Source organism: Ixodes scapularis, unplaced genomic scaffold, assembly GCF_016920785.2.
Source record: "Ixodes scapularis isolate PalLabHiFi unplaced genomic scaffold, ASM1692078v2 PGA_scaffold1__304_contigs__length_218370807, whole genome shotgun sequence".
Classification (NCBI taxonomy): Eukaryota; Metazoa; Arthropoda; class Arachnida; order Ixodida; family Ixodidae; genus Ixodes; species Ixodes scapularis.
The window spans coordinates 41,997,962-42,070,050 of record NW_024609846.1 but is presented as its reverse complement, the minus strand read 5'-3'; the positions used below and the strand labels follow the sequence as shown (position 1 = coordinate 42,070,050).

At 46.2% G+C, this 72,089-nt stretch overlaps 1 protein-coding gene and 2 non-coding genes across 3 annotated transcripts; all 3 read left to right on the top strand.

Annotated features, from left to right (window-relative positions):
• Positions 1 to 44,133: 44,133 nt before the first annotated feature.
• On the top strand, positions 44,134 to 50,774 carry LOC120850317 (glutathione S-transferase 1-1). Its single transcript, XM_040222775.2, has 4 exons — positions 44,134 to 44,496; positions 47,742 to 47,942; positions 48,533 to 48,700; positions 50,398 to 50,774. The coding sequence occupies exons 1-4, from the start codon at positions 44,356 to 44,358 to the stop codon at positions 50,575 to 50,577; spliced, it is 690 nt and encodes a 229-aa protein (XP_040078709.1). The 5' UTR covers positions 44,134 to 44,355; the 3' UTR covers positions 50,578 to 50,774.
• A 10,214-nt stretch (positions 50,775 to 60,988) lies between these two features.
• Positions 60,989 to 61,070, top strand: Trnas-uga. Its single transcript has one exon. It is a non-coding gene; the product is annotated as a tRNA-Ser (tRNA).
• A 5,905-nt stretch (positions 61,071 to 66,975) lies between these two features.
• Trnas-cga lies at positions 66,976 to 67,057 on the top strand. Its single transcript has one exon. It is a non-coding gene; the product is annotated as a tRNA-Ser (tRNA).
• Positions 67,058 to 72,089: the final 5,032 nt, after the last annotated feature.

Sequence of the window (72,089 nt, the reverse complement as noted above, 5' to 3'; positions counted from 1 at the left end):
ACCACGCCCGTACGTATATTTCCTTACCCTTCCAGTGTGGCTGAAATAGATTAATTGCTTACTTCGAGAATTTCCCAACTTTTTGTATATGTTTCTGCAAATATTTCAAGGTACACATAATAGTTTTTGTTGTCCACTAATTTCTAGGACTACCAGCAATATGGACAGCATCCACGAGGACTCCATTGATGAAGTCCTAAATGGGTACGAAGAGGAGTTGGAGGAAGCACCATCGGTGCTTCTCCTGACAATGGTCAACATGCCTGCATCCTCCCCCCTTCCCCCCTTGTCTACTTGCTCTCCCTCTACTTCACGCTATGCCACTACTGATTGCTCCCAAGTCTCCATCCCTAATTCACAGAACCTCCTGCCTTCCCCTAGATCTGTTTCTGCTGCCCTTTCCCAAGCCCATGCCCCCTCACCCAGCACACACCGACCAAAGCCACAGAAAAAAAAAGGGACAACACTGATGCACTCATTCAAGACATGGACAGGCAATTGGCACACCAGACAACAGCCACAGAGCATTTTTTTTATCACTTGTAGACACGATGGACGAAGTGCCCAAGCACCTGCAGGGGTACTGCAAAATTCATTTCATCGAAGTGCTCACGCAGTACCGAATGGGAAATATCCCAACCACCCTTTCGACGGTGTGTGGGCCTCAGCACCAAGAGTAATATATACACATTTAAAATGTCAAACCATTAACATAACCCTTTGACATGACACAACTAGAAACATTATTCCTGCCAAACACCTCAGCAAGACACTGCCATAAAACACCGACAGATAATGCCCAATCTTCCTACTAGTCTTCCTGTAAATCCATTTACTATTGCGGGCAAAATATTGGTTCGGAGCAGCCACTGATGCTTTTGGAGCAGATGCCAACATATGTTAGCACATCACTTGAGAATGGAAAAGTGATTGCATCTCAATGAGTCAAGGCTTCCTCTTTAGTACTACTAGAGCATGTTACTTGATACCTTTCTCATAAAAATAGGTAGAGCATAAAAGGAACACAGCTCTCTTAGATAAGGCTCTAGTCAAAGTAGGTTTCATTTACAATGGGTATTAAAAAATGGTTAAAAAGGGAATCATAGCGCTACACTTCATTGGGATAACTTTTCTCTCCCCTCTTCATTTTGCACTCTGTAGTTTAGCCTGTAAATGTGATTTCTGTAAAATGTCAGCAAGAACCAGACCATCCACTAACATATCTACCAATAAACATGTGTCCCGCAAGTTTAGTGAATCTACATTACTCAAAGCTCTTATGTCATGAACTGCAAAAACAACTACTCAAAAACATAAAAGCCTACACTTTCGCTTTAAAGGTGACGCTGCTCTTTAGCGGAGTAGGAACCAGAGTTACGTCAAAGTTCGCTGCTCTTTCAATCGACAGCTGCACGAGAACTACTGTGACTACCGCATTTATTCAAATATATATATAGACGCTTGTTTTCTTCTCTCTTTCTCTGCTGTATATGTTTTTTTAAATTAGAGGTTAACTTTCAGTTACAACAAAAAAGTTTGATCTGTAATAATCATGAGCATAATTTGCGCACCAATTGCGCTAAGCCAGGTGCTCCTCCAGGTCAGTCGCTGCTCCTAGCACTCCGGTGCAAATGGTGACGCTCGACTCGCGCACGCTGGTGAGAGGTTAAAGTTGACACGAGCGGCGCAAGTGCCACGGTACTCTACATCCACGGAACAAAGGCATGTGGCAGACATGATAGTCTAGTGGTCTTATCAGGAGTACAGGACCCTGGTTCTGTTTTTATCATGGTAGCCACGATCGGCAATCCTACTATATTTTGCAAAAGGTTTCTCGGGACCCTCAGTTCCTGACATCGAGGACATCGTCTGGAGATTTAGACAATGTCAGCGATCAACCGGCCAGAGCGGCTTATTCACAGCATGAAAGCATGACATCGTGGCATTCATCATCTCCTTGTACGAGTTCTTTCATTGACTATACAAATCAAGTACAGTGAATGTCCCGTGACCTGCGCTTTTAGTATGTGTGTTTTGAGCGTTTGACTGTGTTCTGACCCAAGACGAAACAAACTACTATAAGGTGAGTAGAGATGTCGTAAAAGGAGGGGCAAATCGAAGGGGGGGGGGGGGGGGGCGACCAGGAGTGTCCCCCCCCCCCACCCCTTCTCAGAGGGCAATTTGACGTGGGTGGACCCCCCAGTGCACACGAAAGAATGGGAGAAGAGTATCCTCACAAATTCCCCCCCCTCCCCCTCACAAAACCGGAGTTCTGGATCCACCCCTGCATGAAATTCATAATTGTAGAATTTTTCTTCCCTCTACTTCTCTGAATTCTAAAATCGACCGATTATTTTTTTGCTTTATGTCCATTTCAGTGCAAGATGTAGCAGACTTTCGTTAACAGTGCATTTTGGTGCAGCACTTCCATCACTGCTGTTTTTATTACAATGTTAAAGTGCAAGTAAGATAGCTCCCTAGAGCACTCTAACATAATGCCAAAGCTGAACTTGCACACCTAAAAAAAAAAAAACACGCAAACAACTTTACAACCCATTCTTTTTCATTTCAAAATAAAAACCTTAAATGACATTACCAAGTTGCATTGAATGATGAAATTGAAAATAGCCTTACATTGAAAAAATAATACTAGTACCACGGATGTTGGAAGGGTTTTTGTGTTTAAATACAGCCTCTATATACGAAAAAAAGAAAAAGACTGATGAAAGGCAGCACTCAACGCAATCCCTCTAGATTAGCGCTGCAGGACTGCCTGCTGCCATGAGACCTTGCCAGCAGAACTACTGAAGTAGTCCTTGTAGAGGTCCCTGACACCTCGAGCCACATGAGCAAAGTTCCTTGCAAGAGTCCGAGCAAGCTGGAGGGGCAACTGGCTGATGTCTTGGCGCCACTGTCCGCCTCGTCTTCCCCCAACCCCATTCATGGAATCCGCGTAGCCAGGACCACAGTAGGCATTTTCATTGCCTTTGTTCTGCGCCATCAGGAAATTGTGGAGCACACAAAGTGCCTTCACCAGCTCTTCGGCATGTTGGGGCTGTTCCCCCAGCTTCCTCTCCAGGATCCTCCATCGCGTCACCAGGATACCGAAGGCATTTTCGGCGCATCTTCTTTTTGTTTTGAAAGTTGAGAGAAATGGAAAAAGGATCATGAGTTTGGTTTGAGAGGCAGACACACAGCTATAGTCTGTTGCAACTCAAGAAGGTAGGGCGAAGGTAAGACGGGCTTGTGAGGAGGAAGCAGACGGAACGCTAAAGAGAGAAGGAGGTTTCCCCCTCTCTTCTTCAGCATTCCGTATGCTTCCTCCTCCCCGGCTCGTCTTACCCTTGCCCTACCTTCTTGAGCTGCAACAGACTATAGATGACAACGAAATGTACATTTACACATGTACAAGTGTGTAGTTTTAGAAATTGCGTCTGCTGCAAGAGTAATCTAGCAACGAAACTTTCTATATACTTACCAAGTTCATGGGATGAATCGGAATTGACTAAAATGTTATGGGTAGGTGTCATATTCAGACTTAGTTATGGAATCATGTTTAAAAGAAAATTTCATGAAGGCTCTAATATCCAATGAAACAAACAGGTCTGGATTATTTCTCAGAATGGTGGTCATAGCAGAATTATATTCCACATATTCAAAGGCATTTAGCATGCTGTATAGTTCCTTAAAGAGAACTGTGCTGAAAGGTCTTATCAAAACAAATTGGGGATATCAGTTTAGTGCGAAAAGATTCAGCCATATACAAAATTTATGCTGGACCAACACTGCAGTCCCTACCAAAGCCGATGTTAAACATAACATTAACAATATTTTAGCGGGCCGTCAGCAAATCAGCCTTTTCAGGCCACAGCGGGAACTGCGACGTCAATTTCATGTTCTTCCTGCACAGGGATGTTGGGCTTAGTGTCCTTACGCATCCCCGCTGCTGAATTCATGTTGGTGTCGGTGGATTCGTCTCAAGTGTCAACATACCACAACGCTGCTGTTCCGACAGGTTACGCAAACAGAGGTCACAATACTGACTAGTGTGCCAAGCACTGCGGAGGGGAGAAATCCCGAGTGATGATAGAAGCGGTGCTTGCCACAGACAGAATGCCGAGAGAATGCTGACAATGTGAAAAGTCGCACAAGCCGCACTTCGTTTAGGAATGAGTGCTATCTATGAGTATCATTGCAAGGCACTTCCTCGGCGGATGAAGAGAGCACCGGCAGCTGGCAGGCTAATAAGTAGTCCAGCTTCTGTAGCAGAGGCGGTGGTAGCAGCAGCACGAAAGCGACGTCACCACCAATGTTACATGCTGGAGCAGTTAGTTTTGGTCTTTCCGTAAGCGCCAAAACAAAACTTGGACACCACATATTTACGAAACTAAAGAGACTACCGAAAAACAAATTACATCTCAGGAGTCAGGTTCAACGACTTAGTTGAACCAAAAAGTGTAGAAAGTGAGCAAAGTTTCTCCTTAAATTAAAAGATAAAAATAAAATGCCACTACTTTGACGGGTATGCTGCAATGCTGTGCAACCAAAAAGAGTGAGTGCAACGATATGATTACTCGTGGTGCAATGAACCTAAAAAAAAAAAGAGACTTCTGCATAAGCCTACGTTGAAACAAGGGCTATAATGTGAAATCACATCTTTGAAGCATACTTTAAAGTGTGAACTGGATATGGGCATATCCAAAAACACTCCAGTCCTTCCCTGCCCTGCCAGCTCAAGAGCGACAACAGCAGCGTTGCATTCAATTCTTTGCTAAGCATTCTCACCCTTATTATTACGGTATTCGTAATTCTGGTTCAGTGTCGTTTAAAATGGCATTCAACTTCCCTCATGCGAGTTCATGCATGTGAGAGCACCTTTCATAGAGATGACAAATTTAAAATTTTTGATATAATGGTAGAAACACTTTTAATCATTTTCCGAACTCGAATACGGTTCAAATCCTTAGATGGCTAGGAGCATTGCCAGGTAAAAAGAGAGCACATTTCTATTGGTTAATATATATGGTTCTGATTATAGAAGACCTTTCTTAAAGACGTTTATTTATGAGGCATCAGACCAGTAGGTTTTTTTACCTTGCTCGGCTCAGACGGTAGTTGAAGATCCGTTCGTCATCCTCGAGACCGCGCCCAGGGTAAGGCCTGAGGAAATCGGGCCTCAGCTGAAACGCTTCGTCCCCGACGAAGACGCATGGAGCAGGCAGCTTGGTCTTGGGTAGCAGCTGATCGCTTGGCAGCCCGAGGCGCCCGTGTTCCAGCAGCTTCCCGAAAACCGACTGTTTGAGGACTCCCCCATCGCTTTGCTTTCCATAAGCACCAACATCTACAACAACAAAGCTATAGCCGCTGTCGACGATGGCCATAAGGACGACGTAGTATGTCCCCCGTAACAAACACCAGCATCATATTAAAATAGCACTCACACCTGACTGTATACACCAACTCATGTTTACAAACAAACCGGAGCGCCCCTAGCGGACGCCACCGGCGCCGCGCATGCGCGGTGGACGGTGGGCAAGAAGCTCGCCGTCGCCCATAAACAAGCCATTGAATTGCGTTGTTGCCGGCGTCGGTGTGAGTCCCCGTGCACGTTTTCGCGTTCGAATTGTTGATTGTACATCCTCTTAACAATGTTTAACTACTTGAGCGGCTTCAGCAAAATTAACGAGGCTCGTTACACCGCGAAACTTTGCGTGAATAATGTGACGTGCGGCGATTCATTTCACGTGGACGCCGCAGAATGGGCGCTAAAGCCTGACTCCCACGATGAGATTTATCTCGCTATTTTTAGTCGCGAAGTCGCTGGGGCTGCAAAAGTGTGGACCAGCTGAGATGGTGGACGTCGATACTGAAAACCGCAGGTAGAATCGGGCATTACAAGTCGGTGACGGCCACTGGTAACAATGATCAACATCTTGTATCTACTGTTTACACTTAACCTACTTACCCCAACCAACCTTCAAAAAGTGTTTTGAGGCCTGCACTTACTTCTTATCGCAATTACCGGGTCAACCTCTGGTCTACCGGCCGCTTTTGTTTGAACGAGCAGACGACAAAAAGCAGACAAGTTCGAAAGAGCAGACGATCAGGCGGCCGTGTGAATTTGAAAACGCACTGAACCCTCAGGTGGCCCGGACACCTTGGCGGTTTTGTCTCGTTCATGTTGGAACAAAACAAATACATCTGGCGACCACAAAGTGTTTCCCGCACAAGCAATCGTAGTTCGACAGCGTCTGGTTTGCCCTTGTCACGGCTACTATCCACGTTCTCGGACGAACAGAGGGGGCAGAAACACATGAAAACTGATCTGCTAACCTTTCCAGACACTCTTGGTACAGCCCCCGTCGCAGCATTTCGACAAGAAGGCAGGTTTTTTGTCTGGTTTATCCCTAAAGAACGCGGGAATGCATGTCCCGCACCGCGATTTCTGCCCACCACCCCAGACCGGAAGTGCGACCGACGCGCCACCACCGCGGCGTGACGTAGGAGAGTTGAGTTGGTGTATACACTCCGTGCGGGAACTATAGGGGGCGCTTTGAAAAACGCGCGCAGCGCCGCTAGCGGAGGAGCTGGCGTTCGACCGCGAGGCGCGTTCAGCAGCCTGCGGCGCCTTTTCGCATGCCAAGCTGTGGCGGCGGAAGCGCGCACGGACGAAACTTTTGCTTTTTGAGCCGATACGTTGAGGGTGACGTTGCATGAATGCTGGGGCAGACCTAACAATGGCATTTAGCTGTTCTCCTCTTCTTATATATTGAGTTTTAGTCGTTATTAGAGGTAATTCCTCTAGTTGCGGCCATAAAAGGAGTTGGAGCAATTTTCTGAAAAGCAAGACGGCCGCCACCATAATTGCTTTGAGTGGGAAATTTATTTCGCTCGTCGCTGTAAACGTAGGACTGCTGGAACGATGATATTGGAGGCGAGTGAGATGTACACTAAGTTTCTGCACGAAGTGTGCCAAGTTTCATTAAGACGGCAGGTGTGAAAATTGTTTCTAACGAATAAAGAAATAAAGCTGTACGGTATATCCAATATTGGACCCAAAATGTTGTGTTATAGCGGGCTGTGCAAAGTGCAGATTTGGGCACACAGGTGCTTGGACTTGACAGTAACATGACACAGCACTTATTATACAAAAAAAAAAAAAAAGGTGGCATAGGGAAACCAGGTGAAAATTTGGTTTGGGCGGCGTAACTCAATGGGAACCGGTTTTGACCATGAAAAGGCTGTCAAGAGAATACCACTGGTCGGGGGAGGTGGAGACTTTAGAGGTAGGAAGGGACTAGTGGACTGTACTTCCAATTGAAACAACTTTACGAAAGGTGGTTCCAGAGCCGAGAAAACAAAGTTGTCGGCCAACACACGGTTTGGCCGCCAAGGGCTTTTACGGTCAGCTGTTGTGTAATAACCTGTTGTGCGAGGTGCTGATTTTCGGCCCACAGGTACTTTGACATGACCGTCACTTGGCACAACACTTATTATAACAAAAATAGTTGGCATAGCGAAACCAGGTGGAAATTTAGTTTGGGCGGCGTAACTAAATGGGAACTGGCTTTGACCGTCAAAGGCTGTCAGAAAATACCACTCATCGTGGGAGGTGCACACTTTACAGGTAGGAGGGACCAGTGGACGGTACTTCCAGTTCGAACCACTTTGCGATAGGTGGCTCTGAAGCCGAGAAAAAAAAATTGTTGTCTACAGAACTCGGGGTGTCAGTGTTTCCACATCCAAAAGGAGGCTGATCAAGAAGGAAAGCACACCACATAAACTTCCATACTCAAACGCCAATTCTCCAGTGATTCCGAGTTTCATGGTTGTTTTCTTTAGATTTATATTTGTCGCTTTTTTACCGTTCGAATCTTTCTTCATGGAGTACAGATTGCGTGCCATATTTGTCCGGAATTATCATCGACTCGTACGATGGGGACGAAACTTCTTTGGAGGGCATTCCTCCAACGAAATTGGCACTGCATACCCGCGAGTGTGGGATGGCATATCAGTTCGTCCCATCGGCGCTGACACATGTAGGCGTTACTGGTACGAAAACAAACGCAGAGCGCAAAGCGGCAGTATAGAAATCGTCAGCCGTGTCGACACAGTGGCAGACATGATCGGGACACCAAATTTCTCGCGCCGTATGGCACGGCTCCATCGTTGTCGCTGTCCCACAAAACATCGGCGAGGTGAAAAACTGCGAAACTTTGTCTCCACGAGATACGACGCATAACTATTGAAGCACTTAATGACGCAGCACAGGCTGCGTCATTAAGCTGTGAACCCAGCGCTGTGAACCCAGCGCAACAGCACCACTCCGACTTCAACGCGTACCAACGTACGCGGCGTGGTTTCGGTTTCGTTTTCTCTGGGGTGCTCACTGCCTACCTTCGGTACCGGCCGCGCGGCGGCGCGCCAGTCGCGTCGCACGGAGTGTATAGTCTCAAATATAAAATCTTGTAATGTGACCAATTGACTTTTTAACTTCAAAGTACTTCCCTAAGCCGAGCTTACATTGCCCCTAACTTTTTTGCACAATTCAAGTACAGTGTGCCGCAATATGAAAGTCTCACTCGGAGCGCGTGGCTGCGACACCGGCTAGCAAGGGCTCTGCTCGCGCTTTGGGTAATTTAATTTCTTTCCACAAAGAGGTCACTCAGTGCTCAGCCAGGCTTAGAATGCATAGCACGAAATAAATAAATATGAAACTTATATTGAAGTTTGTTAAAACGATGACACAAATCTCGACATTGTTCAACAAAATGCTCAAGTGCAAGTCTGCCTAAGGCTAGTGTAATAGAATTGTCCCTTCCTAAGGCCCATGCAGCTGCGGTACGATGTGAATGAGGCGTACGGCCTGATCTAAACCGAAACTGCTAAGCAAGCTTCAGCCCTAGATTAGCGTCGAGCAAATGCCCTCCCCTGAGAGCGATACGGAAGTGCGTGAAACGCATACAGTGCCCCCACCAGCCACCGTCCCCTTGCTCCAAGGTGACGGCTCATGCAGGTGACGTACCTTTGGTACGTCACCTGCATGAGTTTCCCTGAATAGTATCAACATAGGCTTCATGTAATTACACAGCGATATGATTTGTTCAGTAAGATATTTACACTAATGAAGGTCAAACATGCATTAGACTAGAAAAAATATTCAAGATATTGTTTCACATGAAGGAGACTACAATACATGCTCTGCATGATAGGGAGGCTAAATTGTCTCGTGGGACATATTGAGATCTTTCCATCGCAGCGGCTGAAAGAAACGCTATTGTATTCAGTATCAAAACGTAGTATGAAACTTGACACACCTTGTAATTGAAGAACATACTCCCTGAGTTTGCGGGAGCATGTATCTGAATGTGCTTTCCGTCGACCGCACCCACGCAGTTTGGGAACTGCCAGTCTCGGTTGAACCCTTCCGCAACCCGCAACCAAGCAGCGGTGTCTGGTTTCTGAATGAGACATGCAAGAAACAAAGTGAGTAAACATTAATTTTAAGGCATAAATGATAATATATGACTCTTATTGGTTGACTCTGGATACATGTGGGCGGCCAAACATGGGCCCTCCGGTGTCATCAGGGCTGTGACATTGGTAGAAGGTGGAAGCATGCAAGGGCTACACGAGCTCGTAGTACGAAGGATCCCGCCATGACAACAAAGCTCAGGGGAGCACAACATATGAACCGCGGTGCCATGGAAACTTTTGGCCACCATGCCCCAAAATAGTTCAACTTCACTTTGCTATAAAGCTGGAACTAGACCAATGCAGAACAATGATGCTCTTGATTCAGTGCACACCAGATGATATTAGGCTTGTATGCAAACAAATAAGGAGCCAGATCCAGAAACTGAAAATGTAGCAATTATTGTTTTAAATGCAAAGCATGTCCGGTGTGCATTGTTTCCAAAAAGTACTGAACTGAAATCGGCCAAACTATGTGAGAAACACCGCTGTTGTACAGGCAACTGAGATGCAGTGCTGAAAGCTATACTGATAAGCAAACATTTCTGTTTGATGCTTTCGATAGGTTTTCTTCATGCCCAAACACATGCTGAAAATGTCAAGTTTCACTTTGCAAATGTGATTACAGGAGTTGTATATTTTATAAGTTTGAGGGCTTATGTGCCAAACCAACGAAGGACATCTGGCGCACTCCAGCGGAAGACTGAGGAGTAATTCAGACCACCTGGGGATCTTTGACGTGCAACCCAAATCTGTGTTACAACGGCGATTTCCACAATTAAGCCTCCGTCATACTGCGGGCACCTCAGCCGGGATTCGAACCCACCAACAGAGGATCCATAGGCCAGCGCTTTACCTCGGAGCCACCGAGGCGGTATTAGAGGAGTTGGCATGTGTTGTTACGGGTGTGTTTTAGACACCTGTGACATAGGATGAGTTATCTGATTACTACAGAAAGTATGCACTGAAGACGGAGCCTCCGCTGCATTTTTAATCTGCTGCTCGCAGCCGTAGCGTTATTTCGTTACAGAAGGGCGGTGTATAGTACCCGTCCAGATTATGTATCTGAGATAAATTCGAATCCTAAAGCACATCGCTGTTTAGCACTGAACTTTTTTATATTCACCGAACTTTCTATATCTGCCTGTAAACGAGATTCATTAAAAAATGCAAGTAAAGAAATGGGCCGTGGACTCAACTGTGCATAACTGTAGCATCTATTACCAGGTGCGGCTGCAAGATTCCGGAAAAAGTTTGTTTTGGCCTGCATCATTTTTGTGGTGAGCAGCCCTGATTTCAACAGCCTCGCCTCATGGACCTAGTGCCAAGCACAGTGCAGCGGTGCTTGGCACTGGGTCCACATGAAATGTGAAGTTATTTTCAGCAAGGAATGAATTTCCTATACTGAGCAGGGTTGACCATATACCAATGAAAAAGCTGTGCCAGCTTTCAATGGTATAGTTTCAAAGCATCATCACTTAATGAAGGGTGATGAGCAGTGCGAGAAGTAGCGAAAGAATGAAAGAATGGCCAAAGGTAGGCTGGTAGACCCCAATCAGTATGGCACCTCACTGTCATTTCACTGCAAAACTACAGCACTTACCGCCAGGTACAACGGCTGGAGTTTGGTCCAAAGTGCCCTGCACGTGACCTGAACAGCTAACCTTGCTGTGGATATCCCGACACGGAAGGACAGGGCAATGCCCTGAATGAGGTCACCAGAGGACAAGTACCTGTGATGGGAGTGCTCGCAAATTGTGAGGTTACAGCAAATGTGGTGGGAGTCCCATTGAGAGCTATGATTACATACAGCACTACAATAAGCAGTCAAAGGAAAACTAAGTAATGTGCTATAGGCAGAGAGCTTTCAATCTGCTGGGTATTTAGGGATGCACACAAACTGTTCAGTATGTCACCTGACTGTGGGATAACAAACCAGTCTGCAGGTGGCAAACAAGCCGGTATTCACCCTTTTTTGTTTAGCAACTCACTGGCTCCATCTGTCGGATAGCAGTTTTACACTTCCGGTTGATGTTTTTTAATGCACATTTCCTTCACCAAATAGCGAGAAAATGTTCCCGTGTGACGTGTGAGGTGGTTCTTTTTCACGAAGACAACTTGATGATGTAGTCTGGCGATTGATGGAAAATAGACAATTTGCTTTGTACCGTAAGTGGTCTTGGGCTATTCCTACACGAGTGCCGCCCCCCCCCCCTTCCCCCATTGAACCCCCTCCCAATTCTAATTCATGCAAAAAGGAATGAAAAAAAATGCACGGCTGCCATATTTGAACTATTTTGTACAATCCCCCACTTCCGAGTTGATGTCTGTAAAAGATGCACATCAATCTTTTGGCAAGAAGACGTTCGTATGCCCAGTCTCAGGCATGAACATTCGAAATTTCTTTTAAAGCGTAGGAAATCTGTTGCCTCTTACACCGAAGCCTGTATATGCAAGCAAAGATAATTCCATGAGTGATCACGCTGTCTGGAATATTATATTACCTCACAGTGTCATAGCAAGACGCTCCGCAGGACAGATGGGCTCTCTACAGAGGTGTTGCCGCCTTAGGTCCTCACCCACAAGGCTCAAGATGAGGTCGAACTGGTGTGGGGTCATCCTATAGTATTTATTGAAATACTCGATATCCCCTTCCCGCATTCGTTGCATCTGGAAGAGGAAAGGAAACAATCCAGATTACCGATTAATCGATCATTAATCTTTAAGACGTCTTACACAACACACAAAGGGCGTTTTATCTAAATTAGGAAGAGCTCGTTTAGCTGGGCAATGACAACCAGGTAATGCTAACACAAAAATGGTTTAACTAAACTAACGTATTTTCTTTGTGCAGACGTTACCCAAAAAGCGCACTCGTTTCCACAGGCGCTACAACGAGATACCCAGATGCGAGTCACATAGACCTTCAATGTTTGTTTGTTCTTTTCTCGAGAAGATAAGCGCTTATCTGTGTATTTATAGAAGTCTATTCTGCGAAGATATAGGCTGTTATCAGATCCTTTCTGCGGTCCGAGCGCCGTTTCACGACACTCGTAATAAACAAACGGAACACCTCTTACCGTCGTGAAAAACTCGCTTTCAGAGTGACGACGCCTCCAAGCTGGTCGCACCCATTACTTGCTCTTTTCTCGTTGTTTCCGTAGAAGCAGAATCTTCTTGCGCAGAAGAAGTTTCGTCCGGTGGTTGAGGTGCAGCATTGCACTTCGACAAAATAGCTGGCTTTGACAGGACAAAACAACAGCAGAACGCTTCCCGCTTCAACGAGGCGTTGGTTAAACCCAACGTTACTAAAACACTCAGCTGGGAAACTCGCCGTCGAAACCTGGGCCGCTGGCGTCCACCGAGACCGAGCTAAATGCGACAACAGCGCCACTCTTTATCATTTGTCTGTACTGTGGTCACCTTGAGCTTTTTGAAAGCCTGTTTTTGCGTAAAAACAAACGAAAAAGACTCTTTTTGTATGAACTTTATTGGAGTTTATTACCAAAAGAGGGGCGCGTTATGTTTTTAAAATATTTAGTTTGCAGGGTTTTGCGGCACAATTAATATTGTTTTTATACAACCATGCCTCCGCGGGCCTTTCAGGTAGCGCGTCCCGCCCTAGGTGCATTTTAACTTCGATAGCTCAACGCGGCGCATCCGCCGGGGAGGCGGGGGTGGCACCCCTGTAACCTCTACCGCTGTATCTGTTCTAAAAGCCAAAATAGAAGTCACGTGCAGTTCCTCGAGTGGCCGCTGCGGGAGAAATGGTGGCGTTGTGTTCGTCATTAGCTCGGTGCTCGGAGACAGTTTGGGGCCACTTTTTGGAAGCTGTCTCTATGGGAGTTTCCCAACTGAGTGTTTTAGTAACGTTGGTTAAACCTCGTGATTGAGACCCCAGTTGCCAACACTTCAGACCGAATTCCTCCAATTAACCAGCTTTGTTAAAATCGAGCAAGCAAATTAACCTTGGGTCATCTAAACTTTACCAGCATTAAAAAAAAAGTTTTTCTTTGTTTTATAGATTTAAAAAAAAAGTATTCTAGTATTGGCAATCTAGAAGAAGCGGTATAAATATTGAAAAGAGTCGGACAACACTGAAGCGCTCATGCATGGTGGCGAAGTTAGCGCACAGTGATTATGGTGATGCCGGAACTGGGCGGAGCCGAACGGATCGTCGTGTCGCATGCAAGTTCGGAAGCGTGTGTCTCAAACTGTCGCGTGCGGCAATCCGGAGCGGCGTTCGGACTGTCGGATCGGACGTCGGATCGGACAGTTTTGACGCGCATGTGTCTCGCGCTTTACCATAGCAGCCGTCCGGCGCGCGAAACGATGGGAGGCCAGTCATGGTGAGTGAGGGGGGGGGGGTACTGCTCGTGCAAGCAGAGTCTATGAGCAGATCCGTAACTGAGCGAATCTAATAACGTTGGCACGGGTGAAGCTTAACGGGCTATGACCTCCGCATTCTGCACCTAAATAGCGTGTAAAGGCGTCAATATTGCTATTTTTTCTTGTAATTCTTTTTTTTTTCGTTGCAGTGTCCCTTTAGGCTGAGACTGCAGCCAATGCCACAAACACGAGAGCACGAGGTAGCTGCTTTGAACCGTCCTCCCGCGGGCCGAGCACTCGCGCTAGAAATGCACTTCCCAAAGCCAGGAGCGCGAGCAAGCTCGCGCTTGTAGCTTTGACTGCAGTCTCAGCAAAGAGACACTGACACCTCCCAAATATCTTTTTTTAATTTCTTACCAGGCAATTTAATATGGTTGTCAGAAGACTACCCAATTAATATTTTGCTACAGAGTCACGTATATTTTCAATAAAGTAAAAAAAAAAAAACGCAACTGCTCGAAACGGAAACCGAAAACTGCGCACGGAGCTCGGAGAAATACAGAGGACAGAGTGTGCCGGAAATCACGTGACTATACCCGCCCGTGCGCCTATTTTACCCCTCCTTTTTTTTTTTCTTTTTGCCGCGAGCAGCAAATGACAAGCGTTGCGGGAACCGTTTGCTGTGCGATTGCTTTGCAGTTATGTTTGTTCCGCTCGCTGTTCTGCCCTTGTTTTGTACAGTAGAGAGTTCGAAAGGAGTAGTGAGTGCCCGTGGTGAATGTCCTTGATCGGCTCCGAAAAGTATGCCCCCAAGATGTTGCTTGAAGAGCTCCCTCACAGGGTTTGCATCCGAAGGGCGCATTGTCCAGCAGAGTCTGCACAAGTCTCCGAAGATCAACGGGATCGGGACCAATGACTGGCTGCAATTCCTGCAGAACAGTTACGGGCACCTCGGAAAGCGGACGAAACCCGATTAATACGCTCCTTGCATTTTGTGGAAAGTGACTGCATTGAGTTCGCAGGTGTCACAAAGGGAGTCCCCATGTCTAACGTTCAGCGACGTTTCGTGCAGAACATTTTTTTTCAGTGATAATTTTTAAAAATAAGAAATTTGGAAATCCCGCAAAATGTCTGACAAAAAAAAAAATGCTCCCACACTCCGGATCGAACATGGGTTCAGATTCGCTGGTACCGCGAACGGACTGCGCCACTGCGGCACTAAGAAAAAAAGGGTGTAGTCGGGTGCATCAGGTGCACACGCACCCTTTTTTTGAAAGATGCACCCTCCGTTACCCAGCCAGTGTAAATGTACACCGACAATGAGCACCCTCCTCTCGCTTGAAAACCTCAGTGCACCGCCAAGATTGCCACGCGGCCCGATCAGCTTGTCGTTGGATTCCCCCTTGGGGGTCACTTTTTGGTTGGGCAGTTTCTTAGGAAGTATGGATCTGTCCTGTTCACTCGGTAGTGACAGTAGAGTGGACGCTATGCTTGTTTTAGGCCAGTCGGGTCTCCGGGTAGGATCACGTGACTGCAGCCTCCAAGCTGGAGATAAGGCAAAGCATGGCACCTGCCTGAAGGCCAAGGTCGCGGATAGCATCCACTGCATTATTAAATTTGATTCAAACTTTCAAGAGGATATAAGTGACAAATCCTCTCGTTATGTTCATGGTTGAGTTGCCCCTGAAGATAAGCCTTTGCGAGGGCGCCCCCCTTTTGGCCTTGAAGGAGCTGCTATTTTCCTACTCCACTCTCTTTCTTTCTCTCCCTAAGCTGAAGGCGTGGAAGAAGGTACGCAGTCGCCGGACCAATGAACCGGAGGCTTTTTTAGCCCTCTACTTCGCTGTCCGGGCGCGGGTAACGGCAGGAGCGTGATCATGCGTGGTAAAGTTTTCACGGATGACGTGGTAGCTTTTTCCGATCTCGAAATGTCTGCTTCTCGGCCTAGTTTCTTGTGTGCTGCGCTGCGACCAGCGGGGCTGCCGTTGATTTCCTCCGCGACAACGTATTCGAGTGTACAAAGATTTCCAGTGTTTGAAAAGTCCTAAGCGTATATCGGCAATAAGCGATTTCTTCAAAAAATGCCCAAGGAATTAATGTGATGCGTTCAGTGTTTGGTTCGGCAAACTACTGCTTCTGCCGTATTGTGTTGAATCTTCACGGACCCCTTTCTTTTCGTTTTTGTGTTTGTGTGGTTCTGCAGCCCGTGTCGACATATATGTCGGATTACATATTCCAAGTCCAGTATTTTCATCGTAAGTGCACTGCAACCTACTCCTTTGCAACAATTGACCGTTCCGTTCCGGATTACCTCTAGAATTAGGCAGTGTCTATTTTCTAGCAGCCGGGAGAATAATGTCCCCGAAATCCTATCGGCAGTCGCCTGCCATTAGCTGTCTACAATAATGTGACAACTGCAGGTAGAATACTGACTTTCTAAAGGCCGGTTCTCACATGCAGCGAAGCGCTGATGTAGCGCTCCTCACGTGCCGTCAGGTACTTATTAGGGAGTTTTAGAATAGCGCACGCTAAAGCTTTGCGCACGCAAAGAATAGCGTCGTCGCCACTGCGCATGCTCCGAACGCAAAGCAGGTTTTGCGCTTTGCGTGCGCAGTTTTAGCGTGCGCTATTTCTCGGAAATAGCGTGCGTACACAAAGAGCCTTTGCGCTTCTCCTAGGAGGATTCGTGATGAGAAGTTGGCTAAAGCCAAGACGAGCACAGTTAAAAAAAATGGCGGCTTCCAGGATTATGTCGGCGGCTGCTTTGGCGGCGTCGTGAGTTCGACGTCGGCGGTATCCTCACGACTGCAATTTTCAGTACGGGACGACATTGTACTCGGTTTGGCAGCGATCACCGACAACTTGATGCTTGCCACGCGCGAACATTTCACGGCGAAGGAACGATGTGCGAAGGTCAGTACACGAGACCTCTCTTGCCGAGGCGACGCAAACGGACACGACCGCTCAACCGCTCGCGTCGCCTTCTCATGTTTAAACAAATTAAAATGATACTTTGGACCATAAAACTCGTTTTTTTTTTCCTAAAGTTACAGCATTTCGTGTGTGAAATAAAATTTTTTACTGTATCTTGGTGGTGTCGCAAGCGCGAGATGCTTGGGCTTTTGCGTCGCGGCGGAGAAACGCTATTCTAAAACTCTCTTGCGTCGCGTGCGCTAATACAAGCGCTAAATTTAGCGCTATCGTGCGCTAAAATTGCGTACGTTATTCTAAAACTCCCTATTGTCTGCCATGAGCAACAGTTTTGACGGTGCGATACAAAGCTGGTGAACGCTCCCATCAGCACGCGCTTAGCGCGAGGTAAGCGCTATGCTTGTAGCGCTCCGCTGCATGTGTGAACAGGCCTTTATTCTCCCGGCGTTTTGTGAAAACACATTTTCGTTGATACACATTTTGTAGAGACGTGTCACCGACACTAACGTTTCATCGTCACTCGTTACGTGAAATGCATGCTGTAGGGACATTTTGTCGCGCGTGTATCTATGAGGCGCGTGCTCACCAACACAGTCCACCCGTTCACGCCGCTTCGTGTCGACAGTCCGCGGCGGCTCATTACAAAAATGATAACCCACCTGTCCCACCCGTACACGTCACTTCGCGGATACATTCTGGGGCGGCTCACTACAAGAAAAAAAAAAAGAAAAGCTAATCTAGGAAAGCTAATCTGAGCTGTCGATGAAACGTCGTTCGATTAATGGATGGCGACTGCCGGTGGAATTTTGTGGAAATAATTCTGCCGGCTGCTGGGTGAATAGACACTGCCTAAGACTCACCCCCGGTTCTTGTTTGCTTAGTAATCTTCTCGGTTGTGTAACAGCTTCTTCGTTCCTCTTCCCATATCACGGATTGCATAGTTTGTGCTTGCTTACGGAGTAGGCTGTCTAATAAACTTCTATGAGATTTGAAAACAATCCCGTGTGTCCGTTTACCTGCCTTTTGCAATCACCGGGGCGCTTACACTTTTTGAGGGTTTCCTTGATGTTCTAAATAGGTTTATGAAATTAGTTATGAAGCGGGTGCATAAAGTGGTGTGACCATGCACCTTTGAATCGGGTGCATCTGTGTTCTCTTCAAATTCAGTGGGTGTAGAAAGAGGTGTAAAAGTACACTGTTGAACGGGGTGCTCCTGTGTTCCCTTTGAGAGCAGTAGGTGTACAAAGGGGGAGTAATGATACACTATTGAGCGGGGTGCATCTCTGTTTCCTTTGAGTGAGGCGGGTTTATAAAGTGGTGCAATGGTACACCTTCGAATGGGGTGCATCTGTGTTCCCTTTCATTTCATTGGGTGTAGAAAGAGGTGTAGCCGTACACCATTGAATTGGGTGCACCTGTATTCCGTTCAAATGACATTTCTGTAGAAAAAGGTGCACATGTGCACCACACGAACGGGTGTACACATACTCCCGTATTCGGGGTGTAACAGTATTCCCCTTAAAAGGTGTAGTATATGTGACAAGCACTTACACCCCCTATGGGTGTACCCCATGACACCCTTTTTCTTTTAGAGTGTGCCGCTAGGCATCGAGGGAACTTTAGCATAGCCTCCTCTTTACTGACAAAACCTGGCAGATCGCCACGAGACGTGGCTGGCGAAAGTGAAAAGGTAGACCGGCAGTACAAGAGGCATGTAACGGGCGCCCCGCAGCATCGAGACGCCGAAACACACTTGCCCCGAGCGATGGAATGTCCGCTCGTGCTTCTCGGGCTACCGCTTCTTTTCTCGTCGGGTTTGGAAACCATGTTTCGGGTTTTCCCCGCTGCAAAAGCTGTGCGCTGACTACAGGCTCCCCGAGAAATGCTCCGTGCTGCCAGATCCTCGCGCTCCAAATCTGCGACTGGGCACTCGATGGCCCCGTCACCGAACTGCCAGGCTTTGTGAGTGTAGAGAAGGCTATGACTTTAGTCTTTCTGCACGTGCTACAACCCGGCTGGAGCTCTGCGCGTGTGGAGCACGAGACGGCACGAGCCCTCGCATGCACGGCCGTCTGCCTCCTGTGAACTTAAGTTATGGCGGTGTCACGCATGCGCCGAACGCCTAGTGAGATCGGTCGACTCCGTGCGTCAGAAGCGGAGGTCACGTGACCCGCAGGGTCACGTGACCTCCGCTTCTGCTGGTTTCTCCCGCAACGCTCGGGGCGTCGCCTCGATCGATCTCGGTACGATTATTACCGTGACTGTTTAATTGATTTGCGCGGCACACAAGCGCCGGTTTTGGCTGAAATTTGGGCAACGTGGCCTGAGGCGTGCCGGGAACCCAGTTCAATCGCCAAAAAAATATCCGAAATTGCCTTCATTGTCCCTTTAATTAAGCCCCGCCATTCGTTTCTTAAGCTTGCAGTGACTAGAGATGCTATCATTGCCGTGGTGTTTTCTCGAGTAATAGCCGCACCTTTATGAACAAAGCCCGTGGGTCTGCTTTCCCGCGAGGCACTGGGATAGCGAATCACCGCGATCGGCATAATATCCTAGCGATTTAAGGGATAGAGATAACGTCGTCACGCGAAATTGCTATCAGCTCGAGAGATGGCATTCTTACGGAGAATCGTGCTCTCCAACCTTGTTATTCCCCGCTTCTTTTCAAATGCAGAACGCGATGATTAACCGTATGTGTGTGTTCTGCAGGAAAGTAGACGCAAGGGCCTTGTTCGTAAAAAGTGCGGATATTAATCGAGTAAGTACGGTATGCATTCGGTTTCAACGTGCGCCGGTCCCGGCTGCGCTTCGTCGTGGGAGGGCGACGGAAGCCACACGTTTTCCTTTCAAGTTGGCGCCGAGCGTTTTCCTTTTAGCGCGCGCGTCGTTTGCGACATCGCGGTAACGGTACGGGACTCGGCTGGCGCTGCTGGCGCAGGCCGACCTTGCTCGAAATTGTCTCGCGGGCGTCCCAGGGGTGGTGCCCGGGTCACGTGGTCCGGTCTGCGACAAAAGCCGCTTTTTAAACGCGGCGCAAGGTCGCCCGGTTTGAGCGCCGCTACGCACTCGCGCGTCGCGCCGCCGCCGAGCTAACGAGAGCTGGCCCGACGCAATCTGGCCTCAATTGGGTGCACGCGCTGAAAAGACGCGCTCGCCGGCGCGTGCGCGCTTCTTGCATGCACCGGGAAGGCACCTCACGAGGAAGTGGCGGCCATTGTCCGTCTCGAAGCCGAGGAGCGGGCGGACTTAATTGTTCCCGCGATGTCGGCTGCGGGCGGTGTCCCCGCCGGGGCTAGAAGGCCGAATTAGGAATGCACGGCGATTGCCTTGGGACGTTCGGCTTTTTGCGAACTGCCGTCACGCTTCTCAGGAATGTACACTGGATGTAACACGCGAATCCGAAATATTTTCGACGTTCTGAGTAAAGAATAGTACGTCTAATTAAGTTTCAAAAATATCCCGGTGGCACTGGTCACATTTTCATTCTACAGCATGAACCAGTGTCGCCGTATATGAAGGGCAACTTACCTCGTGCTGTAAAAACATTCGAAGGTCAATCTGTTCGTCTTTGCTAGCAGTCATTGTGATATATATTTATTCATTAATAGTGACGACTAACGCGGCGAAAAAAATAAATAAAAGCGCAGTACACGAGAGCAAGCTCCCGAAAAAGGTAATACTACGGAATTATTACATATTAGAAATGTTTGTAACGCAAGTAGTTAAGATAAAAACGTCTCAACCAATCTTCCTAAATAAAATGTCTTACGTGCGATCAAGCAGAGAGGCAAAGCTGACGTGTCAGTGCAACGAAAGAGTGTAAAAGAAATACACGTCAGTTAATAAACGATACCATGCTCACGCAGTCGCGGTGCCAATCCGTACATTCGCTGTAAGATATAAAGTCGTACGTAGCTGCACAGTGTTTATGGTAAAACGGCCAGACTCAAGAAGCACATAAACAAAGTCCGCGCTTTGTTAAAAGTGAGAACAAATCTTTGTTCGGCGCCCTCTAGAATCGCCGCAGCAGAGGCACGGACTTCATTGCGCAGGTAACACCCACAACGTGTAATTTCCGTAAAATAGGGAGTGCACAAAGAGCAAGGAGAAAAAAAAAAAAAGAAAGACAACGAAGTTAACCTGGGAACCTCGTCCTGTTTGTCGACTTTGTATAGGTTAAAGAGAAAATACAGAGAAACAAAAAACGCCTTCCTTAACACTCGGCTAAATGCGATGAGGGTGCGATAGCACTAATACGCAGTTCCTCCTACCCAACTACGCAGGACACGCTCCTGCGCAGCGGACATAGGAGGGACATAGGAAGCAGAGAGTGGTAGCACAACATTACGATGAATCCTATCACTTGTAATCGATAACTTTTTAAAGTATTTTATTGCATTTATTAGAAAGGGATTCCAAAAGTAATCGGATTACTATTGGAAGCACAAAAATTACTTGTAACCGTTACTGCTTTTCCCTCCCCTTTAGAATGGCGCCCTTGGTTTATACAAGTTTACTACCAAGGAATCCTCGGATCATGTCTCCTCCAGGAGGATGGTTTACCAAAATTGGTGGATTAACAAGAAAAGTCGCTTACAGTTCAACGATTATATTCCAATATTGGACAATGTCAGAGGCCCGCTTTTAAACCGGCAGAAGGATCTGTCTTTTTTATTTTTTAATTTAAGAAATTGGTAAAGTAACAGTTACGTTTCTAGTCACGGGCAATTACTTTTCTTGTCGAGTAATCAATAATCAAATCGAGTACTTTTTGAACCATGAACAATTGTAATTGTAACAGATTACTTTTTTCGAGCATCGTGTACAAGTCAGCACACCGCACAGCGCAACTCCATTGGTCGCAGGCGCTATGACGTCAAACCAATAGCTGCGCTCCGCTACTGACACTCCCGACCATGGCCTTGCTACAGTGTGACCAACACCAACACGAGCGAGCAAGGTCCGTGCACGGTTAACATATAAAGTTGTCATTTTGAGAGGAGTAGAAAGCAATGAAAAAAAACTGAAATCTACGATGTCAAGAGGCACACACATATTGCACTGATTACAGGTAGAAAACCATCATCATCTACAGTCCATGTATCCTGGATTAAAACACAAAAGTGACTTCGTGACCTCGTACCCTTTCTGTGGCGTACCCCGAGCGCCCCGGGTCTTCTCAATTGAAAATGGTTGATCAGCTATAGGGCTGAGAAGTAAATCGTATGCTGTCCGCTTTTTTGGTCATGTATTTCGCATTCTCACAATATATGGCGCTGCCTTGACAACTTGAGGCGTTTGCTTGTCCGAGACTCCGAGTTTCTCAAGAAATGTATGTGCATGGGCGACGTGACAAGTCGCAATCGATGTGCAACCGCTTTCGTACGCCGAAGCAGGCCACCTTGAAGGTAATCTTTGGAATGTAAGGTCTAAAGACGAGTAGTATATTTAACCGTAGGAAATGGTCGCATAGAGTCTTCGTTACATTTTTGGCATGTCGTTTTATGAAAGAGCGCATGTGGGGCTCTAATGCTTGTGTTCAGTTGATGGGCACATCATGCACCAGCATCTGCCACCAGGGGGGCTATGCGAGACGCGTCGGGACGAGGCGGGACGGAGGGACCGGGACATCGCGCCTGCTCCGATTGTTCAGCGCCACGCCGCTGACCAATCGCAGCAGGCGGCGATGTCCCGGTTCTTTCGTCCCGCCGTCTTGCATGGCCTCCCTGGTCTTCAGGTACATGGCAGTGCCCATGGGGATCCAGTGAAATTGTATGGAGTGTTCCGCCAGTATACATGTTTTTTTAAAGGTCCATAGTCATGAATTCTGTTTGTTTGTGTTCCCTACACGTCAAGAAAATGGAAATTATTTGTAACGCGGGCTTTCAACCCGTATAAAGTAAACAGTAATAGAGGCGGATTTGACAAGATAAGTCGAACAGTCTCCTTTATCGATCCTGATGACGTCGACGAAGTTTTGTGGCTAATTCTTGAACAAAGTGTGGTCATGTAGCTTGGGATGATTATGCGAGCTGTCGAGCGTTTTGGGGACGACAATCCATCTGTGTATGAATGAGTTGTTGATTGATTACATAAAATGACAAAAAAAAAAAAAACGGGTTGTATACCTACATGCATTGGTGTCTAATCTTTCTCTACGCTATGAAACTTCAGTTCATAGCGTATTCGGCAATCGGATGTTCGTGGTAACAGTGTCGTGCTGTGTACACATGACTGATTGATCCCAAGCGACGCGGAAGTCCCCATCCATTCGCTTCTTGTTCTGGATGTGTACAGGCTTTTGGGAAACTCGCGCTTTCTGAAGACGCAGTCGGTGGCGTTGACGAATATCACTGAACTCCCATTTGCGATGTACTAGCGCACTTTCGGTTTAAGACTAAGTATTATGTGAATCCTCACGAGCAGCGAGTTGAGAAAGTTTTCCACTTTAAAGGTTTGTGTTTCGCTGTTTCGAACGGTTTCTTTTTTATTAATTTGGTATTATACCACCTGACTGCTCTTCGAGTTCCTGTTTTGATAAAGGGCATGCAATATCGCAACGCTACACTTTTTTTTCTTCACTTGCATTTCTATCGATAAAACACTATTCTTGTGTTTTCGGCTTTTCTGTAGTGCATTGCAATGAAAACCTCCTCGCTGCCGGCTTTGTCAACTGGGCAGTGGAATGCTTTGTCAACATATCCTCTCTTCAGCAGAACATTAAAAGCCAGGCATGCGTCCACATATTAGTGACTCGGCATTTCTTGTGTGGGTGATAAACGCTCGAACAATGCAAATCGGGAACTCGAATTCTAAAGATTCGTCTTGTATATGTTGCAACAGAAGGCGAGCAGGAGACTCTTCCACAAAGCCGTCTGCTTGCACCACCATAGAAGAGTCAAAGCCCGTGTATTATAATTATTGACGATATCACGGTGAGATCGAGTGAAGACGCTAATTGGACACGAGTGCCGCGTCAGCGCTCGGCTAGGCTTCGCGTCCAATCAACGCGTCCAAGGACGTTCGCCATCGGTCTCGGGTCCAATGGCTGAGTTTGCGCCCACCAACGCCGACCGAATATGATGACGTTCCACGAAGAAAGACGAGGATGTTCACAGGCCTCGTCTATTCTAAATGGTGTTGCCTCTGCTCGACATCATCGATGGTTTGCTCCTCTACAGTGCTCGCTCTGCAAAAACGCTAAATTCGGAAGAGTTCGGGGCTTTCCTATTATTAACCTGCGGTCGTGTTTCTTCTCTACTTCGTCCTCGTGTTTTGCGCCCTTTCTAACTGAAATTAATACTTACCAACAAGATCCGTTTTCAACCCTTCCACTACGAAGGGCCACGGAATAAATACGTAAATAAATCATAAAAAGAACCAAAAATCCGACACCTGTGTCTTCCGAGAACACGAATTTATCGGCGAGTAAGGTAGCCGAGACAACCAGCCGAGCGCCTTGTTTATCTTACGGGACACCGAGGTCAACCCGCGTGCACGGCCTCGCATCGGGGGTGTCACAAAGGCGTCCTTCCCCCCCCGTACCCGGTTTCTTCGTCGCTTCCGAGCGGTTGCGCGGCAGCATCTCCCACGAAGAGTGGCGACGAAGCATGCAGGCATCCGCGATGCCTTCCTCCGCGCAAGATTTTGTCCCAGATCACCTTGCGCGGCCTCCCTTCGGGGACCTTCGCCAGTACCACCTGGTAAGACGAGGCCTTTTCATGACGTCATCGTTAGTGGGTCCCTAACCCCCCCCCCCCCCCCCACACACACACACACACCCACACACACACACACACTTTTAAGCGGCAAACACGCTGGAGCTTGACGACAGTCGCCGCCAAGCGGCACAAGCGTGCGTCGTTATGAGCAAGCCTCGACTTTTATGGGCGGTATTGGTGAGCGCTGCGCTCGTCGTGCGCGAGCTAGGTGGCTCTGCGTGCGTGGACCCACAGGTGGTGACGTCTGGCGGGGAAAGGCGCGAGCCTTGTCTCCTGGGTGCCATTGCCTTCGCTGCCCGCCGAGAGCATTCCGGCACAAAAGATGATGCTCGGATTATCCGCGTGTGCCGTCGCAATTCCCGCTCCGCGCTGCGCCTTCACGCGGGTTCCCTCGCCTTCTTTCGGCCTCGCTCGGTCTGTTCTCGTTTTCGTCTTGCGCGTTATTGTAACAGTGGAAAAAGGAATCGGACTCTTAATCCTCCGCGGAGTGATATGAGGAAATAACATTTCAATTCGGAGTCATACGAGACAAGATCGGGCCGACTGTGGCCACTCGACATTCTTCCGCTTTATTCCGTATTGTTTTATTTGTGACTGCCAGGTGTCTGAGGATTCACAAGTCCGCAGTTCGTACAAATACGAATGTATCTTAACCTTACGGACGAAGTGGGGAGAGTGCTGAGCGGCGATGAGTGTACTTTTATGAGCTTTCCTGAACTCGGCAGTGCACGCTAAACTTGGTGGACGAGGTCTTGACAGTGCAACTTTGAGGCTCGAAAGTCCGCTAAACGTGGCGGTCGTGTGATAGATGGTTTGTGACCGTCTTTCTAAATGTTACCATCAATTCATAAAGACCATCAAAAGAAGAAAAGAAGATTAGTCTCGTAGAGCTGGATTGCGGCTGCTGAACACAACGCTGCTTTGCGCGACTGTGACTAACCATAACTAATAAGCTAAAGGATGTAATGTTTCACTGTACAGTACACCGCGCAGCCTTAACCCCCGGAGTGTTTGTTGCCACGCAATGCGAGAAAAAGGACGCGTCATGCTCTCACATTCTCAAGGTGGCCCCTTCCAGAATCTCTGCGTCCAGCCCCCTCCCACTGTTCCCGAAGAACTATGAAAAATGTTGTACTCTATAAAAGCTCACCCTTTTCTTTGCGTCACACACCGGGGCACCGTGAAACATGCACTTCTATATACTATAGGTTTGATTGGTGTTAAGCATGCGTCTCGTTCGGAAGTCCAGCCTTCGGCAGGCGTTCGTTGCCCTTCGTATGTTTTGCCTTCGCGTGTACGCTCCAAGTTCATGAAGACAGCACCGTATTACCGAAGGCGGGACGCTCGCGCTTGTGAAAGAACTCCCTGATAACCCTCGAACGCCGGACGAGGTGTTTGTTTTACAATAAATATTTCCTCTCTCTCCCTCTCTCTCTCTCTCTCTCTCTCTCTCTGATAACCACGTTCACAAGGTACGATCTTTGTACACTCGCAGTGTGATTCCCGCCGTTTTCCGATTAAAATCGCAGTCGCACTGTCAACGTTGCTCGCGTGGCAAAGATATCAAGTAGACAGCAGCTGAAGTGCTCGCTGTCTCAGCAAGTTTTCTGCCGCACGATACTGAAAATCGCACTAACACGTTTTTCACGCAGTCGCTCCGTGTGAAACAGCCTTCATTCGGTATGTATGTGATTATACGCACCAGGGAATGTTGGTAAATGAACTAGTGTCCCCCTAGTGGCACCAGTGGCACCTCGCAAGGGCCATAGGATGTGGGCAACAAGTGCGGCGTCCTTCCTCATAAACAAACCGTAAAGATGCGACGTTGTCGGCGTCGGTGTCAGTCCCTTCGCTCCTCTTTGTGCTCGTGCCGTTGATTCTATATCTTCTTAGCAATGACTGACTTAGCTAAGTAACCTAAGGCGAAACTAACGAGGTTCGCTAGACCGCGACACTTCGCGTCAACTTTAATTCAGCGTGGACGCCGCATAACTGCACGAGAGTGGGCGATGGCAACCGGTTACAACGTCAACCTCGTCGTGTATTACACTCTTTACACCAAGTCAATTTAGCTCGGACACGGTACAAAATTATAATCCTTTGGAAGCATGCCATTACTTTGTACCGTAAGTAGCACGTCGACGGTGCTTAGATCGTCGACATGGTCCACCGGCAGTTGTCGTTTGAACATGAAGACTGCGAAGAAACTCGAGAATTAGTACTCGTTGTCCGCACCACTTGACGGCGCTACCACCCGCATGGTGGAGCATTACAAATATTTATTACGACAACACGTTAGGGCTTGTGTGTATGCACAAACATAAAAAAGAAGAAAAGAAATGCTTATGGCTCACTGAGCATCATTTGTTTCCCCTCAAACGTTTGAACTTGTTTGTGAGATAACTTTCGCGAGATTCGGATAATATACGAATCAAGTCATACTTTTAGCGTAGTATGAACCGACGTATAGCGTAACATGAAACACAATAAAAGAATCACTACGGCTATGCACCGGTGAAGAATGTTTAACCAATTATAATCGGTAACCTTAAATCAAATAAATATTATCTTAACCGGCCTAATGCGAAGGGACGAGATAATTGTTTATGCACACTGCCAAATGATGAATACAAGATGGATTCGTGGAACAGAATTCCGTACATTCGCAGCCTTAGTGATGCAGGAATCATTTTTTCTTTTAATTTGAATTAAGATATACGATTTTGTTCCCCTCGTTTAACCCACGCACAAACGCCATGGGCAGATAAGTAGAAGAAAGGGCAGAAATATGGGTCTGCCCATTTTTTTACTAACGTCAGGTTGCCAGCTACCTGGCACTACTGCCTAGTACAGTCGCCGAAAGGACGAGAATGCCCGGGCGTCTCTTTCGGAGGGCCGGCCTCCAGCACGCGCTGTGATTGGACCCGAGTCTCCACCGAGCGCTGACACAGCTCTCGTTTTCAACACGCGCTGAGCCGAGTTCACGCCGAACGCTGACGTCAGGCCTCGTGTCGAATACTCGCTCAGGGCACGTGATCAAACAAAATGGTGGACAGGCGTTGTCACGGACTTTTGAGAAGGATCTATTGAAAGACCTTCCCCTCGTTTCCATCCTGTTAACGCATACTTATATATTTAAGTAATTGAAGAGATAATTGAGATGTGTGTGACATGTGAGGTGTCACACACATTTCAATTTCAACAATGACAATTTCCCTATCGGCTTTTTGTTGCCGGTTGCTGCCATCCCTTGACCGTCCTTTTTTTTAACCATGTCTCTAAAGTAATACGCGTGAACAGGCCCCAACAACTATTAATTTCTATAAACACATGAGAGTGATTCATATCTAGAAAAGCACAGAAGGAGGCATTTCTACCCTTTAAGTATGTTTCCTCTGGGAAGCGTTCTTTACCATGTTCTGACACGAGTTACACGTATGTAAGGCAAAATTTAACGATCGAACATAAACCAGCGGTCACTGTTCCTGTTTTTCATTGTGGCATTCTCTGACGCTTAACTAGGCGAAGCCCGTTTGCAGTCATTTTGAAAGAACAATGACGCGGCGTGTTCCCGAGGCGTCATCTTGGGGTTCCGCTACCCGTGCGAAATTAATATCCGCCGGCCTATTTGTACTCGCAACGGGGAGTGGCTGCGGAAGTCAAGCTCAGCCGAGCGCTGAAAAGCTCGCACCCGCGGGCGACCTTGGCGTCCTTCGATGACGTGAGCCTGTCTCCGAGTCGGCCCCTGCCTCGCTCTACTGTGCCCATGCGTCTCCAAAACGCGAGCGTCGGACCAAGGTTGACCATTGGCGTTAACTGACGTCTCGACAGACGCCGGTGTGAGGCGTCCAGTATAAGGCGTGCAGCCCACTTTTCTCGTCGAAAGAAACGGGCGTGGACCGGGCAGGTCTCTGTCCGCTTTCGTTCGAACAAGGTTCGACCCGGCACGGCCGACGGCGTCGGTTTTCTGTGCTAGGTCGCACCAGTTCGGCTGGACGAGGCACTCTAATGGACCTTATTCGCACGAAAATAACGCCTAGCGGCGGATGTGCGGAATTACGTCTGCTCCAGCGTGGGAACAGGCTAGAATCGCGTGTTGTCAGCACACATTACACCATAGTCTCCTCTATACCCACAAAGCCTGGCAGTGTGACAACGGAGCCATCGAGTGCCCGGTCGCAGATTTGAAGCTCGAGTATCTGGTAGCACAGAGCATCAAAAAGCCATTTCTCGGGGAACCTGAACTTCAGCGCACAGCTTTTGCAGCGGCAAGGACTCGAAACACGCTGGGTTCGCTGTGGAGAAATGTGTTGCGGGGTCTCGCGGCAGCGGGGCGCCAGTCACGTGGCTCTCCTTTCATCCGTTGTCTGCCGCTCCACCTCTTCCATTTCGGCGGCCGCTTCTCGTGGCGATCTGCCAGGCTTTGTTAGTATATAGGAGGCTATGCTTAAACCAACGTTACTAGAGTCACAGAAAAGGTGAAAACGACAGGGAGGAGCTTGAGTTGTTCCCCATCCAGCGCCAGCTTTCTGCTTTCGATAACGCATCGGCGTCAAGTGACCTCGAGCGCACGCGCTTGCAGCCGAAGCACGGCAGAAGTCAAGACGCGGGTGCTGGAAGCCAGGCGTTCGCAAAACACGCCCTGCCGTTCTAACTCTGTCAGCGACTCTTAGAACAAAGAGCGTTGCTCGAAACAGTGACTCCGAAAAAAAAAAAGCGCTTTTAAAGCTAGCGCTTGAGTGGAGGGGCACGTGAAGATATCGTGCTGTGCGCCCGCGCGTCTCCAGCCCGGGCCCTGCTTGGAGCCGCGAAATAGGCATAGAGTATAGACATTCCAATCATAGATGGTCTCGTGGACGCCGTCATTTTGTTGCCTAGTGGAAAGCGGACGCAATGAGCGATGGCTACACGATTTGACAGTGTGACTTCCCGAGCTTTCGAACCGGGGTCTGTAAGTTCAGGCGATATAGTTTTGCCCCGTCGCCGACTGTTTTGACATTCTGGAGGACGGAACCAGTGTTTGTTTTAGATGGCTGGCAACAATGATTCTAAGCAACACGATGGCTGAAGTGTCGGTACTTTGAAGTGGGGCTTATTTGTTGTGGCTCTAGGCCCTGCTGTTTCGCTTGCCCCGGTTCCTCTTCTAGTCCTCTAAATAATCTTCACTTCAGAGTAACAACATTTCAATCCAATCATCTTGATGCTTCGAATCATCATTTCCAATTATACGAAGCTTTATTTAAAATCTCACAAAATGGCTGTCTGTCCCCCAGAAACGCGAAAGCTGTCCGCGAAGAGCAAACCAATATCGCCTGAGCTTCCCGACGCGGTATACCTAAAAACCAGGATGTCCAAAATTTCGGTGCTCTCAAGAAAATCGAGGAATGGAGTGCGATATGCTGAGCGTAGTAGTTTTCCTCAAGGGCACGGGATAGAAACGAGTTGGGGTAGCGAGCTCATGCATGCGCAGAGTCTTTTCCTTTCAAAAATGTTAAATTCTACACCGTCCCGCCACGACCGAGTGCAGCCTTATATTAGGCAGGTCTTCTGATGATTGCATTGGAGCGCCATGGCGTTCAGTGACCGCGTATTGGCTTCGTCGTACACATTCTCAAAATTTCCTGCACGTATCCTCTCCCGCGATGTTACGTTGCTTTCCCTAGCGTTTCGACAGCTGCCGTTGTGATGGCCTTGCTGCTGAGCGCCGATTGACCTTCTACAGCGTTCATTTTTCACTGCGGAATGCGTGTACCTCGGCAAAATAAAACAAAGAGAAATGTCCCCCCAGCATAATACGATGACGTGACGTTCAAGTCACGTATTTGGATCACCAATCATCGCGGTCTTTCATTTATACCACCCCCAGTCTGTGAAAAGCGCCGGCGGTATCGCACACCCATAATCGCGCAGTCTCGGTGGCCGAAAGGTGCGGCACGCAGCTTTCGCCACTGAAACCGCGTGACCATTGTGCGCTGACCCTCTTTTTTTTTTTTTTTTTTTTTTTCCGGAGCAAAGCCGAAGAACCGATAACTTACAGGGGCGACGTTGCCGTGATCTGATCCTGTGCCAGTAAGTCTTGGGTCGAAAAACCTTGCGAGTAACTTGCGTCAGCCCCTGTCGAAGTTTCGTGTTTAGACAGCTACCGTCTTACTTTTAAAGTAAAATTTAGAAAAATTAGTTTAAATACCGCTTTTATTTTCGTTTTGTAACAAAATGGAAATTTTAAAAAGAGATCTTTGAAAGATTTTATATTCAGTCATGTGAAAGAGCGATCGTTCCTGACTTCCCGTCGACCATTTTTGTACTGGTTAATAATATCGGAAATTTATATAATATCTAAATAAATAACCTTAGTGTATTTTTTTTATAGAGTGCTTCAAACTCTAGCATGCTGGTGGAACTCGCTATTCTTGATCACCATTAATTATGAATTCGAATAATAATTTAAGCTTAAAAAGAAAACCTTACGTGTAACACGCACTTCTTGAGAATTCTCTGCTGGTGACGTTTTCTGATCCTATATATTTTTAACGCAATATTACAATGTGCTTTCTTTGGTACGACGTGTAAAAAATCATGCTTCCCGTCTATGGCAAAGGATGTAACGATTGTATTGCGAAAACAAATTACCTTCAAATGTTTTCCCTGATTGTCCCGATGCCATTGGAAAAATGTCCAAGATTTTATTATATTATTCTGGCGCTTGGACGCGGCTATGACAGTACTATATCTACGCTCGGAGAGGCTAATATGCCATTCCTTAACGCAAAAAAGCCGTACTTTTTTTATTGTTATTTTAAGAAAAAATTTACAGGCCTATGCAAATAGGCAAAATGAGACGTTTTAAAAATGTATTGTAGCGTAAAGTAGTTGTCTAATTATTTTATCTACGTTCGCATGTATTCGGCGGAGCAAATCGAAAGTGCAAGGACACCACCTCGACCATAATCTTTCTACTGGTCTCAAGCTCCCCTGAATTGTAATATCCAGTACTCCGCAATCACCATTAAATTATTCCATCCAAAATATGGGTTCTCTAGTGCTTGTTCATCATTCGACAGCATGTTTTGTTCTTTTTTGGATGCCAAATATTAACTTTTGTTTATACGACGCAGAAAAATTATCGCCAAACAAAATGCCCAAGTAGAAAAAAAAAAAAAAAACAAGGACGGAACGTTTAGAATGTTTAAAACCCACGACAAATTCAACACAAACAAATATGTCGTGCCTAAGAAACTAAAAATCTCACATCGTTACGCAGGAATTTAGGCAACCAACATTTGGGGATAAAACGTGAAGAGCGTCTACCAACGCGATCAGTATACCATGGTGCAGACTTGTACGTAATCCGTTACAAGTAACGAAATTACTTGTAATCCCTTACATTTATCAGTAATTTAGTAACGGAATAATTACATATTTCCTAGAGTAATTTTAAAGTAATTCCCTTACATTTTTGACGTAACGGATTCCTTCTAATCCGTTAAATTTTTTTTGTCAGCTCCAGCCCCCCCCCCCCCTTCCCATTCTAAAAGAAGTTTTTTATTTTTTTTTTTTATTTTTTTATTTTTGTAAAGTTGAGTGCAGTGACACTGTCCCGCGAATCGACCAGCGCAAAGAGAGTCTTGGCAATCCTCAGTTCCGCAAAGCCTTTTTTTGCAACACCAAGCCCCTGAATCTATCTTTTTTTTAGTCCCTAACATCAATGTCAAAAAATCCAAATAAACAATTCTTCAAAAAAAAGAAAAAAAGAAAAAAAGGGGGGGGGGGTTAAGCTATTTTTGCTTTTTTTTTTAGTCCCTTTGTTTTTTCTTTGCGACCGAAGACGGGGAGAGGAGGACACCAAGTGATTGTGCGCCTCTTCGAGAAGCTCGAGGCGGTAAGTGCACTGAAAAGAATTAACAATGTCCTTCTCGGTTATAGTGACTAGGACCATTTTCATAATGTCACAACACGAGACAACGCTCCGTTACCCTACCCTTTTTGTGAGTCAGCTTTTTGCGAGCACTTAGAAAATGGTAATAACCTTCCTTTCTTCTTCCTGTTTTGCCCCAGCAGGACGCATCTTATCTCAAGCAGATATTTTTACAAATGAAACATAATGGTGGCTGACCTAGACTTGATATTCTTAGGGTGCCTTCATCCCTAGATATTCTGGGCTTGAGGATAGAGTGAAATTCGTGAGTGGGGCCATAGCGCGGCTTACTTAATACTTTACCCTTTGCTGCCCGTGGCATCAGTGGACGTCTATCTGGAGAACACCGGAGTAAACTGCAGTCGGTTCGTGCTCCATGCGTTTTTGAACGGCACCAAGAAAGGTGCACACGGCTAACGTGCGTTTACATTTCCTTGTTTTAACCGACGTTCTAATTAATTGTTGTTATGAGTGTCCTTTTTCTTTTATAACTTATATTTATATACTGGAAACTTTTTTTTTATTCACCAACGTCTCAAGTGAGGCTCGAACTGTTCAGAACCAAAGGCAGAAAAATATCGAGACAAACATTATTTATTATTTAATTATCACCTTACTGTTACAACTATGTTTTGCTATTGATGACTTCCACAGCTTCGCGATTTAGACAATGGAGAATTTTAGTAGATCGGTCCGATAACGATATCCGATACTTCGCCGCCGTCTTTGCGTATGCATCATAACGTTATCAGGTACCGTTATCGCGGGTAATGGAGGTATCGGAAGGATCTACTAAATCTCTCGAATAGCAGGGAACGGCTGCAACGACGAAGCTTTGTTCTACATTCGAGGTAGATAGTACTTCCCTTGCTTCGCTAAAAGAGCTCAATGCAGAGCATGAAGCATTCGTGAGGAATAATAAGGCCCTCCCATCTAGTGCCTCAGCTCAAATGATGTTCAGCGTAGCAGTCTACATATTGAGTAAGAAAGAACGCGGAGTGTCTGACGAGACTTCCCAGAGCCAGCTGTTGCACAAAATACTCGACGTCATTAAATGGAACAGGTGGCAACAATAAGAACTTTAATAACCCTCTTCCCTTTGTTCCTTACTTGAGGACAATAATGTTAAAAGTAACGCCACGAAAGTAACGGATTACTTTTTGGGGTAACGGTCAGTTACTTTCATGGGAGGGTAATTGTAATTGTAATAAATTACAATTTAGCCTTGAGTAATTGTAAATGTAATTCCTTACTATTTTTCAGTAACGTGTACAAGTGTGCCATGGTGTTCCCAGAGGTTAACATAAAGTCCAGTCAATCCTCATGCAAACTGTCTAGACGCACAATAACACGCGTGGTCTTTTTTTGTTTTTGTTTCTTTATTACGGTAACTGGCCTTTTCTATCGTCTCGCTTATTCGGAACGGAAGTGGCCCAGAACACCTCCTTTACAGTGCACCCGGGCCAGAGGTAATTAAATAACCGGTGCACCGATTCTTTAATACGTCGCTTATGTGATACGATAATCCGAAATCCAGTTCTCCCAAAAGCGATCGCTTCCGGTTCGGATGCGTTCCCTGCCCGCGAGGTGTCCTACATTTTGTCGGTCGCATTTGTTAGCACCGCGACGGTTGCCTGAATACCCTTTAACGCGGGACGCGTAATGGGAGAAGGCCGCGCTACACCTTCTCTGCACGTTCGTCGCATTTCCGCTTGGCTGAACCCAAACGCGGCGTGCTTAATTGGAGGCCCAGGGACGTGCGCTAGAAAGTACCGTTCGATTACCTTTGTTTTGTTTTAAAATACGGGTAGAAACCAAGGGAGAGAAGGAGATGGGAGCGCGCTGGGGCGTCGGAACAGCGAGCCCTGATTGGAAGGATCAGTGGGTACACTCTAAGAAATGCCTGCGCGTCTACTTACCCGCACAACACTCGAAGAGCCAATCTCTGGGATTTACGAAATCAGCTCAGTGAATGGTGGAGATAGTGAGTAGAGATTTTTGTCTCCACCCACTGTTCGGAAGCGAACGTCGAACGCCGGACGCCTCAAATTATTACTAGTACTCTATACTGCTACATCAATCAACCTCAATTATCATTGACGGACATTGCTACGTTTCTCCCATTGGTGGCACTGATTTTGATAAACCCACAACAACATTCGCATAATCCCTCGAGTGACTGCAATGTCGATGTATTTCGTTTCAGTTTCCATCCGCATTCTATTGTCGGCTTTTGTGCCGTCAACTTTTACACACGTCATCAGTGAGTCCTTGACTGACCTGAATTAAAAGTGTAGAGTGCGAGAGCATAGCCTTGCGATATGTTCCTGGAGCGTGCCTGCGACAGCTATCCGGTTACCCAGGTGTTGTGTAACTGTGAGGTATGCTAGGTTTTGTGTAACTGTGATACAAATCCATTTTCTTAAGGGCGCTGCTATCTTGATAATTGCGGCGCCGTGGGCGCCGTGTAGCGGCTAAACTTGATATACCGGATGGTTGTGGCTGTACAGCTATCCGGGTAGTCAAAACCAAAAAAGTCAAACTGGACGTTTAGTGATTTATACAGCGTAAGGTCGGGCTGCCAGGATGAGGCGACACTGGTTTACACTGTAGATGAGCAATTTTGCCAGTGCAGTACGACTGCTAACCTGGGGTTTTAACGTGCACCACGCAGTAGTGATGCACGACCGCACGCCGGTGCGATGCTCATCTAGATCGAATCTGGGTAGGCAACGGGGTGGGTAAGGGGTGGGGAATTAGGCTATATTTGGCTATGGTGGGGTACTGTAACTTGGCTGGCACATGGCTTGTCGAACCGAGCTGGCTAATGACATGCCGTCACCTTGCCTTCTCAACAGAAGGAGTGCAACGACGGTGGAGTGTTTTGATTGAGTTCCCAGAACGAAGGAATCTGTAAACAGTTTAACGTAGGCTATGTAAATAAGCTCACGGCAGCTGCATTTTGAGGGGTAACACGTAGACATTTTTATACCCTTCACATACCTTGCTAGTCGGAGCGTCGGCACCGGGTTCGATTCGATCCGCTTCCCTTAAAGGTCTGCTGAGGAGGCTTTTGAGATCGCCTAAATAAGGCGTTAACGTACTCTGGGGGCTCTAAGCATCCTAGAAATTCATAAATCATAACGATGCGCGGCCGACTTCCTTATTAGAAAAAAAAAAATAAAAAATCGAACGCACCGTGGTCATGTCCGGCAATGGGACCGTAATTATTCCGCCAGCCAGGACGACATGTAAGCAGTGAAAACGCGACATTTAGTCGAGATTGCAAACGATGTTATTACAAAATCTTTATACTTTTGAGCTAATAAGAGTAGTCTAAAAATGTTTATTTTTCGCGGAAAGGGAACGTAGAGGCCGGTTCACACATACAGAGAGGCGCTCAGTTAGCGCTTCATGAGCGCTGGAAGCAGCGCTCATGTGGCACCGACTTGCGCGGGACGTAGCGCTCGGTTAGCACTTCAGCAACGATCCAGTAAGGCCGGTTCACACATGCAGCGGAGCGCTAAGTTAGCGCTACATGAGCGCTCGAAGGAGCGCTCTTGTAGGGCTTCCTAGCGCGTGACGTAGCGCTCAGTTAGCGCTTCAGCAGCGCTCTGTTAGCGCTTCCGAAGCGCTCTGTTAGCGCTCTCACGCTCCTTGTGCCATGCTTGCTGTTGCGGAACAGCGCGTGCACGGCGATTCCGTTGTTGTTGTTTGTTTCCTTTGATGACGAAAGAAGAGAAAGTAAAAGAGCCGCTCTCCAAGCAAACGGTCAAGCAGATGATCGAGAGTCATGGACTTTGAGCGACTAATTGATTGGGTATGACCTCATCCATTTCTATTCGACATGAGTGACCCTGGTTTCAAAGACACAAAAAAAAATAATCACTTTCGAAAGAACTCTCGTCCCTCAGCCTAGGAACAAGGTTCGCCGGGTACCCGTCGGTATCTCGGTGGCGAAAGATTTCGCGCACCCAGAAGGCTCTTCTGGGCATTCAGCCGTCTACACACATATGCAGTAATTGCGTGTGTAACAGCATTTGTCGCGTTTCTATCTCAGCGTCCCACAGGTCCGCCATGGTGCTGCTAATGCACACCCAACCACAGGAACCGGAACCGCAGTGCACGCGCTAATCCGCAGCACCGCGGTACAAGAAGCGCTCACAAGGCGCTACTAAAGCGCTAATCACGCGCTATATTAGAACAAAGTCACGCGCGCCACATGAGCGCTCCTTCCAACGCTCACGTAGAGCTAACTTAGCGATCCGTTGTATGTCATCTAAAAAATGCTAAGTGGCTGAGTGGGCAACCATCCGCGCTCATTCGAGATATCACTTCGCGGTTTCAACGGTCAGAGGCACGAGAATCCTTCGCTCGCTATTGGCTGACAGTGGTCCTGGTTTCGGAACATGCTCCTCCCATCGCCGGAGATCACCTCGGTGTGTTGCGAGACTTTGATTGTTTTTTTAATAGGAAAATTGGCCTAAATTGTATCGTCATAATTTAGGGATTTCTAGGATTCTTAGAGCCAGCAAAATGAGTTGTCGCCGTATCTAGGCGATCTGAGAAACCTCTTCAGGGCACCTCTAAGGCTGGTTCACAGATTTGCGTCGACCGCGTCGCGCTGCGTATCGCCATGCAGCGCAGTGCCTCTCCATTGGCTCGTCGCCATAGCAACAGCTCGAAGCAAGCAGTCTTGACGCAGTCGAACGCAACTGTGTAAACGAGCCTTTAGACGAAGTTGTGAGCATAAAAGTGACGATGAGTTTGATACAAAGCCCTCACGATTGACGCACGCAATCGACTGACTTTATAAAGAAGGATCCTTGGGAAACATGTGAAGCTGAAAAGCGTTGCAGCTTCACACACGTGCTACAGCTTCCTATGTTCATCGAACCCTTTCCTCGACTGTTCTTATATGCTTCTTAAAAGCTATTTGTGCGCCCGACGACAACCGCAGGTGTTCAAAAATTGTAACACGATAAAATACTGCGGCGGCTTAGCTGGGCTATGCCAGGATATACGTGGCGTGAGCTTATGCGTACAAAATGAGAGGCGCTATCAAGCGGCTCCGGTGCAGCGTCAGACTTGGCTACTGCGAAAATGGAGGCGCACAGCTGGGCACGCGGCGGCGCCAGTGCGTCTGCTGCGACTATGACGTCACTCCTCTGGAATGCGCAAACCGGCCAGGCGCGCGCGGTGGCGGCTGCTCCGGCGCGCCAGCTGTGCGCCGTGTGACGTCACTGCTCCTCGCGCATGCGCAGCACGGAGCACGGCTCATTATGTGAGCCACGTGAAACTGCTCAATTTCTGCCAGTGTAGCTCACGCTACAAAAAGAGAAACGTCTGGAACTAACCTGCGCGCAACGTCCGCCTCCAAGCCTTTTCGCCCGTATTCGCGACTCCAGCGAACTATAAGGGGCGTACTGGTCAGGTAAAATGGCGGACGAAAGGAGGTCGCTTTCGTCATTCAGCATGCGGACCACCATAAAATGCTTGCACTGTAGCGTAAACTCGGTGTTACGTGTAGAAGCATAGCGATTTTTCGACGGTAGAATCCTTGTTCTATCTAGCCAGTGCGTAGGAATGGCACGGCGGAATCATAGAAATAATTACTGGAAACGATGTTTGTTTCTATATTGCCTACGAGAACCAAGCAGCGATTGCAGACAACAGAGTCGAAACAACCTCCTCCACTGAGCTTCTCGCAGTTGCCGCGACGCGGCGTTGATTTCGCTGGAGCCACCGATAACCTTGACGGTTGCGTACCCTGCGTCAGCTGGCAATTAAAAGATGCACCGGGACGAGGGTACGTCACTTGCACGCTAGTATGAGATTAAGCGAGAAAGGTATATAGACCAGCGAGCCGTTTACAAACAAGCCCGCGTTTCAACAGATCAGGTGTGGGCGCTTCGCGTGCAGTGAAGCCGTGCTGACCGCAGCGCAACCGCATGGTGTGACGTGAGAGTCGCACGTTCGTGGGACTAGCGTGACTGGGAAATAAGAGCAGGGCGCGTTTGACCTTCCAGTGTGTGACTCGTCACCTTGGAATTCTTTCTATCGTGCGCTTATTCACGGCGAGAAGTTTGGTTATCGCCGCCTGTTGGAATTTTCTCACAGCCCAGGGTGAGGATACCCAAACTTCCTCTGGTGGTATATGCACGTGCAATGACGAGCCTCTATGCCCTATGAAAAATTAAAACATAACCGCGTGCACGTGCACTACTCAGAGTGAGGAAAACAGAAGTGTCCCTAGCGAGCTTCTCACCTCGAATAGATAAAACTTGAAAACAGTACAAAACAAATCCGTTGGGTTTGCCCCTAGAAGGTGTGGGTAGAAGTAATATTTTAGCAAAATATTACTTCTAGCATCCGGGGTAAAACCTACTGCATAACATGTATGCGGAAAAAAAGAGGGGGGGGGGGGGGGCAGTATATATTTGTATTAACCACAATTTGACTAGTTTCTTGAACTCTAATTGTTATACGGACATGATAACTAACCGGCGTTTTATCTATAAGCGGCAGTGGTCGATGAGCATATGTTGGTTATGGCGTCTGTAATATAATGTTCTAGATACAAGTTCAGATGTAGAGTGTGATTGATTGCCTTATTTTGTATATGCGGTTTTGTGGTTACACAGGTCCCTCATTATCAGAGTACTTCTCATGACAGCTGGTAAAAAAAAAAAGAAGTTTTTTTTGTTTGAACGTTTAGACAGCGAGGAGTTAGTCAACCCCCATATGCGTCTGGTGTCTTCGTAGTAGATGAGACCTTTAGCCAGTGCGGTACCACAGTTAGTTTGGGGTCTTTAACGTGTATCAAGCAGTAGCAGTACACGACCGCACGCCGGTACGATGCTCATACACATCTAAACAAAAAGGTAAGGGGATTGAACCCAGAATCCCTAGGTTCTGCCGCGCGAGTTTTCGGACCCCTGCTACCAACCGATTCCCCCTTTTCGTTCGTTCACAGCGTGCTTGGGAGAAAATTCCAAGCCTTTTGCACACTGTGAGACCTTTTACCGTTCTCTAACATTGCCCGAACACAAACTATTTCAAAGGCGCAGAGGAACTAAGGACAATTTATTCAAGGCTGGTTCTTTATAGAACTTTTAACTTACACAATGCACCCATATGATATCTACTTCGCGGCACAAATCGAATAGAATATTTCGTAATATTAGGTGTCTTTTTTTTTATAAAAATTACAATACGAGTGTATCTTATACTTTAATATAACGTTAACATTTGACGATCTTAAATGTTTGTCGCCTAAGTTAGTGTTTTCAGAACTGAGGTCAGATATGGCTCCGTTAAGAGCGCTTCTCCAGACGTGCGGGTGCACCGCGGCAAAGCGGCACTGGTATTGGCAGGGGAGGCGTTGCGGGGGCCGCTTTCCCGCAGAGCGCCTGCTACCCAGAGGGAAAGCGCTCTTGCAGGCCCTTCTTTTGCGCGCGCGTTTTGAAGGGGCTTTATGTCTGCACGAGTCAAGGCCCGTTCACACACTTGCATTTTCTTAGGATCGTGTGCCTTCAAAACTTCTTAAAATCAAGAAGGACGAGAGAACACGTGACATGCCATCTATGAGGTCACCCGGAACTCCCTTTCACTAGAGTTAAGGTTTGGCGATATTTGCGAGATAAAACGTATGAACTATCAATAAACAATAATCAAAAGTATTTAGGAAAATGATGCGAAAAAAAAAGAGAAAGCAGGAACTGTGTTTTACGGCAACTCGATGGATGGCGCAAGTTGTCTAAAACTTTCTGCCTCTTCAGGGCCAGATAACGTATCGTCCAAAATCATAAGACATACTAGACATGTATCAGGTCAAATTCGTGAATTGGTATTTATTCAGTCACTACCCCAGGGTCGGCTTCTTGCTGACTGGAAAATGGGCCAAATCGTTGCGGTCCAAAAAAATGGGGATCACTCCTCGCCCCCCCCCCCCCCCCCCCCCCAGTCGTCCCATTTCGCTGACTTCAGTTCCATGCAAACTTCACGAACAGATTATTTCCTCCTGCATTATGGTACACATCGCGAGACTGTTAGCGCGAATTTTACTTCTAAATAGTATTAGCGAGCACGAAATTTTATCGCTCACATTATAGAACTAAATGAGCTCTTTCCGTAGCAGTGATAACACTGATGACATCCCTTGATCTCAAAGAGAAAAACTGGGAAAACCGGCGATCGCTTGTTCGCGCTAACAGTGTCGCACTCTGTACTTTTGAATCGGAATTACTTTCTCTATGAACACCAACATGTCTTTCGCCAAGGACATTCGTGCAAGACATAACTCTTTGAATTTACTCATGACATGCACGTAACATTCAATCTCGTAACGAAACCGACGCAATAGTTTTAGACATTTCTCAAGGTATTTGATTGTGTTCCTCATCTTCGTCTAATTTCGAAACTTCCTCGCCTTCATTTAGATACTTTGGTCACATCATGGATACAAGGTTCTTTCACTTCGCGTCTACAATACTCCGTCTTAAATGAATCTAATTTAATTAATGTGACATCTGGTGTACGTCAAGGCACAGTCATTGGTCCAGTCCTGTTTATAATTTATATTATTGATATTCTTAGTTAAAGTTTTTCTAACATACGTATATTCGCTGATGATTGTATTGTATCGCCAAATTACTTCCCCTAATGACCAAGCACTGCTTCAAGAAGACATAAATCATGTTCTTATATCATGTAACAACGTTAAATAAATTTAAGTGCAAAGTCATACGCTTCTCTCGAAAAAAAGTTCCTTCCTCATTTTCATGCACGCTAGATAGCGAGATCATCGAAATTTTCGATAAGTACAAATATCTCGGAGTCGTCCTAACTTCTGATATGACATAAATTAGCCACATTTACACCACCATTTCTTCGAATGCCGCAAATACGTTTGACTGCGTACTGCGCTGCCTCAGTGCTGCCCCACTTAAACTCAGAAAACTTACATATGAAACTTTTATTCGACCGAAATTGGAATACGCTGCTGCAATCTTGAATCCCCATTCAAAATGACCTAATCGCTCAGCTAGAAGCGGTTCAAAACACAGCAGCCCGCTACATTTTATCGAGCTACCATTATACTGCTATAGTCGGTGGCTGCTCCTCCCGCCTCTTTCCACTTTAGCAGAGCAAACAGAGGGAGAGGAGGTCGCATCTTCTCCAGCATCCGCTCTGCTAAAGTGGAAAGAGGTGGGAGGGGCCGCCACTTTACTTTTAACCGGTCACCGACTAAAGCATGGATGAAGAAAGAATAAGACAATTAAAACAGGGACAACACAAGATGTGGTTGTGTTGTCCCTGTTTTAATTGTTTTATTCTTTCTTCATCCATGACCTAAACCAAGGCGCTCTTCTCCCAAGCATACCGACTATAGCACCTCCGCGATATAAACGAGCTGAAATTTATCTTCCCTCGAATCACGTCGGTATTCCTGGAGCGGAGACTAGAATTCGGTGGACTACTCGATCAGAACACAAATGCAGCAGTTGCTCGATTGTGCACACTTTTTTCTAAAGGTTAACTAAACAATGAAACCGGATGGTTGCAATGTTACCGTGGGCGTCTGCGGGGAAGTGATAAAAGCGTCCCGCCAAGCGTCCACTCCTATCAGTGCACTTCGGCCCGCGTCCCCACTTGAGAGATTGGAAAAGGATCACGAGACTTTTACCTATGGTAACTTAGCCTAGCGTGACAGCCGCGTATCTCGCGTCCAAGGGTGAGTCTGTAGTTAGTCGTATCCCGCGTTCAATCAGGTTTGGGAAGCCAGTGGTTATCTGGGAACACGCGCTCTCTTCTCGACCGGAAAGATACCGGTGAAACCCAGAGATGACTAACCGGGTGGGCGTTGTTACGAAGTGAATCGAGGAATTTTCGTGGTGACCGACGACCCTCTGAGCTGTTTAACCCGGACGGGAAGCCGTGCAAGGCGATACCTTCATCCTTTTAGCTGAGCTGAGCTATATGGGCTATATGGGTCGAGCTGAGCTATATGGGTTATAATTAGAAACCTCGAACGCTAAACAAAACAGGGAAATGAAAGTATACCGAAGCTTAACGCCGTGTCGACTGTATGTATGTTGTTTTTCGTGTATAGTTTTATGACGTGTGAGCCTTCTTTTTGTAGCCAATGAATATCTAGGTGCTACAACAACGCCAACTAATTTGCGTATTTGCTGTCTCACCAGTGAGAAAAAAGTTTACAGGCTGCAAGCATCCCTAAACATATACATCCCTAAACATATATTGGTCAACATATTCTGTTCGCCATCTGTCTGGTCAGAGACAGTTTCTTTTCAGAAAAGCTCATATATCCAGCTTTTCTGCGGCACGAAGCTCCCTGTAGTGAAAGTGAGAAATGAGCCATGTTCATTTTGTCTTGCTTGAGGGATGGCGGTTTTTCTTCTGTCGACAGTTAGGGGGTGTTGCTGTTTATAGCGAAGACTGAAAATCAAATTTTTCGTTGTGTTTCGAGCAGGTGTTGTGTTTGTTTCCTTTTTCGCGTCCCCTCGTCTCCGAGCTTTTACAGTATGATCGCTCACAAACTCGCCTGCACAATCACCCTTATTTTTGTGATGTTTTATTAGACCTCGTATATAGTAGACCAATAAATAAATATAGTGCACCTTGTTGAATGCATATTAATGAAACTGAATTCAATTGAAATGAGTATTAAGGAACACACAGGGTCAATAAAATGACGCGTTTTTTTGGTATGAAAAGTTTGAAATTGCGAGTCTGCTATGTGTGCCTTCTCGTATGTCCTGCTCCTTACAATCGCGTGTTAACACTTGTCATTTATTGCAACCAAAATAGGACTTGCGACATGTAATGCGCAAAAATTATATTTATTTGTCTTTTGATTTTCTGGGGACGATTACTGAGTACAACCGATTTATCGAAGAAAAAGGTAGTGTGAATGTTAGCACATTTATTGGAAGTTTGAAATTGTCATCACCGGTCTGATTATTTATTTTGTTTTACAACCAATGACAGATTTTTAATGTATGGCAATCATGACGCTCTGTGGGCGTTGTGCTCAGAATTGTTTAACAGCCGTTACACTCTTACCTGGGTTGAAAATGTATCTGCAGTATTTATAAATACACCAATAAAACGTTATGATATGTATTGTCATTGTATGGCAAATTGACCCGCTAATAAATCAGACTAACAGGTTTATTTTGACACTAAATGGCAAGCGAATAAGTGACAAACAAGTAACATTATGTACGTAAGTTTTTTTTGTTTTTTTTTAGAACAGCGGACTTGTTTGTTGCCTCTGAATGACTATGTTGAGAATATTAAAATGTCATTGAATGCACTTCAACATTTCCCCTGTTGACGCTTTTGTTTACTTTTGTAATGGCGAGAGGGATCTGGAAGCTATTCGGTCATTTCAGATGTTTTTACTTTAGGCGAATGTCTTTGCGTTAAAAATATACTCGTAAAAGTACTCCAAACTTTATTTCGGACAAAAAGACTGTAAACTAACAATTTAGTTTAATTTCGAGAAGAACGAAAACAAATTACCTGCTCCACTTGTCTTTTTATCTAAACAACATAATAACCGCATAATGGCGGTCTTTCTCCACAGGCAATGGAAAATTGATTAGTTCTATAAACAAAATTGTACTAGCTCTAAAATTAAATAATAATAATAAAAAAAAAATCTTAAATTACTTGTTAGCATTCTATACGGGATGAGCCTTCGCACCAAATCGGCGGCACGCCTATGCCCTTCAGCGGTCGACAAAGCCCCCTGCTCGGACCGAGCCCGCACGAGAGCCTCGCTTCCGGACTCCGCGGGGTGGGCGTATGCGTGCCGTCGGCGAGTGCCTCCGCGCTCTACACCCCGGGTGAGGGGCGTTGAACGAGCCGCCGTTATCGGCGTCTGAAGGGGCTTCAAAAGGCGAGCGTACCACCGACCGCGCCGCAGTAGTGTCCGACTCGCACCGACGACCCGCCATGCCCGTCGACCTGTACTTCACCACCGGGAGTCCCCCCTGCACCTTCGTGCGGGTGCTGGCCAAGAAGCTGGGCGTCCCGCTCACGCCGCACAAGATCGACCTCATGGCCAAGGAGCAGCTGAAGCCGGAGTTCGTCAAGGTACGAGCCCGCCTTTCTTTCTGATCTCTGAACCCTGAGACAAGGGAGAATGAAACTCCCGATAACGCGACTTCCTGTTCGGAGGCTTTAGACCGATGTTTTCGGACCAACTCCCCTGGATCCCTTCTCTTCTTGGAATTGAGTTGTGTGTTCGCTTTGACAGCGGGAAGTCGAGGCTTGTTCGCACACGAGCGACTGTTTACGAGCGAGTGCGTTAAAACCTCCTAAAACATCTTACAACAAGAAAACACACTAGCGCCCTCTTTTAGGTGACCCTGAAAGTGTTTGATTTCATTGCGAGATCAAATGTAGATACTATCTACGATAAATGGTAGTTCATAACATTCTCATTAAATTTTTAAAGCCAAACAATAAAAAAATAATGCGCAAAAAAAAAAAACACGATATGCCAAGTGTTTTACGGCGCCGGTGTGTCTTCTCTTCGAACCGATTTTAAAAGGTCGTAAGACGAACAGTCGTAAGGAATAGCAAGTGTGTGAACCATGCATTTACAGAAATACAAATCTTAATACTGAGTTCGAGAAGAGAAGCTGAAGACGCACAAAAAAGATGTAAATTTATCGTAAGAAAATGAAACATCAGTCCTCCTTCTTTGTAGTTTGACACATTACCAGACGATTTAATTAGTGCATCAAGGATCTGAAACGTACTTCTGTCTCTTATGCGTCTCCTCCATTTAATGTGATCGTGTTTTTTTTACATATATTTTTATTATTCGTTTTAATGTTTCCTCGTTGGTGTGTCGTACAGCGATGCCTTTGGTACGCAGGTGCGCCTATGTCGATGACTTTTAGGGGTTAATTCGACTTTTGTAGCGCATGGTGCGCTTTGAAAGTATTCCTGGTCCCGCGGACAAGTAGTTTTTGCTTATATAGGTAGGACCATTCAGGGAAATAAATTCTCAAAATAAAATCATCCTTTCTACGCTTCGTCTCGCCCTGAGTCTAGAGGCAGCCGACGCTTCGAGCAGATGGCACCAATCAGACAGCATGAAAAACGGACCGTCATGGTGTTTTTCATGTTTTTGTAAGTGTTCTGTGTACACTGAACCAATCATAGACATAAGGGCCCAGCGAATTGCGCTTTTCACGGTGCTTGACTGGTCTCAGTGACTCGTAGCGTCGACTGCGGTGAGACTTCAGCTGAAACAAAGTATTATAGAATTGTTTTCTTTTTATTTACCACGCTCGTTTCTCTCTTAGATATGCGCATGTTTTACCAATTTCGCATCTGTCACATGTCTTACCTCACTTTCTCACCCGGAGACGCGGAGGCCCGGACTGTGCAGTATCTACCAGGCAGTCTCTCCGACTTCCTTTATTTATCTCGATAAAACCGTGGAACGCTGTTTGCATTCCCAGTTTGTTAGCGGCTTTATCTGCTGGTGTCGGTATAACTTCGCACGCGTCAAAAGAGGTGAGGCAAGGGCACCTTATCTCGTCTGGAGAGGAAACTCTCACCTCGCGATAGGTGTGTTTTCCCTTTTTTCGTTTACCCTCGTCTCCAGACACGCAATAAACAAACCACTACGCGAAATGAAAAAAAAAGCGAGTCATTACAATTTGGAACAAGCAATATAATATAGAAAAGAAAAAATATGATAGACAGTCCCAATATATATATAAAAAAAACACTTGAGTTTCTTCAAGTAAAGTTCCTAGATAAGAGCTTCCTACAAGTAGCTACATTCTTTGAAGCGCCGACTGCAAAAACGGCGACTGAATGCCGCCATTTTGCTCCAGTGGAATGTGCTTTGTCATTTGTATTGGTTGTCGCTACTTGTAAAAGAACTTAAAAGGGACTTTATCTCCAAGGGGTGTGGCGAGAGCAAAACGCTGTTTTCCCGCATACCGTGAGAAGTTCCCCAATCCAAGATGGCGGCGCCCGTGCGCGGCTCTGGCGTCACGCGACGGTGGTGGCGCTGCTGTCCGAACGACATATGCGCTTCACCTCACTTAAATTTGTTTTCTGCGCACGCGCATTGCCCACACCTGGTGTGGGAACACGCGGGCTTGTTTGTGAATAGTACGTATCCGTACTTCCTACACAATGTGCCGATCCAATGTGACCCACTGGAAGCTTGCAGTTGCGTGGCGCCAATTAAGTTGTCCCTATAGTTTCTCGTTTCGCTCGTGGTAACCGTCTTGAACGCGTCCTTGACAGCGTTTGGCTTACCGATGTTTGTAAATACACGAAGCCATCTCCATTCGGCTGAAGTCGTCCTTCGGCTGTAAACTCAATTTGGCAAAAAGTTTCAATTCTGCTGGAGGTGAAAATTTGCCCTAGTTTCAGTTCGGCTGGAATTTTCAATTCGGCTGAACCTTTCAATTTGGCTACGGGATTTTTATTCGGCTGAAGGGATGTTGAAGTAGTCGGCTGCTCAGTTGAGCTGGGAGTTTCATTAAGAGAATTCGCTAATATGTCGTCTGTAAAACAAACAAAAAACAGTCATCTAATTTTAAACCTTTGACAGCATTCTTTTTATTTTTTTTAATTTTTGCTCAAAGTATACTAGCAAGTTCGTTTAGTGCTCTGATTTCTAATCAACAAGTTGGAGCAGCTTAGGAGGCTGCACAAAACATGGTAGTATTAGCGTTTATGTATGTGCACACTGTCCCACTGACCTGCATGCACACACAAGGTTCATACTTCGAAATAAAATGGTGTGTTAATGAAACTTATCGATCATGTGCAATTGTGGCTACCATATGCCGAAAAACTATCTGGAGAACGCATTTTTTGTATTTTAAATTAAGTCGCGGAAGCCGTAATTAATTTTATCGTTAAAGTGACCCTTTTCAGCAGTCAGCTTACGTAATTCCCCGCAACTTTAGGTCTACCCACCCTGTGCACAGTCAAACTCGACGCTTTAAGGGCGGCATTGCACAGCCTCTGCAAACACAAATTGAGGCGAAATGTCTTCGAAAGCTCAGAGAAGAAAGCGAGAAATTGATTCTAACAGATAAGCTCTTGCACTCCGCTTTTGATTCACAAAGTAGAGGGTGCAGCTTGGTTTTTCTTGATCTCTTATTGCCGCAACTAGTGCCCAAATAGTGGATCCTATGGGGCCGCCACTATAGGTGGCTCTTACTTTTGAAAAGGGTCTATATTCCCGCAATTGACCCTTAGGTCAATTGCGGGAATATAGACCCTTTTCAAAAGGACAGCTTCTGTTTTGATGCTCCAATGTATTCTTTTTTTTTTCTTAAAAATTATGATTACAGCTTAACCCTCAGCACACGGTGCCCACCATCAACGACAACGGATTCGTCCTGTGGGAAAGCCGGGCCATCGCCATGTACCTGCTGGACAAGTACGCCCCGGACAGTCCCCTATACCCCAAGGACATTCAGAAGCGGGCGCTCGTCAACCGCCTCGTCTTCTTCGAGTCCGGCTCCTTCTACCAGGCGCAGATGGGATACTTTGTGAGTCGGGGCCGCCTGTCTTTAGGTCGAATCGGATGGGACCCCGGCTCATAGATACAGCACGGTGTTGTGTTCGCTGCAGATACGACAGAATTACCTCCGGACACGAAACAACCACGTTTGATGCGTGTTTACTTCATGCACTTGGGTGCTCTGAACTTGTCTGCAGACAGTTATGGTTTGGTCAACCTGACAGGGCCGTAATGCGAGGAAAAAGCGTGCCCCGTACAGTGTTTAGCCACAATATTTTGTACGATGTATTATCAGTTCGACCGCGGCCTAAAGCTGGGGTCACACTTCTTATACATCATACAAAAGACAGTCTGCATACAAATTTGAATGCGAGTCACCGCGAGATTCGTGCTTCGAATGCCAAATTGCAATGAGTTAAAGGAGACACTTGACACGCGGCATTCGAACCACGGATATTGCGGGGACTCGTGTTTGCAGACTGTCCTTTGTATTATATATGAGCAGTGGGACCCTGGCTTTAGGAGACGCCGAAATCCTCCATCTCGCACGATTTTACGCGCCCCTCCTCCGAGCCCGTGGCTAAACAGCCGGTGCTGCGCCCGCTTCCCGCTCCGCAGAGGCCCCGGTGGTTCAAAGGCCAGGAGCCCGGCGGAGACCTGAAGGAGACATACGACAAGGCCCTGGCCAACGCCGTCACGCTCTTGGGCGACAACCAGTTCCTCGCCGGAGACACCCTCACCCTGGCCGACGTGGGCCTCGTCTGCTCGCTCGGGATCGCCATCGAGGTGGGCACCCTCCGATGTCCTTCCTGGAAAAATTACCCGATGAACTTTCCTCTTGGACCTATCCCAAACGCGCGACACGTGCATAACATTTAGCGATTGTGTTGTATCTTTAGACTGCAGAAAGTTTGACAGCTCCAAATGGGCGTCCGGCGTCTCAGCTGTCAATGAGAAATTTAGCCAGTGCAGTACCACTGCTAGCCTGGGGCCTTTGACGTGCATCATGCAGTAGTGATACACGACCGTGCACGCAGGTGTGATGCCCTGAGCTGGACACTCGGTGAGAATGTCGACGAGATTTCTGATTGGCCAGCGCCGCGCTTGACCTTGGCGCTGGCCAATCACAACGGTCACAGATCTCGCCGACTTTCTCGCAGCGTCGAGCTTAGATTCTTAGATCGAAACGTGCAGAAACACGAGGGCTAAAGCCCAGGTGCGAAAAATATAGTCCGAAAATCGTACAAAAATTGGAACCTGCAAAAATTGTTTCACGCTATTTACCGATAACCGAGCGTATTTCACGTAATCCGCAAATGTTGGCTCGTTAGAGGCATATATTTGGAACTTTTACTGAAAATACCATCCTCTAGTTCGGTTTTTGAAAAGGGATATGAAACTATTTTTGCGCGTTGCATATTTCGTGTATATTTTTCGTTTTTTTTTTTTTTTCAGCACTGAGTCGAGTACATCTAATCGAGTACACCTAGCATACGAAGTAGAATACTATACATACAGTGTACCTTCAAAGTAAAGTACAAGTACTTTCTACACAATCTTGCATGGTGCCCTATCATTCCGCTATACAGTGTTGTTTCTTTACCAGGTATGCAATGCTCCAGGGGTAATCGGGGGTGCATCAGTCATATTCGAAAATGGCGGCAAATGCTGGTTACTTCCGAAAATCGGGTCAAACTCAGAAGTCCCTCCGACTTTTGAATTTTTCGCCGCTCACACTGGCTTGCGGCACCCGAGGGAATTAACGTAATAGGGGAGATAGCATGACGTCAGCCCCGTAGCTTTCGCAAGCATTTCTCTCGTGGAGGAGTGTCCTCTCCTAATATTTTTAACCTCCTGGATTGCATTGACCAAGAGAGAAGTAGCCAGGGGTCCAATGCCACGGGAAAGCCGCCCCAGTACAAGCGGAGCGACGCTTCGTCTGCTCGCGTTTCTGGCGACAACAATATCCCTCCCAGTATTTCTTCATAGTTGACAAAGCATCATCTTGTGATACAAGAATATCCCTCCCAGTATTTTTTAATAGTTGGCAAAGCATCACCTTGTGATGCAAGAATATCCCTTCCAGTATTTCTTCATATTTGACAAAGCATCGTCTTGTGATACAAATTTATAGTACTTTCCTCGAAAAGTAGAGGAAAAAATTATTTCAGTAAATGAAAAATATACGCTAAGAGAATGTACTTCAAGTAAAGTACAAGTTTCCTAAACCTACTCGAAATAGTATTCTAAGTACAATGCACTTAAAGTACTTACCAACACTGGGTTTTTCGCTCATGCACGTCCCCGCCTTTAAAAAGACGACCGAATTTTCAAGACGCGGCCAAGATGACAGCGAAAATCTACGTATAGCTCCATCCGTGCATTCGTGTTTTAAAATTGATTGCTGTTCCAGCTTTCCGGAAACCTTCAGAGAGCATATCCCGAGCCGCCTTTTGACCCAGTCCCTTTGACTTGCCTTGCAGGGTGCCGAGTACGAAGGCATGGACCAGTTCCCCAAGCTGATCGAGTACTACGGCCGCGTGAAGGCCGCCCTCCCAGAGTACGATGAGGAAGCCGCCGAACCCGTGGGCCTCATCCGCCAGATGATCGCCAGGGCCAAGAGCGGACAGAAGGTGCACGGTCCTCCGACGGACAGCAAATGAGCTCCGGGGAGGTCGGCTGCACCAAGCGAGTGCTTCACGCTCAGGCGTACGCCTTCTCATCAGCGTCTTCACTTAGTTTTCAATCTTTTTTTTTGCATGGAAAGGGGGGAGGGGGTGCTGTCGACGACGACGACGAGGAACATACTGATTTTATTACTGAACCAATAAACGCTGTCCTTTTGAAAATGTTGCCTGTACTTGTTTTGCATGTCTATTTTTTGGTGTTGTGTTTTTTGCATTCAAGTGTTTTTGGTTTTCTTACCGGCCAATTTCGGGTTATTTAGCATCATGGTAAACTTCCACCAGTGCTCGCAAGCCCTGTCTTTGTCCCTCACCAACACGCCCCTATTCAATCTGTTGCAGCATTCATCTGGTGACCATATTTGATTCACTGATGGCTTCTGGCATATCTCCAACAGGCATGTGGTCGCCTTATACCCGTGCCACACGGGCAACTCGAATGCCATTTACAACGAATTACATTTGTGTGATCGGCGAATCAGCTCGCAATCTGTCGCGCGTGGAATGGGCTACGTCCGAAGTATCGAGCACTGATTGGCCGTCCGCTCGAATGTCATTCGTTGTAAATGGCATTCGAGTTGCCCGAGTGCCACGGGTATTAGTCTCCCAATCGCGCTCGGTTTTCTCTCTTCGGGCCCCAATTCGAATGCATAGATTCCTTCCGGGCCCCCTCTCAAGCCTCCCTTAATCTTGCTGCCCCTGTCGCACCTTAATCTTGCTGCCCCTGTCGCAAAAGACCCTAATCCACAATTCAGCACCATGCCGGAATTGAAATATTTCGTGGAACGCCCCAAAACATTTCAGACATACTCTGATAAATTAGTTTCGACATGCAGATTAATTGAAATTAATGGGATACACACTTACAATAAGAATTACCATTTTCGGAACTGTAGTTGTTACTATCGTTGTTACTATTTTATACTCTCGTGTTATGTACCCCCCTTATGTAATGCCCTCAACGAGGGCCTTTAAGGGAACTTGAATAAATAAATAAATAGTTCAATTTTATTGAATGATACTTTTGGAAACTAGGGTGCATAGGGAAGATGCACAAACTAGGGTTTGTGCATCTTCGCTTCTTTTGCCTTTATTAATTCAGAATGCGAGGAGGCAGTGAATCCCTGAACGTTCTGCTCTCTCGTTTTATAGGGGGGAAAGGAGGAAACGTCACGGAACGGCTGGAGCGAGGAACAAAAGAATAAATGGAAAGATGGAGGGAGGGAAAGCAGAAAGGAGCGTTCAAATTCAAATCCGACCTATCGGATCGCAGCTTTATGGTGACTGCGCTCCTTGGACGCGAAGGGCGCTGTGTCTTCAATGATCCCTGACAAGCTGTTGGTGCATGCCTAGATTTTTACACAAACACAGCCGACGAGGAAGCGACTGTGGAGAAAAAGTACATAATGCTCAAAATCAAGTTCTTTTCGTTTCGTTTTTGCGCAAGACGTACGGTTCAAATTGAAGGGAACGCCCACCCTCTACATATAAATACAATTCGCTGGTCAGCTTGTGCGTTCTCTCTGGGAGGACGCAATACTGATCTTCTACAAAGTGTGACAATACCTGGTGTGATATTTGAAGGGAACGCGAAAAGGGGACATGGTAGTGCGTGTGTTACCAACCCGGCTATAGCCCTAGAATTAGTCGAAAAGATCGGCGCCCATACGTACCGATTTCAAATTTTCATCAAAGATGTAGTATAATGCTGGGTCTTTTTCCTCTGAAATTTTAAGGCGTAGCTCTCTTCCAGTGAAAAGTGGGACTAACACCCTTGACATGGTCAACGGCAGACGCCACCGGCGCGTACATACGATTGAATTAACGGGAGGTAGAGAGCCTAGATTGAAGAGAGGGTCAATCTTAAACCAAGGGGGGCGTTTGCGGACGATTTGCGGACGATCAACGATCAACGCTTTCATCACCTCCTCGTAGCTCGTATTGCAAGCGCGGTTCGGTGGTGGTTGTGCTTGCGACGCCATCTCCCGAAAGGCGCAACAAGCAGGCAACGCGCCCGGTCGAAAGCAGACGACACCAGTCGTCTGCTAACTGCGCTTGTCGGAAGATGGTGCCACGAACGGAATCTTCGGTCAACTATATTGCGTGGATCGGCGTCTGCCGTTGACCGTGTCACAGGTAATGTTCCAGTTTTTCGAAGGAAAGCAGCTGCACCTAGAGAATCCACAAAATAAAATGCATAACTAAAAAAAAAAACAAAAAAAACACCTTTGATTGAAATTTTAAATCGCTGCGTGCAGGCGTCGTTTTTTTTTTTTTCCGGACAATTTTAAGCCAGTTTTGGCATTGACCACACACTTCATATAGTATCTTATATTACCAACATATGACACATTTGGAAGGATGCAGTTGCCCTACTTAAAGATAAAGAGAAGAGAACAAGATTTTTTTTTGTTAAAGTGTGTTTATAAATTAATGGAGTTCACTTAGCTCTTATCGGCAATTTATGTTCATGTTCCAATACGATTTTGTCGAGTTTATCTAACTTCCTTTGTTAAGCAGATCATCACAACCACTCCCATGACCCGCACTCAGCACTTCTATAATAATGTCGGTGTACTTTTTTTTAACGTTTTTAACTATATGATGTTTCAGTTGATTTTGACAAATCCATTATCTACGTGCTGTGCGTCATTATTACGGCATTGGCTGTTCGTGGCTATGTGAAATCAATAAATCAATGTCCAGCAAACTTTCAGGGATTGATTGAATCCTCTATAATTATCATCTCATGTTGCCCCTTTCAGCTATAACCTTGTCACTTTTAGTTTGACTAAAACCATTATTAAACATTGGCGAGCAAGCTTGCATTACACGTATATAAAAAAAATTCATTGTTTTGCCGAGTGTATTTTTTTTTCTTTTCGAGTTAACTAGTTTGCCTGCTTTTTAAAGGAACGTTTCAATTTTTTTTAATACTCGGGTATGAAATTAAGTGCAAATGTATTTAAGGTGATCGGATACGGGTGGTGCACGGAAGTACCCGATGTTAAATGCCCGATGTTAAATACCCCGTATCAAATGCCCCGCGCAAGCGCCTTACCATTTTTGCCCCGCTTTCAAAAGCCACAGTTTTAGAAGCCCATGAAGGGAATACCCCGTGTCAGAAGGCCGGGTCATCAACGTGACCGCGGCGCACTCTGCTTTTGACTAAAAGAGAGGAAGTGTGCACGCGAGCTTGTGTAACGTAATCGTGCCGTATCCGGGACTCAAGTAAGGAATACCTGAAGAAAGCTTCCCGTTCTACAGACTTGTGTTATAGACATTCACATCTTGCGACGCTAGAAGGGAAAACAAACAAAAAATATCAGTCATTGGCAAAAATATTTGAAGTTAGAGTTTTTATCAATAACCACTGAAGAAATGCTTTCGGCGAATGAAGCACGCGCCGATTCACAATTCGGACGAAGTGGGTTCTGTCATAACTGTTAATGGGAAACTGAAGCGGGTCGATATTTGAGTAAAACCACTTATATCGTCTTCATTTTGCCTCCAGGATGACGAAAATTGAGATTATTTTTAAATTTAGTGCACGAAGGCTGCAAAAAATGTTTTTTTCAAAGTACCACTTGACACCACGCTCCTTCCAGGAGTGTGACGTCATAAAAGGAGTTTTCGGAATCTTCGATCTCGCGCATCTTCGGCGCCTATCAAAGTATATGCACGCGCACTCTTGCTTGTTTCAAAAAGGTCAGAAGAAACGTCACGGCTGGTGTCAGCGCGGGGGGATACACCTGGCAAGCTTGTGATCACACGCGCTGTCCACACGAGCGACACGCGCTTGAAGGCCGAAAGATCCGTTTATGGCGTAAGGACTGGTCGGAGGTTTTTTATGCTTTTGCGTGTTTAGTTACATCTTCTAGGAAAACGAGCCTGATATTCAGATTAACGGGATAGGAATACTCGGGAATGCATCTCTGAGTCGTTTTGTTTTTTTGTTGTTTTTTTTAAGAAAAATTTTTGCTTTTCTTTAACCCACAGCTCATGGTGCCATACTCATCACATGAGCAAACACTAGTTCCATTTATTTATTTATTTACAATTACCCTCAAGGCCCCAAGGGGCATTATAGAGGGGAGTGGTTGGTTAGTAGAGTTCTAAATTTCGCGTTATCGGTGATGGAGACGATGTCATCGGGAAGGCCATTCCAGTCCACAATAGCTTCTGGTATGAGCGAATGTTGATGGGCTGCTGAAGTGGTCTTGGGACGGGCGATCTTGCATGAATGATCCACTCTTGCAGAAATATAGCTGGGCGGGCTGAAGAGGGACTGTCGTAATGGTTCAGGATATGAAGAAGGCAAAGACGGGAAATTCTGCGACGAACGGAAAGGTCAGGAAGAGTTAATTGAGATTTCATTGCAGTGACACTAGAAAAGCGATAGTAATCAGAAAGAATAAACCGAGCAACACGATTTTGAACAGATTCGATTGCGTTGGTTAGGAAAGCCTGATGGGGATGCCAGATAGCTGAAGCATACTCTAGTTTAGGGCGAACAAGCGTGACGTAAAGAAGACGTTTGAGGTTAGAAGGAGCAGACTTGAAATTGCGACGGATATAGCCAAGTGAACGGTTTGCAGAGGATATTGTCTTGTCTACATGAACATTCCAGGACATATTAGTGGTTAGATATACGCCAAGATACTTGTACTGTGCAGCAGTCTGAAGGGTAATGCCGTTGAGTGTTAAAGAGTTTAAGGGCTGGGAGGAGGAACGTGTGAAGCAGAGGTGCATGCATTTGTTAATATTAAGAGACATTTGCCATGTGCGGCACCATTCAGCAATTTTGTTAATGTCGTTCTGGAGTGAAATATGGTCGTTTGGGCCTTTTATTAGTCTATAAACAACGCAGTCATCAGCGAAAAGACGAACAGAGGACGATAGGTGAAGAGGGAGATCATTAATGTAGATTAAGAAGAGTAAGGGGCCAAGCACAGTTCCCTGTGGAACACCGGAAGAAACGGGAGAGAAAGAGGAGGACGTGCTGTTAGCGAAAACGAATTGAGAGCGATGAGTAAGGAATGATTCAATCCATTGAAGAACAGGAGGGTCCAGTTTTAGCGAACTAAGTTTAAAGAGAAGGCGGTTGTGTGGAACTTTATCAAAAGCTTTGGCGAAATCAAGAAAAACAGCGTTAGTTTGATAGCCAGTGTCAAGATTTTTAAACAGGTCGTTAGTGAGAAAAAGTAGCTGGGTCTCACAAGACAGGTGTTTCCGGAAGCCATGCTGCGCGTTGGTGAAGAAGTTGCAGGAATCCAGGAAATTAATCAGGTGCTTGTAGATGACGTGCTCGAGGATCTTGCAGGAGATGGAGGTGAGTGATATTGGCCGATAATTTAGTGGAGATGTTTTACTGCCGGACTTGTGGACCGGAATGACCTTACCAATTTTCCAGTCGGAAGGTAACACACTTGTATCAAGGGACTGCTGAAATATTTTTGTGAGGTAAAGGCCGGATGCAAATTTAGTGTTACTTAGAACCTTCTCATTAATACCGTCTATGCCACATGATGAAGACATTTTGAGGGATTCTATAATGCTGATTACACCTTGAAAGTCTATAATAACAGGATCCATTGGAAAATAATTTTTTGTAACAGGAGGAATTCCAGTAATGGGTGTAGAAACGGTAAAAGCATCAGAAAATACCCTGTTTAGAATATTTGCACATTCACTATCCAATATGTTATCACCAGAGCTATTGACTAGATTGATTTCTGAGTGTGGTTTTTCATTAACAAAGCTCCAAAACTTTTTAGGGTTGTTTAGTAACACATTAGGTAGAGTGTGTTGAAAGAATGTGCGTTTACACTCTCTCAACATACTTTTATATTCAGAAGAGCAAGTGGCATGCTTAGACCAAGCTTCTGGTGTATTTGCTTTTTTAGCGTTCCTGAAAAATCTTTTCTTTTTGTTAGATAGACGACGAAGGGAATTATTGTGCCATGGTTTAGACGCGGTAGTTCGAATTGTTGCGCGCGGTATGTATTTTTCAATAAGTTCAAACAATTTGGTCTTAAAAGCTTGCCAATTTTCATCAGCGTTATGGCAGTCGAAGTTTTCATTAAAAGAAACAAAATAGTCGGAGAGCTCGGAGTTCATCATGTCATAGTTCCCCTTGTGGTACAAACGTATCTTTTTAGAAATGCACGTCGACTTTGACGGTTTGATATTAAGAAAACAATGAAGAGCCTTGTGGTCGCTGATGCCATCTAGTGGAGATAAATCCTTAACTAGAAAAGGATCAGTGACAAGTGCCAAATCCAGAATATTTGAACTATTTTCAGTGATCCTTGTAGGGAAGGAAACCAACTGGGTGAGGTTAAAAGAAAAACACAAGTCTATAAAATCGCGGTCCACACTAGATCCCCCAAAACAACTCGTAGTCTGAGCATTCCAGTCTATACCAGGAAAATTAAAATCACCAAAAAGAAAAATAGGTTTGTTGGTGCGACTCAGTGACAACATAGACAGTTCATCACGAAGCAAGTTACTAAATTCGGGGGAAGTGTCGGGAGGACGGTAACATGCGCCAATCAAAAAGGACCCAAAACAACAAGTTAAAGAAACTCAAACAATCTCGAGAGCACTGTGAGACAAAACCTTTTGACTTGTGATTCTTCTGTCTACAGCGATAAGGACTCCGCCACCTCGACGGTTTGCTCTGTCATGTCGATAAATATTGAAATGGGGATGGTCTGGCATTATTTCACCATCATGGACGTCAGAGTGAAGCCATGTTTCTGATAGCAAAACAACGTTAGCATCACATGAGGTAATAACAGACGACAGATCATCACGTTTGGGTATGACGCTACGTGCGTTAGCATACAAAACACTGATTAAACTTTCGGAACCCGCGATATCAGTAGCACTCCCCGCGTCCCCTTATCTCAACATTTCTATTACGGTTTCTGTCTGGGCATCATATATAAATGTCTTAGTGCCAATGTGAAGCTTATCTAGTCGAAGCTTGAAAGGTAAAGACTGACGTTTGGCAAAAATAACAAGGTTTTGGCGCGCGATCCGTGTATTTTCACAAAAGTCTTCTGAAATAGAAAATAAGCTGCCCTTGAGGCGAGAGCCATTCTGTAGTAACTGACTTTTAGTTTTGAAAGACGAAAAACACGTTATTATGGGTCGGTTTCTCCCTTCTTGAAATGTGCCAATCCTATGCGCACGCTCAATGTTAGAAGTTTGTAAAGTAATACCAAGGTTCTCTTCGGCGAATTTGAGTACTTTTTGTTCAGATATCGCCCATGACTCTCCTCGGACGTCGGTTATGCCGCGAAAAAGCAAATTGCAGCGGCGGGATCGGTTTTCCAAGTCGTTACTCCGATATAGCAATGACGCTGTAGCCGTGGCTTGATCAGCGAGTGTACTCCGAATGCTAGTTACCTCGACTCTAGTCTCGGAAAGGGTTTCAAGCTCAGCCTCAATTGCTGTAATTTTCGTTTTAATGGCAAAAAGTGAGCCCTCCAACTGGGCCTGCTTCTCAAGAAGAGTTTTGACATCGCACCTAATCGAGTTCTGACCTTCTTGAAGTTTAGAAGAATCGGCCTCAATTTTTTTTACGATGGCAAGAATTTCGTCCAGTTGGGGTTGTTTCTTAGTATCTGGGCCTGGATTGGATTAAACATCGCCAGAGAGCTGTAACAGTGCACGAATCAAGCTCAAGGAGTCACATATTATACAGCAAAGCACACTTGGGCACGGGAGCACTAGGAGGCACAGGTTGCTAGATTTCTTAGAATACAAGGAATAGCGTTTACACACCTGCAACAAGTGGAACATAGTGGGGTCAGGCGTGGCATTCGCAAAAAAGCTCCCGTGCCCACTGACGCGACGACGGCCGGCGCTCAGTATTTGTAGGCAGGCCACTGCGCAGCCCGATGACGACACATCCGCTTCAGGGGTAGTGACGGTGCGGAAATGCAGATGGCTTGTGCACAGCAGCGGCGGTGGAAACAGCTCCCGTGGATAACTTGGTGGCGTAACGATGACAGGGCCAAGATCCGTGGTGTTGCTGACGGCAGTCGAAGGAAAGATGCAGCCGAAGATCACGCATGCCAGCGGGAGCTGCAACAAGTGGAACATAGTGGGGTCAGGCGTGGCATTCGCAAAAAAGCTCCCGTGCCCTTGTTAGGTCGTTCTAAAAATGTTTTTTTATTTATTTATCTAGGTAGATGTTCGGGGTGCCGTGTATGTTCCTGTGCTCTCTCTCGGAGGATGCTTCCTCTCCCTCTCTCTGCTGATATTAGCGGGCGCTATGCTGCAGCTTAGAGCCGAGCGAGGTCACGTGATCTTTTCGCCGTAGTTCCTTTGGCTGCCGCTCGTGGCTGCAGGTGGGGGAAAAAGCTCGAGTTTTGCTTTGCGATTATGCAGCGGAATCGCGACATTTTTTAAAGGGGCCCACCAACAATTTTTGACCGGTTTGAAGTTCGCGCTGAAACGGAGCTGCATGAAAGCAGGAACACCGAGGAAAAAAATATTACACAAATTCGCAATATTTTGTGAGTTATTAGCAAATTAAATATTGCAGAAAACAACTTTAAATAAGCAAAACATAGCGCTTCATGACGTAAAATGAAACAGTTTAGCGATTGGAGCAAAGCGGTTGGCCAATTGGACGCGAGTTTGGTTGATAGCCCGTCGGCCCGGTCGGCTCGTCGGCCATTAGGCCTAGCTGCAACCATCGTAGCTTTGGGATCGGGTTGCCATCATCGATGAATTTACCGGGCTTATCGGATTTTTAGTGCGGATCTGGGCGTCGCGCCGTACGAGGACACTCCACGCAAGCGCCGCGTCTCTGCCTCAGTCCACATCGACAGCCGCGGAACACTCGTCTCCCGCAACTCCGCCACCGGAGCCACCTCGGCGAGTAGGAGGGAGAAACTGGTGAGCGGTCCCGTTGGGCACCGGTCCCGTCGCCGCACTTCACTCGAACAGTGAAAAGTCTGTCACAGCACTAAAAGAAAATAAGGATCCCCCTGGCTCCTCTTACTGCTTTTAGTTGACCGGGACCGGGGGCACACAAGTGAAAATACGATGCGCGTTGTGTGCACAGATCACTTGTCGTCTGCTCGCGATGGTACGTCGCGGACGCCGCTAGGAGGCGCGCATGAGCGACAAGGCGTAAAGCCCCTGTATACGGAAAAGTAGCGACATCCTTTGAAGAATGCCGCCTGCTATCTTGGAGCGATCCAGGCGGCGCTACCGTCGACGCGCGAGCGCGAAAGAGCAAAAGATAACAATAAAAGTGTGCATGAGGGACGAGAAGGGAGAAGGAATGCCTATTCTGTCGGAGTGCAGTGCATGCTATGAGCTCATGCCGCCAATAAAATAACGCCAACTGTGCAACGTCACGGCTTTCATTGCCTTTCTTTGAGCGCATTCTTCGCGGCTGGCAGACCGTGACAGTGCGCTTTTAGCCTGTGTCCTTGTATAGGCGTAAAGCCCCTGTATACGGCGTAAAGCCCCTGTTAAGGCCCCTGTATTCAGGGGCCTTAACAAGGCGTTGTTTTCGCCCTTTTTGAACTTTACTTTGCAACTTTATTAGCTCTATAAAAATGACTCGTTAGAGAAATAATGACGGTTAACGTGTGATATACTTTATTTCGCTTCAAAATTCCTGGGACGGCTCTCGCCGATCACGAAACCCAGAGAATGTGACGTATTGTGAAAGGGAGCGCCGTTATGCGCGCGCATTCGGCACCTCGCGGCGCCACTGTCGGAGGAGGTGTTTCCGAGTTGTCAAATTTAAATATGATGCGCTAATTTTTTCAAACTCTTTCGTTGTCCACTGGGTTTCCGGGACCACTAGCGTGTAGAAACCGCAAAAAAAAAAGTCGACGCTCAAATACTGTTGGAGGGCGCCTTTAATGAAGGAGATGTTTTTTCTATCCTCCGGGACACGATAAACAACGTAAAAATGACGAGATGCAAATTCCTTCAATCTTAAAATCGTTGCAGCCCCCCCCCCCCCTTTAATCTTAAATCGTTCTCGACAATATCGAAATGGCGTATATATATATAGTATTGCATAAATACAATATTATATATGCACACGTGCCTCGGTACGAATAATTAATGTAACACAAAAAGTTTTACAAAAAAAAAAAAAGTTTAAAGAACGAAGAAAGCTTCGCTTGGAGACGCAACCCGAGTCCTGTCTCCTTTCGCAAACACGCGCGAACGTTCATATCCGCTATCATTGCACCAGCGCGCTCCTCAACGCTCCGGGTAAGGCGCGAGTGTCTCCATCTGTGGATAGCGTGCCGCAGCAACGAGACCCAGAGTTAGCGCACTTGTTGTGCACCTGGCAGCTGCCGCATCTCCGCCCATCATCAGCTGGCGAGCGAATTGAGCGTGCGCAGTCGTGGCCGAGTGGTTAAGGCGATGGACTTGAAATCCATTGGGATCTTCCCGCGCAGGTTCTAATCCTGCCGGCTGCGAAGTACTCTTTTTTTTTCTCTCTCTTCCGGCTTTTTTATTTTATACAATTATAGATAGATCCCAACCAGCGACAGGTTGAGTCGTAATCCCGTGCGTTATCAGTACCGCGACGAAACAAACACGGTGGAACCCAGAGATGTGTCGACGAACCTGTCAAACAGCTGCTACAATGATTCGATATTTTGCCTCGGTGTCACAATCCTTTCTTTTTCTTTCAAAACATATCTACATTGCCACAAGAAAAAAAGAACATTTAGAAAACGTTACACCGATATTTCGACAAAATTATAGTTAACGAAACACTCTCAAGACCCGTTCAAATTCAACGCTCAGTGCATCAAGGAAGCTCCATCTCACAGCTCTGCAGAGAAACCATAAGCAACAGTATATGATGAAAAAGCAACATGGTCAACATGCAGGCTAGCTGGTGCGTATTAATAATGATGTTTAAACCCTGAGACCTTGAACGTCACGTGGTCCACCAGGAGGCCACAGCTTTTAGGCAGTACCGATGAGTTGTATGGACAACATAAACTTAATGTCGCAAGGAACGCTAAATTAAGTGCTCATATGTGGAACATGAGATACCATTTGAAATTTGACTAAATTGCTGTATGAGATGTCTTGTCGAAATTTACGTAACTTCTTCGGGTCATGCACTGTTCAAGGGTAACGGTTAATGTATCTTATATTATGTTTTCGAGACATTTATTTGGAGGTCGTGTTTTAGACCTATGCGAAGATCGCAATTATTTCGACCAATCAAAGATGGTGCGATTGGCTTGGGTCACATTTTTTTTGTGTTCCAGTTGATTGCCAGAAGAAAGGTCTTTCAGCAACCACGTGTAATCTGTTTCCCAAAATCTGCAAAAATATACGTATATATTTGACAAAATATATATATAGAACCAGATGACCATACAAATGACATAGTATAAAGACGTCATCTCTTTTTTTTTTTTTTAATGAAGTGCCGATATTATTAAAGGTCAGAACAGTACCATTTAGTTTTTGTTCAAAAACTATGCAAGTGAAGAAATGGCTTGACTCCCGAGGCATTAAAGAACTGTGGTCAATGAACCGCAGAATGTGTACAATGAAACGTTTACGCGTGCATTTGTAAAATTCCATGCTTTTTTTCTTTTTTTTTTGGGGGGGGGGGGGGGGGGGACGGGGGTTATGTTTTTGGAAGAACGCTGACGCAAGATTTCGAAGTTTAATATTATCAGGCAGCCGTAACGGAAATATCCAGCGTTCCGCATCAATATGATATGAAGTATGCACTGTGTGAAGAGACAGTCCACTTTATTAACACAACTCGATCAAATTCGACGGATTCAGCTCACTCGGTTTACTAGGCCTGCCAAGCCGGGGAAAAGACCACGAACGTCCAAGAACAGGCGGATGATCTCGAAGTATTTCGGACATTTTTTAACCTCTACAAGACCAGTTGCACCCAGGCTGTGTACTTTTATCGGTGTATATTGGTACAAAACACCGGTAAACATTCGCCGGTGACGAAAATACAAAATCGGTGAAAACCGAAAGACACCGGTGGTCGAATATTTTCGCCCTGGTGAAAACCGGAAATCACCGATCGTTGCATTAGTGTGGTTCAGGGTCACTGACCTTGGAGAGTGTGTCTCTTCGCCTCGGGAACGGAGATGCGTTCATTGTTATCTGTTTAGTTTTCAGCGGCTTCCGTTGCTGCGGGTTCGGTTTGATGTCACCCTGTCATGGGTTCGCTGGAACTGTTCCACTTTTTTGTACAGGCGAGCTGACAGGTGTAGGTTTTGGTAACTGGACAAAAGCTCATCTATTTTTTTGGCGGAGCCGGGACAAGAGCTCGCTTATTTTCGACGGATCCACACAGAAGCTCACTTTTCTTTTTTTGGTAAGTTGAACGAAAGTTTACTCGGTGTAAAATGGGCTGAGCTGAACTATGGGCTAATAGGGTCACGCCAAAAGACGAGGAAAGGGACAATAATTCGTGTGAAGGGCAGAACAACGGTTTCCAGAGGCTTGTGGGACAGGACCATCCAAGTGTCTGGAGGTTGATCGAACGTTTTCAACAGAATAAAACGTAGCTTTGTTGCAAGCACGCCAAGGTGAGCTCCCGGTGAAGAGTTTTCGGAAAGCAACGATGCGTCTTCAGAACCGCCTGAGGAAGCTCTCTGTGGACTATCAGTTTGACAGAGACATGCCGAAACTGCTGGAGGCAGTGGGAGGCAGTAGTGGCCTTTAAGGATTTGAGCAATAAACATCCTTTCCTTAAATAAGAAACATACCTTGCGCGAGTCATACATACTATTTTTCATAAAATGTGCTGCTTATTTTGTGATGTTATTTGAGCTTATGCAGAAAAGCAAACAATTTTATCTCTGTGAGCTTTTGTCCGGGTTCACGAGTATGTCCGGTGATCTTTTGTCCGCAGAAGGTTCTCTGAAAATCCTGCCACTCCCACAGCGAAACGCGTATTCTCCGCGTATTCTCTTTAGTTTCGATGACAAAGGCTGCAACTAAGAAACAAGGTGAAGCTGTGCGTCTTTTTGCCGATTCTGAGGCGGAAGTTAGGGCTGCGGCAAGAAAAAAAGGCATCTTCAACAGTTGGCACACCCCACGAGTCGTTCAGCCGAAATACACCGGTGTTTCAAGAACAAATAAAAACCGAAAATTATCCACCGATTGTTGTTATTGATAAACACCGGAAAGTACACACCTTATAGCGAGTTCGTTTCACACGCACTGGCACCGTTCGAGTTCTCTCCCAGAATGCATCGCACTCACAGTGTGTTGCACGGAAAACTGGATTCAAACGAACTCGCCAAATGCACCGAGTGCAGAAGACTGATGTTGCCGCCATCTATGTTGTAGAAAAGGTACCGAGTTCAAACCGAAACTAGCGCCTTTCTGTTCGGAGTGATGCGTGGGAATGCGAGAATGCAGTCGGCTACCAACGTTTATCTACAAACGTTGGTCGCTGCAACCTGTAGTTTATAGTTGCGATGACTTCAAGCAGCTCGGCTGCCGTAGAGATAGTTACAGACGGCGTAAATTTCCGCACCCAGTTTTATACAAAGCAGCTGGTTACGATCTTTCAATTAAACCGTTTACACTGAAGAAAACTGATGATGCTGTCCGAGCAGAAGCTTGATCCGCTTGAGCATGGTATTATGCGTGAACCACTGAAAGGGTACGGCTTAAAACTAGCCTGTTGGAATATCCAGCAAAACTGGGACTTTCGATTTGGATCGTCATTATAGGTGGATCAGAAAATAGCCTTGGTGAGGGCGTCAAGAACGAGAGTTTTCTCGAACAAAATACGACGGGGCAAGTTAGCTGACGTAGGTAAATGTTAAACATGATGATGTTGCCCAATCCTCGGGTAAAGTTACCATCTTTAGCTTTCTCTGATGCTTATTCGGCAGACAGAGGTTTTTGCTGGGGGAGTTTTGCCGACAAATGTTAAATTTTCCACCCGCACACGGATGATGATAGACATCTCGGGGGCCGCTGTTACGTTTGTTCTGAGCATTTCTTTACACACCGGTATATTTCAGCGTTTGTACGGCAACAGAGCGATTTAAAACCTGCAAATAAATCACGGGTGGTTAATTACTTCCTTCGGGAAATAGCATAATTCAAGCTCGCGTTTGATTTCGTTGCCCGCGGGACGCGATTTCTATCAGAAAATCTACTTTTTGTTCCGTTCGGTTCCGCGACACATCGTAGCAGACGAACCCTCGTCGTCTGCTCCCGCTCCACGCCGGCCCCGCCGGAGCGAGGCATGGCGGGATTGCATTTTGGCGCACTCCCGATTTTCTCGGTGCAGCGAGTGCATGCACGCGTGGGGTGTCAGCGCTGAAACGAACTCGGAGAGTGCAACCACTCGTGGAGTGCCGGCCGAAACGAACCCGTTCCACGCTGCGAGTGGGCACGCGTGGGCACTAGTGCCGTGAAACGAACTCGCTATTAGTTATACCCAGTCATATTTATCTGCAGTGCTTGCACTCGTCGCGACTAGAGAAATCTGCACCACGCCACCAACTGCTCCAGCCCGTACTGCCCGTGTCGGCCGTACACACTTCTCCGCCTGTCGCTCGCCGCCATGTTGGTTTTCTGTTCTCTGCTCTCGCCACTTTGACTCAGATGCAAAACAGGTCAAGAATCAAGCTCTTCCAAAACCTCATATTTGAAGAAAAAAAAAAAAAAGAACGACACGAGGGAGAAGGAAGGGACAAACACAACGAAGTCTCAGAGATTTCGTTGTATTTGTCCCTTCCTTTTTCCTTGTCTCGGAGTGTGAACGCTCACCAGCTAGCTTACACCACATCTCTTATTTCTGTAAGTCCAAAAGCTCTCTCTGGGCCTCGAAAGTCGGGCGTCATAGCAATGTCGAGCGGCCATTGGAAGCATCAGCGTTTCTCCTTCGGGTGCTTAACAGGCCTCGATAGATCTCACTAGCGCGCGCAGCTTTTTTCGGAGGCGCGCCACCTTTTTGGTCGCGTTCCCGCGGGCCATAGAGTTATTATAATGTACGCTAGAGGTTCAACTGGCGCTAGTGTCTATGCGACTTCCGTGACGCAAATTGAAGCAGACAGCAACCAGTCTACATTTCCAGTCTTCCTGTGTATTTCTATGGGAAAGCGCGCGTGCATTTTGTCTCTTCGCCGGAAAAGAACACGGAACACTTTGGTTATTTGGGTCGTACCGAATAGTATGTACCTTGATTAACACTGTAAAAGTGTAATTGCTTTAGTTAGCGCATTTTTCTTCATCAGTGACCGATGTTTAACTTCGCTACATTTCAGTCCCAAACGTGTGTTCCGCAGCAGTGTGTAAAAACAAGCGACGATTCGAAGCAAAATTACAATCGAAAGGAATGTAGTGTGTGTTCAAGGCTCGGCAGCAATCCGGTGACGCTTATATACTGCTAATATGCCAGTCCTGTCACTATATAAAAATGACCCCGTCGTGCATGAGCGGATAAAAACATTCAAAACGTAGAGAATAAAGTCCGTGGGCTATAAAAGTTGTCTCTTCGTATTGTTTTCTCTGCCGGGCAGCTTTTATCGGGCACTTGTTCTCAAAGATTTCGAGCGTGCGAGTGATATTTTGAACGTAGAACAAGCAGCTTCACTCAGAGCAGAAAGAATAAAACGGTACTTACTTATTTAAAATAGGAATAGATTACGTGGCCTTCAATTAATTTTGATCGTATATGCACGTGTAGTTACTGATCCGGTGTTACTGCGCAGTTCTTGCCGTCTTTCTTAATTTCCAGATGTTCTTCGTTCGTTTGGCAGGTATATCCCCCACGCTGAAAAGCGCCGACGTCGTGTTCGCGCTAACAGTGTCCGACAGTGCACATAAATACACGTACGAAGCTGTTTTAGCACCGTTTTTAATGCGATGAATTTGAAAGAAAAACACCGTAACTGACCAATTATTTCGTCGGCCTGTCTGAGAAATGTTCCAAGCTACCTAGTACGTATGAATTATTCGGGATATTTGCTCTTATGATCGAGCGCAGAGAGAAAACGCACTCACTTTTTCCCATAGAAATGCATTACCGGAAGTCAATTTTCGACTGGTTGCTGTCTGCTTCAATTTGCGTCAGCACACTAGCGCCACTTGAACCTCTAGCGTACATTATAATAACTCTATGCCGCGGGCATCGCTTCCCGAAAAGAAGATTAGCCAACAAGATGCATCGTCGGTCAGGTTCACCAGCAAGAAGTCGGGAACGGCTCGATTATTGTTCAGAACCTATAAACTATGAAGAGCAGGAACAATAAGAAGTCGTTTTTACCTAAAATTAGTCGCGATCAATTTGTGGTATGTTAGTCCCTAACCCTGTACAATAATGCATATGTAATAAAGCGTCTCAAAAGAAAAAAGCAAGCAGTCGTGGCCGAGTAGTTAAGGCGATGGACTCGAAATCCATTGGGAAATTCCCGCGCAGGTTCGAATCCTGCCGGCTGCGAAGTACTTTTTTTTTCTCATCGTTTTGTATTTGGATTTATGGCTCTGATCATCCAACTAATACAGGGTGTTTCAGAGACCGCAGGCCAAATCGCTCCTGCGAAATCTACTCACCGCAACGGAAAAAGGCTTACATGTGATTTCATCTGAAATCGTGCAGGCAAAAAAGGTCGAATTTTTAATTTCGCTGAAAAAGAATATATGTTATGGCGTCGTCTCTAGGAACGCAGTAGCCGCAAACCGCAAGGTCGTCGGACTTTTTTTTCTCGACTTTTAGAAGAGACCGCGGCGGAAAGCAGTGTTTTTCAACACCCAACGTGGGTCGGATGTTTCGCTCGATCTCCCGCTGTGGATTTTCAGTCCACATTATATTAACTTTTTTCAAGCACACTGTGAGCACAGGTAAAGGGCTCTAACACCTTGAAATAATTTTAGGGGTTTTGCTTTTTTTCTGTAAAAATGTCAAAAACGCCCCATGGGTTGACGAAATTTGGCAATTAAATACTGGCGGTGTACTTAGGTTACATCAATATCTTTTTATGTATATGGAGAGCCCAAAACACGTTCTTCATAGATATTATAAAATGACTCAGCTGTATACAATATCCTTTACTGTACGTTTACGTTAACTTCATGCTAAACCCAAAAGGTATAAATTTTTAAATCGATTTTCTCGAAAAACCTTTTTTTTTGCTAAAATGTGGATTTGATAGTTGTCTACTCAAAAAGTAAGTCGAGAAAGTGTGTATTTTGTTTGTATGTTTTATATTTAAGCCTCAATATCGGAAAAAAAGATATCTTCGTTTTGCAAGACCTAAGTCAGACATGGCGACCCGTGTGTTTCTATGATATGTGAAAAAGTTTTCTTGAATTTTTGTCTGCGTTTCGTAATCAATTATAAACAGAATTTGTGGTATTGAATAGTTATCTCTGTTTTGATAAGAGCGGGAAACCACGAGCAACATATCTAATCAAATCAGCACGCCTAGTAGACCTTCAATATCGAAGAGCTGTCAGAAGTTGTATTGCTTCGATTTATAAAACTTTCACTGTAAACTAGCATGACTAGCTATTAGCTCTCATATTACTAAGACATAGAAAGTCACCCACATCATTGATATATTACATACAATTCTTTCCGAAGCCAAACGGCAGGGTTCGTTCACCGCACATCGCACAGATCACCAGGGAATGGCCTTTCACTTCCGTAATACACACAAGTGAAGACACAGAAACGGTCCGAAACACACGGAGAGATGGTCACGGAGAGGGGTAGGAAATAAAAATAAATAAAAAATAAATAGGAATAAAATTACCCAACTCCGATTTTAACGAAAATTGCGTTAAAAAAAAAAAGTAAAAGATTTAGATTCGAGCGGTGGCAAGGCGATAGGTCCACTGGGCCTGTGGAGAGTCAGACAAAGAAATCGACGACACGTAAAAATAAAGAAAAAAGTAAAAGAAAAATTAATCAAGACGGAAAAACTCAGCCGCACACGGCAAGAAGAGAAACATACTCCTCCGGGCATTCCCTAAACGGGACACAACCAAATGCCTGCGAGCACGATCAATACAGCACCGTCAGGCCGCTCCGCCATGACGAAATAAACCCAACAAGTAAACAATGCTAACAAACAGTAAAAAGATATTCCAAAAAACGTTCAGCAGAACCGCACCCAAGAAACAAAGTTCAGCGGGGCGAAGAAACACGCACGAAATAAAATAAGAAGTCGTGACTGACGCCGTGTCGAGTCCCACGGCACTGAAGCCTGGCAGGACGACGGCGTCCAGGTGATGCTCGAATCTATTCTTCACTGTGTTCCGGACAGCCACGACGAGTGTGCGGAACAGTGCTGTGCGGAACAGAGTGAAGAATAAATTCGAGCAGCGATGCGCGAGAAGGTAACCGAGACGTAACATGCCTCGAGCTTCATATCGGGAGAGGAGCTTTCGAGGTAGTCAATGTAGTTACTCAAACTTTCTCTTTCTCCTTCCCATTTTCAATAAAACACGCCAGCCGGCGCTAACTTTTCATCTCGGGAGAAGCCCACTCTTCACAAACGGTTATAGTTGACAAGGAGGCTGACTTCGAAAGGTAGGAGAAGCTGCTCCCACAAGCGTGATGTGCCGGTTTCAAATCCCTCCGCAGTCCAAAGAAGAGTTCACTGGAAGCGCTCCTTGTTCCGCTTCAATGGATATATATTGGCTACAGAGTGGTGCCAACTTGTCTCCGACCCCACTTTTTAAAAAAGCAACCTTTATATTCATCGGGGAGGGACGGGAACCGAGCCCCTGAAAGCAGCCTTTGTATCCATGGGAGGGGGAAGCTAATCCCCGAAAGTTGTATTTGTTTCCATCGGAGAGGGAAAACTCGAATCTCCCTCTCGTGGCTTCCACAAAGCTAAGTCAAAGTCGAAAGATAAGGCAAATATGTACAGGAAGGCAAGACCCTCCTCACGTCACGGAAACGATGGGACGCTATTGGATGCGGAGGTGGCGGAGGGATATATGATTCCCTTTGAAGGCCATTTTCCGCTACCTTCTTGACCTGTAACTTACTATAGTCTCCGGGCCACGGGCTTTGCTGTTTCCAAAAGATTCCCTTCGGTGCTATCGGATCCCCACGGAGAGAGATAAAGCACGGCCATTTCAATAGGGAATTGTAGTAGACCGTTTTTCTCCTCCGCTACGGTATCCGTAAAGAAAACGCCGCAGCTGCGCATGCGCGCCGCCAGCTTTGTCTGCATAGTTCGAGGTCTTGTGGCGGATTACGGAGCGCTATCCGGGTGCTTAGCGGGCTGCGGAAATGGTCTACTACAATTCCCTAATGATAGGGCGCTCGAAGCTTGGGCAAATACGCGGTATCGTTTCACGCGTGCACGGATGACTGGTTACAAAATTTCCCCACATCCCTAATGGCGCATTCACACTGGAAGCGGATTCGCGTTCGCGAAGCGGTTGCGGATGCGGTTCGCGAGCGACCCCGTTCAGACACACCGAGAGGCGGTTGGCGGTTTCTCGGCGATCACGCGTAATCTTTTGAAAGTTGCGTTTGGCAACCCTGTTTTAAAATTCAAAATCCACTTTAATCCATGATCCAAAGCCAAAATTTTCCTATTTTGGCACGGAAGATTTTTCTTCGGGATGTTCGCACTCATCACAAGTTCAGGCAGCGAAAAAAGAGGCATGGACCCGCCAAACTCGCCTGTGAGTCCCTCAACTTCGCCCACAAGCAAAGCCCAGCTAGGCGCGCCTTGCTGACTCAGAACAAAATGCCACCCCACGAGTCGTTCAGCCGAAATACACCGGTGTTTCAAGAACAAATAAAAACCGAAAATTATCCGCCGATTGTTCTTATTCATAAACACCGGAAAGTACACACCTTAGTTATACCCAGGCATATTTATCTGCAGTGCTTGCACTCGTCGCGACTAGAGAAATCTGCACCACGCCACCAACTGCACCAGCCCGTGTCGGCCGTACACACTTCTCCGCCTGTCGCTCGCCGCCATGTTGGTTTTCTGTCCTCGGCTCTCGCCACTTTGACTCAGATGCAAAACAGGTCAAGAATCAAACTCTTCCAAAAGCTCATACTTAAAAAAAAAAAAAAGGACGACACGAGGGAGAAGGAAGGGACAAACACAACGAAGTCTCAGAGATTTCGTTGTATTTGTCCCTTCCTTTTTCCTTGTCTCGGAGTTTCTTCAAGTGTGAACGCTCACCAGCTAGCCTACACCACATCTCTTATTTCTGTAAGTCCAAAATCTCTCTCTGGGCCTCGAAAGTCGGGCGTCATAGCAACGTCGAGCGGCCATTGGAAGCATCAGTGTTTCTCCTTCGGGTGCTTGACAGGCCTCGATAGATCTCACTCCAGAAGAGAGGAGCGCGCTCAGCTTCTTTCGGAGGCGCGCCACCTTTTCGGTCGCGTTCACACGGGCATCGCTTCCCGAAAAGAAGATTAGCCAACAAGATACATCGTCGGTCAGGTTCACCACCAAGAAGGCGGGAACGGCTCGATTATTGTTCAGAACCTATAAATAGGGTTCGGAGTTTTCGGTTTAAACCGATAAAAACCGATAAAAGTACGCCGAATTCATTTTAGGAAATTCGGTTTTAACCGAAAAAGGTCAGTTTTTAGGTTCGGCATTTTTTATTAAAACCGAAAAAAGTGCGTCGAATCAATTTTCGAAAACTCGGTTTTAACTGGAAAAGGTCACTTTGACCTTCCAGTCGTACCGCAGAGCCGTGGCGAAAACGTGGAACAACAGTGTCTATCGAAACGTGTCCGAATGTATAAGATACACGGATGCCATCTCGACGTTTTGGAATAATGTGCGCATCATCGATCGGAACGTGAAGTCCGAAATGCCCCATAACTTCGCCATGTACGAGCGTGTCCTCTAACTCGTTGTAAGGAAGACTGCCTTGATGCAAGCTCTGCATGCTGTGTTGAGCTTCACAAAGTCGCACCGTCTCTCTTTCGGCGGTCACAATTGGTTGATTGGCCGATTTTGGCTCAGGCAGCGCTTCATCTCCTCAGCCTGCCAGTGTCCAGTGTTAGCGTTGAGAGGGCATTCCCGAAGCTCAGGGTCATATTAACAGGAAAGAAAGAGTGCGGACCAATGAGGAGAACCTGGGAACGTACATCTGGGTGTGCTATTATAAGATAACATAATCCTGATGTACAGAAGGTGAAGTTCTATGTTTTTCGGGCATAAGCTTCATATCTGACTTGTTCGTGCTTCTCAAGTTTTTCCTTGTTTCTTTTAGAGCTGCACACATTTGTCAAATAAAGTGTCCATTTCTTTTTCAATGTACCTGTAGCGTTATTCTTTGAGTGATCACAAATATCAGAGCTACAAGGATCATCCGATCCGGTGTCCGTTGGTGTTTATTTTATATTCACCGAAAAAAGCCGATAAACTTTTGTGGTCATAAATATACGCCGAAAAAAACCGAAAATTGAATTTTAAAATAAACACCGAAAAAAGTACGCCGAATTTTTAAGAAATAGAAACCGAAAACGCAGAACC

Excerpts from the sequence above, each read along its gene's own strand:
- LOC120850317 (XM_040222775.2), top strand. The coding sequence starts at position 44,356 with ATGCCCGTCGACCTGTACTTCACCACCGGGAGTCCCCCCTGCACCTTC. Across the intron at positions 44,497-47,741 it reads TGAAGCCGGAGTTCGTCAAG|CTTAACCCTCAGCACACGGT; the intron begins GTACGAGCCCGC and ends TTATGATTACAG. Across the intron at positions 47,943-48,532 it reads AGGCGCAGATGGGATACTTT|AGGCCCCGGTGGTTCAAAGG; the intron begins GTGAGTCGGGGC and ends CCCGCTCCGCAG.